This window comes from Macrobrachium rosenbergii, chromosome 11 (genome assembly GCF_040412425.1).
Source record: "Macrobrachium rosenbergii isolate ZJJX-2024 chromosome 11, ASM4041242v1, whole genome shotgun sequence".
NCBI lineage: Eukaryota > Metazoa > Arthropoda > Malacostraca > Decapoda > Palaemonidae > Macrobrachium > Macrobrachium rosenbergii.
In genome coordinates this window covers 51,451,818-51,515,679 of record NC_089751.1, presented here as the reverse complement: position 1 = coordinate 51,515,679, position 63,862 = coordinate 51,451,818, and the positions used below count along the sequence as shown (strand labels likewise).

At 37.2% G+C, this 63,862-nt stretch overlaps 3 protein-coding genes and 1 long non-coding RNA gene across 5 annotated transcripts; 3 read left to right on the top strand and 1 right to left on the bottom strand.

The window, feature by feature from the left end:
• Nucleotides 1–22,108: 22,108 nt before the first annotated feature.
• LOC136843451 (uncharacterized) lies at nt 22,109–26,858 on the top strand. The gene is made up of 4 exons (XR_010854556.1): nt 22,109–22,208; nt 22,897–22,998; nt 23,375–23,510; nt 26,704–26,858. It is a non-coding gene; the product is annotated as an uncharacterized lncRNA (long non-coding RNA).
• A 2,213-nt stretch (nt 26,859–29,071) lies between these two features.
• On the bottom strand, nt 29,072–36,740 carry LOC136843450 (opsin, ultraviolet-sensitive-like). The gene is made up of 9 exons (XM_067111984.1): nt 36,659–36,740; nt 35,666–35,775; nt 34,600–34,779; nt 33,654–33,869; nt 33,095–33,225; nt 32,172–32,344; nt 31,267–31,433; nt 29,955–30,056; nt 29,072–29,602 (listed from the first exon to the last, which is right to left on the bottom strand). The coding sequence occupies exons 2-9, from the start codon at nt 35,758–35,760 to the stop codon at nt 29,506–29,508; spliced, it is 1,161 nt and encodes a 386-aa protein (XP_066968085.1). The 5' UTR covers nt 35,761–35,775; nt 36,659–36,740; the 3' UTR covers nt 29,072–29,505.
• A 6,819-nt stretch (nt 36,741–43,559) lies between these two features.
• On the top strand, nt 43,560–49,768 carry LOC136843449 (uncharacterized). 2 transcript variants are annotated; one of them, XM_067111982.1, is made up of 5 exons: nt 43,560–43,714; nt 46,307–46,491; nt 47,214–47,758; nt 47,944–48,081; nt 49,187–49,768. In XM_067111982.1, the coding sequence occupies exons 2-4, from the start codon at nt 46,440–46,442 to the stop codon at nt 48,031–48,033; spliced, it is 687 nt and encodes a 228-aa protein (XP_066968083.1). In that variant the 5' UTR covers nt 43,560–43,714; nt 46,307–46,439; the 3' UTR covers nt 48,034–48,081; nt 49,187–49,768. The 2 variants fall into 2 exon arrangements, with proteins under 2 accessions (XP_066968083.1, XP_066968084.1); XM_067111983.1 differs by lacking the exon at nt 49,187–49,768 and adding an exon at nt 48,216–48,432 and having other exon boundaries at nt 43,562–43,714.
• A 2,614-nt stretch (nt 49,769–52,382) lies between these two features.
• On the top strand, nt 52,383–60,235 carry LOC136843448 (uncharacterized). Its single transcript, XM_067111981.1, has 5 exons — nt 52,383–52,570; nt 54,174–54,340; nt 54,815–55,284; nt 55,540–55,677; nt 59,811–60,235. Exons 2-4 carry the CDS (start codon nt 54,289–54,291, stop codon nt 55,660–55,662), a joined length of 645 nt encoding a protein of 214 aa, XP_066968082.1. The 5' UTR covers nt 52,383–52,570; nt 54,174–54,288; the 3' UTR covers nt 55,663–55,677; nt 59,811–60,235.
• Nucleotides 60,236–63,862: the final 3,627 nt, after the last annotated feature.

Genomic DNA, 63,862 nt, shown 5'->3' with positions numbered 1-63,862 from the left:
TTACCACTATTATGAGGGGGCAGAAAATTCCATCAAAAGAAAAAAAAAAGCAAAGTCCTTATATAATGCCACAAAGAAAGGAGTGAACCATCTGCCTCTACAGTCGAGTCTAATCACAGGAAAGAGATAAGGGAAACACCAGCCTCACTTCCTCCTCGACCTTGTTGCTACGAAGAATCTGCTGCTCTCAGTCAAAACCATTCCTGAGAATGAGTACAAATAGCACTGAGTTTTCTCAAGAAGACCAATTTACCCACATGCCAGCCGACCAATTTGAAGGGAAGGCCAAATTCCTTCCCCCAACACTAACAACCTTCTCAACTTCGCATTGTTTTCCTCGGAAAACACCCCATAAAAGTTTAAATTCACCATTGCGTTGAGCCACATGCCCAACCACGATTATGATTTGCTCCTCCTTCTGTGGAACAGAAAGAAATTCCATCAGCTAGAGGCCTCACCACTTGGAGGCTGTTCATCAGCCCATATAAAAACAAATCCACCTGCAGGATAATCTTAAGGCTATTGATCAATAACAGACTCAGAGGTGTCCAGAGGAAGATGATACAACCCCAGCCAGGTAGAACCCAACATCCTAGCGTAGGTTAGAAGTTCAGTATACCTTAGTTTAACCAGACCACTGAGCTGATTAACAGCTCTCCTAGGGCTGGCCCGAAGGATTAGACTTATTTTACGTGGCTAAGAACCAATTGGTTACCTAGCAATGGGACCTACAGCTTATTGTGGAATACGAACCACTCTACCAACTCGTCCAACGAGGAACTGAGCATAGGATACCATGTAACCTTATAAAGGTCATTGCTACAATTTTTTGACTGGGCTAGTTTTTAAGTACGAGGATCACCCATTATTCATGAAACTATGCATTTTCAGCAAAAGTTTCAATGCAAAAATCATAAAAAGCATATGAAAATTTAAAAACTGCTGTAATTTTTTGCAAAATACATAAAACTACTAATTTTTTACAACTTCTTGTCTTGTGTTTTATGTATTTTTGCCTATAACTTTGTTCTAACAACTGGTTTTTGTTTCCCCAAGCCCTTACATATACACAACAAGGGAACTGGGCAAATATAAAAGATCTAAAATGCATTAACCATAGCATAAGCAGTCAGAAACATGCAATATCCACATTTATCTAGAATCAATATTAGTTGCATCAAGAAGCCAATTAGAAAAATGGAGGATTACCTTACCTTCCCTAACCTAACCTAACCTAACCTAACCTTACCTAACCTAACCTAATCTAATCTAATCTAGGGAGATGGATCCCACCTGTGCAGGGGGCAAACCACCCACATCCTATCCTGATACAGTACCAAAGATCATTATGTAAAATTCAGAAATTCATCCCAAACAGTCACCACTTATCAACCTACACAGCATACGCCCTACTTTAAGGTTGGGAGGTACAACTAAAAAGCACACATTTGTCTCCCATGTCCTAATCCTGGGAAAGGAGGAAAGGCATTCATCAGTGTAAGAGATTGCTTCCCGACGGATAATCAGTTATTTTACAATTTAATATTGCACATAAAACCCATCACATTCTTATCATCTCCAACAGCTTTTCTTGTCAGGAATCAGAAACATCTGGGAACTTTGTAAGAGACCGCATCGCGGTCTTTCGAGCACACGTGTGTGTGCCGTGCGTCAACCATCAGAGGAAACGAGACAAAAAACAAGAGCATCCCATTTTCTCTCTCTCAAGGAATGCAACTTCTACCATACAATATTTCCGTCTGTTTCTCCCTAACCATTGTTGTCTCGATTTATGTACAATCACCACTACTTGCATTGCCATGCAAGCATTCTAATCATGTACTCATAATGTTCCACCGAATCTTCTGCATCAAATTGGATGTATGTTTCTGTCTGTGAAGACACCAAATGTCTCGCCATTTCACATATATTATGCTACTGCATTGTATCCATTAATCTGTCTCGAATCTCATGCAATTGGCCATATGTGGAATTTCCTGGCCTTTCCATTGATATATGCTTTATCATTGTACGTTTATTATGTCTCTCACAATCGCCATCTGTTTGTCTGCCGACAAACACAGATGTCCGAAACATTACCTCTGTTTTGCCCTGTCTGTGTGTAGAAACTACTTTGCAACTCGCACCAGCCAATAACAACTCCGAAGATTCTGTACATTCATTTCAGTAAGGAACCACCAATAAACCAGACAACACCCAGCCAGTATGTCACTCTATACCATCCTTATACTGGTGACTCCAGAGTAACCTGAAGGAGCCGATGGCAGACGTCCGACCCAAGATGACGACCCACGCGCCAACAAACCCTTCGCCGCCTCCCAGCCATTCCCCAGTGCTCAGTAAATGTCCGACCCTCCGAGATGATCCACCCCACCACAGGGACCCTGGACGCCTCCTCCAGGCAGTCTGCCGCCGGCCCCGAACTCGTACCGGACGACCTGACCAACGAAGGAACGATGTACCCTTCAACCCGCTCCCATGCTCCTCGAGTTCCTGCTGGCCAGCACCGCCCTTCAGCCTCCTACCGCCCAAAGCCCAAGCCCTTCACACCCATTCCAATTGTCAGCAAGACGATTTCCACATCGATGCCTTGCTTGGGAGGGGGAGGTATTGTAAGAGACTGCATCGCAGTCTTTCAAACGCGTGTGTGTGCGTCATCCATCGGAGGAAACAACACAAAAACAAGAGCATCTCGTTTTCTCTCTCTCAAGAAACGCAACTTCTACCATACAATATTTCCGTCTGTTTCCCCCTAACCATTGTTGTCTTGATTTATGTACAATCACCACTACTTGCATTGCCATGCGAGCATTCCAATCATGTACTCATAATGTTCCACTGAATCTTCTGTATCAAACTGTATGTATGTTTCTGTCTGTGAAGACGCCAAATGTCTCGCCATTTCACATATATTATGCTACTGCATTGTATCCATTAATCTGTCTCGAATCTCGTGCAATTGGCCATATGTGGAATTCCCTGGCCTTTCCATTGATATATGTTTTATCATTGTACGTTTATTATGTCTCTCACAATCGCCATCTGCTTGTCTGCCGACAAACACAGATGTCCGAAACATTACCTCTGTTTTGCCCTGTCTGTGTGTAGAAACTACTTTGCGGCTCACACCAGCCAATAACAACTTCGAAGATTCTGAAATCAAGCTGCCGCAATCAAGGAAGACACGCCAATCGCAGAGTACAAAGAACAAGCACCCTGGGAGCCTGAACTATTCAAGATAAACTTTACAGTCCTTCCTGCAAGCAAAGAAGCATGCACTGCTCAACAGCTAAGGCTAGCAGCCCAAGAGGCAATCCGGAAAACTGCAGCCACAAATGAATATTTTACGGATGGATCATTAGATCTCAGCATCCCGGCAGCAGCAGCTGGGGTCCACTCAACAACCCTCAAAGGATGCTGGAGGCTCTCTGACAATGCCTCCACTCTACAAACTGAACTAATTGCCATTGCAAAAGCTCTAGAAGACTCTCAGCATAGGCAGGGAAACACAACAATTCATACTGACTCAAAAGGAGCAATAGAGGCTATAACAAAAGGAAAAGCAAAAGAAAACATCAGACTTCTATCAAGCATATGGGCAATTGCAAGCCTCCATCAAAACAGGAACAGGCAAATAACATTAAACTGGATTCCGAGCCATGTGGGAATCCAAGGAAACGAAGAAGCAGATTCTTTAGCAAAAAGTGGGTTGCTACACACCAACATTAGTATCAAAATCACCCCCTCACTCACACAACTGAAACACAAGGCAGCAGCACACTGCCAACTGCAGGAGGAGAGCAAAGTCAGAAGAGTTGTTTTCGGTGGCTCAAAAACCGCCAGAAGATTGTGCTCTCTCCCACAAATTGTTAGGCAAATACCCCAGATATTGTACAGCATTTTACTCAACCTACTGTTGGTAAATAGGGACGCTGTGAGTGCACTCACTGGGTGAATGACACTGCCAGTGTGCTGTTATTCCTCAAACAATTTAGTAATTCTTCCATCATTTGGGTAAATATGTTGTGAGGGCAGGTACAAGTAAGGTTCGGATTTCACAGTACAGAACATACACACAGGTAAAGGGCTCGTGAGAGCTGAAATGTAGCTTCTGACCTTAGACGAAGCAGAAACAGGGATTAAGTACAAGCATTTGTGTTTGTTAACAGAGAGAAATATACATATTCCACGTTCCATCTGACTTTGGTACCATGTAGAGTGGTAATGCCCATGGGCTGAGCCGCTGGGGGCTTTTTATTCCTGCTTCTTCCATTTCTTTGAACACCTGCTTGCCGTAGGAGAGCTACTCTAGGGCCTAATGTCTGAAACGTGAGTGGATCGGAGGACCTTCGGTTTCTATATGATACTGGATGCTATGTTTTGATAGTTTGGTTAAGTCGTGCTTCAGGTCGTCCTTGAATACCTCTTCGTATTCTTGTAGTTGCCTCATTTCTGGCAGACGGGCGGCTGGTGCGATTGGGCATATTAGTTGCTTTCGTTGACTTGTTGATGGTATGGTGGCAGTACGTCTGTTTGGCTGTTGAGGAGGTGATGTCAGCAATGTTCTTGGGATCAGCCGTTTTGCTGCTACGTCCATTAGCAAGATGTGTGCTGTTAGGAAATCCGCTCCTATAACAAAGCTATCGTCACGTCTGCTGCCACGAAAGTCCAGTTGTATTCTTTCCCGTTGAAAGCTACTTTCATCTCCTGCCTCCCATACATTGTAAGTGGTGCTTCATTGGCAGCTGATACGTGGAGGTCGGTGGGGGGAGCGGGGTTGAGTCATTCGTTTGGGCTGGTTGGGATGAATGATCTGTATGCTCCGGTGTCCACGAGCCACTCCATGTCAGATCTTTCGTCTCTTATGAAGAAACACATGGGGCCTCTCTGTTTGTACGTGGAAGAAAGACATGTGCGAGGCAACCAGTCTGCTCACAGCTGACGTTTGTATGGTTGGGTCGTGTGTGGGACCCTATTGCGTGTTTTTTGAAAACAGGCAGCCTTTGTCACACTTTCGGACCTTCTTTCCAAATTTCCATTGGAAAAAACATATGCCCTCCGGTGGTTCGTCTTTTTTCCGCTTGTTCCTCCCCTTGATGACTTGCTTGGGGAAGTTTCTTTTGCATCTGGGGGCGGCTAACCCTCTGGGTCACTGTTGGATTCAATGTCTGTTGTCTGCTGGGTCTGACATGGTGCTGCTGCTGCTGTTGTCTGTGAGGGATCTGCTGTTTTGTGGGCTGTGTGCACTTCGTCGACCAGACTCGGGAATTCTTCTATGGGCATGGTGGAAGCTTTGGGCATGGCTGCTACTGTTTGGCGGGGTAGTTTTGTGAGGAGTACCTCCCTCACAAGGTCCAAGGATGACTCGGGCTGACCACCCGTGGCGGGCAGCATGATGAGCCGCTGCAGCTGCTTATAGACGTGTGATGGTAGCTCGTCTCCTGTGGGTGCCCGTAAGTAGCTGAGGAACTTCCTGGATCTGTGGGCGAGTGGCATACTGAAGAATCACTTTAGCTGATCCTTCAGCAGTTTGTAGGTGACGGGGGCGTGTATCCTCGAGCCATCCTGCTATTTGCTCGAAGACATCGTCCGGCAGGAACTCGAGGAAAGCGTCTGCTCTGCACGTTGCCGAGATTTTCTTTTAGCGGAGGATTGTGGGGAGTGAATGGCGGTAGGTGTATGGAGGAGACAAGGTTCTTGCTGGCGAGGCTGGTATCGTTATTGCTGGCTTGGGCAGGAATCTCCACGGTCACCAAAGTGAGGGCAGGTACGAGTGAGGTTCGGCGTTACAACTTAAAATTTATTCACAGAACATTTACAGGTCAAGGGCTCGTGCTGGAGAAATGTAGCTTCTGACCTTAGACAGGTAGAAACAGGGATTAAGTAAAAGCATTTGTGTTTGTTAACATGGAGAAATATATGCATAAAATGGTACAGGATATTGGGCTTAAGTTCACACATACATGGTTGGAAAACTGGCAGTGCAATACATACAAAGGTAACAATACATGAAATAGGACAATAATATTAATGAAGATATATGTACAATAGTCGTATGAGAGAGGTTGTGTTTCTTTCGTCCGCATGTTAAATGTTTAAAGAAGTACTGATGATCAACAAGTCCACATTTTATGATCACACTGAGGTTCAGTTGAGGTCAAGTCTGTCCCGTTTTTTATTTCCTCCTTCAAAGTAATATTCCTATTGTCATCCAATTTCTTTCACATCTCCATGCCTCTACTTCATACGACCCAGGGAAGATAATGTCTCCTTGGAATGACTGAAAAAATTATTAAATGGGTAGAGCCTAGAAGCCATTTATCAGTCATTCAGTGCTCGGGGCAATGAAATGATGGAGCTAGATTGGCTGGACAGCAAGTTAAAGAGAGCCAGAAAATAAATGAGATGGAGTACAATGATGTAAAGGTCAAGCCGCACGAAAACCTAACAGCTGCACCAAGAAGTAACAGAGAGGTTGGACAGCATGAAGGAAAAGGGGAAGTGGGAATGAAGGTGAAATGCTAAAAAAGCAGATGTTAATAACGGCTAAAGGAATGCTGTCAAAACCCTTCATTAACTCATACAGTGCACGAAGTACAGTGCAGACGGTAATACCTCCCATACGGGAATCAAGAGCATATCTTTATATTTATTAACTACCGTAAATCTTAACCATATGAAAATACACTCGCGAAGTTTAAACTTCCTGATAATTTGCGAATTTGTCATCTCGGTGTTAATCTGAAATTTTAGTGACTACATAATGTTAAGAACCTTAAGGAGAAATTATTGTATATGTTAATTCTTCAATAAAATAAACTATCAATTGCTGTTCATAAATACAGCTGTAATATAAGATGTAATAATGTTAATTTTTCCCTTTCCTACTCCTGTAATTTACCCAAATATTCGGCGGTATCACCTAGAACACAAAAGTATCCTGAGATGACATTGCGCTCCATAATGCACCTCAAGAGAACTTGAGGATATCTGATTGGTACACATCGCCACCTGCTTCCACTTATTTCTGTGGATTTCGTTTTATTCGAACGTACGTTTGTATTCAAGGGTATTATGTTAAACTCAAAGGACTTTTTGCTTGAAGTGATAAATGGCTTCATTCTACCCATCAAGTTTTCATGGACACTCCTTTAAGTAAGTATTTGAGTTGGAAATCACAAGTTTATAACAATTAGTAAATGTGGCAGAATGTCAGTTTGTGGAAGGCTTCCAGTCACGCGGTGTTCGACAACCATTTACGCAGGGGCAAACATATCCTACAGGTCACAGAGATGAGGTTTACCGCATATCGCATCAGCATATTCCCTTTACTATATCCCCATATAAAACCCAGCATTTTCGCTAATTCCGCGGAATTCTCCAGCAAGAATTAAATCACTACGTTTTTGTTTACCCCTTGGTCAAGTCGTCCATTTTAACTTCGATTGTGCACTTGTCTCTCCCTTATATTCACTGTTGGTACTTAAAGGTATGTTTAATGATAACACCAATCTATTTTGCTTTCCTTGTGAGTTATTCTACTGTGCAATGTTGACGACAAACTATAAACAAAATGATGTGATAATAAACATTGAATTATATTGCAATATATCATATCGAAGTTGGCCAACGACTGCACCATCCTAGACGGCCTCAAAATTATTGTTTTAAACTGTAGCAAAATAGTTAAATTCAGTAATGGAAAACGTGAGTTTCATATTATTTAATTACATACGGGTGACAAGCGTTAATTATGATAGTTCTGGTTTATTTCTGACCCAACTTAAGTTGAGTAATCCATCTATCAACCTCTTTTTTTTTTGCACATTCACAATTGGTATTTTTGCACCAGATGTCGTCTGAGGCCCATTTCTTGCACTTCATTTGAGCCCATCACGGGTATTTTCACATATGTTTAAATTTACACTTTCACAACGGTGATGTGGTTTTCTTTTAATGTCGTAACTTCCAGCCACTGCATGACCGTTTGCTCATTATTCTTCTCTATATTACAAAAATAAAAAATACAATCATTGCTACCACCAACGACAACAGCCTATCGACATACTAATATGTTTCAAGGCAAAGATAAGGAATACCTCATTCTGCCAGCAGACTGAAGTCAGTCAATGTTCCCCGACTAAATGACTTGAGATTAAAACATAAATTATAAAAAACTGGGCATCATATGAAAAGAAACGAGCTGATAAACGCAAGACCTTAACACTGATATAACGCCACTACTGTACTGCTCTTGTATGAACTTAAGATATTGTATATTCTTTCTGCGTTTACCCTGTGCCATTAATTTCTTTGTGGAATCAGATGTAGTGCTTAGCAACATACATTTAATGTATGCCAGGATTTCACTTTATTAGGAATCTTCATCTCGGAATAGTAAATCTATGCTGAAAGGATCCTCTTTTGTCTCCCTCAAGTTTTAGGCCTTCCCATATGAATGAAATCTTGCAGTGGGGTTCGCTTCAGCATATATCGAAAGAATCCTTTCAAACGGGCAATAATTTGAGCAATTTCCTTTTAAATATCTTATTTTCCCCCGAAAATATCTTCCTTATTAATTCACGTACCACATTTCCTTTGCAATTTTGAAATGAAGGAAGGGCGAAGGTTTTTTTTGGGGGAAAAGTACAGTTCGAAGAAATACAGAACAGGATTTTTAAAAAATGTAAATGAAAGATAAAATACTGGTAGATTTTATAATGACAAAAGTCATAATATATTCGTTACCAAACTCCCAACCCACGAATAACTCCGCTGATAGCGAGTGATTCGAATTACCCCTTTCCGAGTGAACATGATGGAAACCAACACTAAAATTCCTAGCTCCCATCGGGATCGAACCTAGGACTCTCATATGACAGACAATGACGCTACCAACTAACCTATAAAAGAGCAGATGGCAAAGGTGGTTCCAGTCCACCAAAAGAGAAGCTTCAGTCAAGTCGTCTTCACTTTCGATTTGTTTCACTTTGGTTTAATGTACAGCCCTCCACAGGGATAATTCCCTAAGTTCTAAACTCTAAGCTCTAAGGCAGTGTTCTTAACCTGGGGGCGGGGGGGTCAGCAATTACTGGGGAGCCCTAGGAAAAATTGAAAATTCTCTATTTTCTCTATTTATATTCATTATTCTCTTAACATTCAACCATGCAGTCAAGATTAAGAAGCAGTGTAAAATATCTCACTAATTCATTCCCAAAGGAATAAAAACACCCCTTCTTTTCTTTATTTTATTTTCCTTTAAATCTGGGAGGGAATTTTACTCATAGATGCTAGAGGGGAGTGGAGGGAAGGACCAACTCTTAAAGGGGGCCTGGTAATACCCTTCTTTTCTTTACCATTCCATTGCTCAAAATCATACAGAAAGAAACATTTTTAAAAAATCAGGCGCTGAAACATGAAACTAGCTATATAAAAATAAGTTCTAATAGGAAAAGATGCTCAATCGTACATTTTCTGTGGACGAACAAACATAAAACTGCAACCAAAAAAAAAACAAAATTTCAAGAGAGCAATAAAAACAAGTACAAAATGCGCCGAAGTTTCTTCGGCGCAATCGAGTTTTCTGTACAGCATATAATCAAGGCCACCGACAACAGATCTATCTTTCGGTGGTCTCGGTATAATGCTCTATAAGCCGCGGTCCATGAAACTTTAACCGCGGCTCGGTGGTGGCATATCCTAATCGTTGCCAGAAGCACGATTCGGCTAACTTTAACCTTAAATAAAATCAAAACTACTGAGGCTTGATTGCTACAATTTGGTATGTTTGATGATTGGAGGGTGGATGATCAACATATCAATTTGCATCTCTCTAACCTCAGCAGTTTTTAAGATCTGAGGGCGGACAGAAAAAGTGCGGACGGTCAGACAAAGCCGGCACAATAGTTCTATTTTCAGAAAACTAAAAAGGGTTAAATGTCTTTACCCTTGAGTACTCTGCAAGATGCCAAGTTTTTCCTTGTGAGAGAGAGAGAGAGAGAGTAAAGGGAAGGGGGGAGAGTTGGATGTTTTATATTCAGTGCCCAAAGATTGCGTAAAAGAATAAAGCCATGACAAATAAATCAGAGGGAAAATTGTCATATCCACCATCATTTTCCAAACTTAAAAATGACCCTAATGAAACTCGCCATCACACTTCCAACAATATACAGCAGGGAAGCAAGCTGACACAATCACACCACTTCAATTTAAAAACCAAGAACTTCTTCAGTCACTAAAGTACATTAGTAGAGGAATTAGTGAGAGCACTTCAAGGGTTTTAGGTCACAAATTATAGTACCTGCTAGCCATGATTTCATTACTCACCCATGTTATGATTTGCAGGCTAACCCATCTAATGTGTACCTACGCAGTAGTACTGATTCTCAGCACTACCCAACTAAGTTAGGTTTGCCTACGTAACGATTCTCAGGCTTACTTGCAATGAATCAGGCTCAGCCAACTAGCATCCACCTATGCAACGGTTTTCTGGCTCATCCATCTAGCATAATGAAGTATACTAGAGTGGATGACGCCACGCCAAAGTGTGTGCCTCAAGAAAACTTGAGGACTTCCTCCCGCCTGAGCCAAGTGATCCGTAGGAACCGACCCTTCTTACGAATTGATATACAAGACGGCTGGAGCGTTATGCAATTTCTTCGGAATTATCTAATTACTTTGCGGGATTTTTGCGTTACTTTTACATCGATATATATTCGATCTGTAATAGAATAAAAGTTTCATACTTTGTTTGAAATTATAATCCGAACCTCGTTTTTTCCTGAATGTTTAAAAAAATTACTCTCGTGCATAAATCAATGGGGTTATATCATTTTATTAGTTATAGTATTATGGATCACTATTTGATAAACGTTTTCCAAGTTCATCAAAATATGAATAAAGGGGTTACTTGCCTTTTCATTGGAAACATAAATAAATAAAATATCCTAAAAGGAGTACCTCAAGGAAGTTTGTCGGTTCCCTCTTGTTTTGGGCTGGGGCTATTTCCAGTTAATTATGTTACAAACAATGAATAGTTTTATTCCCTTACTGTCTCTGTTGGTTGAGAGAGTCGAGAGATCAATATCAGGCCTCTTATCCCCCTTCCATGCCTTACCTGAACACAAACCATTCATGGAGTTGTGATGCCGAGAAAAATATTCAACAATGTCTATGTCACAGTACCCTTCAAAATGTTGATCAGAACATACCTATTTACTTTTTGGTGTGCCAATAAATGTTCTTCAGCGCTAATTGTCTTAAAGTCTAAAATAAACGAATTTAAGGTGTCAGAAGTCATCATATATATATATATATATATATATATATATATATATATATATATATATATATATATATATATATATATATATATATATATATATATATATAATGCCTTCGACCCCATAAATTCGCTTATTTCAGAGAATAAGACAATTGACGCTGAAAACATTTTTTGGCACACCAAAAGACGCTGAAAAACATTTATTGGCACACCAAAAGACGCTGAAAAACATTTTTTGGCACACCAAAAGTAAATCAACATTTTGAAGGGTACTGTGACATAGTCATTGTTGAATATTTTTCTCAGCATCACAACTCCATGAATGGTCTGTGTCAGGTAAGGCATGGAAGGGGGATCAGAGGCCTGATATTGATCTCTTGACTCTCTCAACCAACAGAGACAGTAAGGGAATAAAACTATTCACTGTTAGTAACATTTTCAAGGGGTTTCAAAACTAACTATAGCCTTAGCCCAAAACCAGAAGGAACCGACAAACTTCCTTGAGGTACTCCTTTTAGGATATTTTATTTGTTTATGTTTCCAATTAAAAAGGCAAGTAAACCCTTTATACATATTTTGATGAACCTCGAAAACCTTCATCAAATAGTAATCCTTTATACTAAAACGAAAAAAAATTAAATAACCTTATTGATTTATACACGAGAGTAATTTATAAACATCCAGGAAACAACCAAGTTAGGATTACAACTTCAAACAACGTATGAAACTTTTATTAGATTACAGATCAAATAAACATCGATGTAAAACTAACGAAAAATCCCGGAAAATAATCAAATAATTCCGAAGAAACCGCATAACGCTCCAGCCGTCTTGTAAATATGAATTCATAAGAATGGTCGGTTCGTACGTTTGACTCGGGTAAGTCTACTGCTTCCATTCATGATGGCCGGGTAGAATACGAAGAAAGCCTTTTTGAGGCATACACTTTGATGTGGCGTCATCCACTTCAATGTACTCTAGAATGCTCGATGGGTGAGCCAGAGAACCGTTACATAGGTGCATGCTAGGCGGCTGAGCCTCAGTTACAGCAGGTAAGCCCAAGGACCTTGGGCAAGCCTGAGAATCGTTACGTAGGCAAACTTTAGACGGGTGGTGCTGAGAATCACTACCACTGCACAGGTAAACGTTAGATGTGATAAACCACGCTGCGATGCTTTCCCCTCAACAAATTGCTTTTGTCGTAGTGCCTGCTGCATTGCAGGAAGGCTCTGATCCTGTAAAAAAAACTGTAAATTGTCGAGAATTTTGAGGCTGGTTGGTCAAGGGCACAAAAGGAGGAGTATGGTTCAGTCCGGCCTATATGTATATGCATACATACATGCATGCATACCCACACACACACACACACACATATATATAATATCCATAAAATCCACACAGTGCTGCGAAGCCTTTCGACACTTGTCCTTGACTTAGCAGTCACTGGAGTATTTATATATGTCACATTCCTTTCGTGACACTTGTCCATACATGACATTAGCAGTCATATATATATATATATATATATATATATATATATATATATATATATATATATATATATATATATATATATATATATATATATATATATATATATATATATATATATATATATATATATATATATATATATATATATATATAAATATATATATATATATATATATATATATATATATATATATATAGTGAGGGTCTCATGTATTAGTAAAGGACAAGCAAAGGTCGCCAGTTAAGGTAATTAACCTTAACAAGAATATTTAAGATGAATTTAATGCTAAGTAAAGGACAAGTGTCGAAAGGCCTCGCAGCACTCCAGTGTTTACGTTTCCTGCGTGGATTTTATCTTTATTTATATATTCATCACGTTCCATTATTTTGTGATTCAGTTATACATATACATACATACATACATACATACATACATACATACATATACATACATACATATATATATATATATATATATATATATATATATATATATATATATATATATATATATATATATATATATATATATATATATATATATATATATATATATATATATATATATTGTATATATATGTGAGGGTCTTGGTTGATCATGTATTATTCAATTTACGTGTAATTTTGATCATGTATTATTCTGCAAACCAAAAGATTACACGTAACCTGCCACTTGAAGCCAAAGGTTAACCTCAAAGACAGTCGTTAATAAGCCAAAGGTCGCCAGTTAGGGTAATTAACCTTAACAAGAATATTTGAGATGAATTTGATTTTAAACGCAACGGTTCTTCCAAACATTCGGACGCGAGGCATACAAAAGCATCGAGATTTAACCTGATTTTGCTTACCTAAATCCTAGGTATTTTACTGGAATAACGGGTTGAAGCTAACAATATAATAATTAGGCTTAATCTAGACTTCAGTAAACACATATACATTAAGTGGGGATGAAGGAGGAAACAAAAGAAATGCGAAATACAGAAAAAGATAAAGAATGGGCGAAGTTTTGAACAAAAGCGACTTTACCTTAGGATGAGCGTTGTGCGCACCAACACCGCCGAGAGGGGCTTCGCAAGTGCTTCTTCACTTCACTAATAGAATAATAGAAAAAGAAAGGGGACAGGGCCACCTTCCAGACGTATGCCCGAGACGGCGGCTAGTTTCTCTCTGAAGTTCCCTGACCGGCCTAGGTCAAAAACAGTCACCCCAGGTGTCCACGTTCTTGTTAAAACATTCGCCAAGAGACAGGTAGGAAGGAAAAAGGGACCTTAGGACCACCTATTCTTAAGGCTGATAGGGAAATTTTCCTATAGGGTAAAAGGCCTAACTTACCTATCCCGTTCTCCAACAGATGTTAAGGTTTGAACTGAAGACGCTCCTATATAGACAACGTCTTTTCCCGGTCTCAGTCAGGCTGATATTTTTACAATCAAAAGTTACTGAAAAATATCTATATATATCTATATATATATCTATATCTATATATATCTATATATATATATACTCGTATCTATCTATTATATATAAATAGCAGTAATATTTATAAAATATCTATATATATCTATATATATATATCTATATCTATATATATCTATATATATATATATATATATATATATATATATATATATATATATATATATATATATATATATATATATATATATATATATATATATATATATATATATATATATATATATATATATATATATATATATATATATATATATATATATATATATATATATATATATATATATATATATATATATATATATATATATATATATATATATATATATATATATATATATATATATATATATATATATATATATATATATATATATATATATATATATATATATATATATATATATATATATATATATATATATATATATATATATATATATATATATATATATATATATATATATATATATATATATATATATCTATATATATATATATATATATATATATATATATCTATATATATATATATCTATATATCTATATATCTATATATCTATATATATATATATCTATATATATATATATATATATATATATATATATATATATATATATATATATATATATATATATATATATATATATATATATATATATATATATATATATATATATATATATATATATATATATATATATATATATATATATCTATATATCTATATATATATATCTATATATCTATATATCTATATCTATATCTATATCTATATATATATATATATATATATATATATATATATATATATAATATATATATATATATATATATATATCAGGTTTCCATGGGGTTGTAGACTTTAAGGCATTCAATGGTTGGCTATTTCAGTTCAAGATTCGACATGGGCTTTTCAACAAAAAGACTCGTGGCGAAGCTTTGGATGATTATAAGGAGGGAACAGTGCAAATGATTCTGACAGCCATTGCTGCATACCAGTGGTATTTGGCCATGCAAAGCAACCACATACCCTGCTAAGGTTGATGGATAACCCAAGACAGAGTTGGTTCACCTCCAAGACCATTTCTGATTGGTTTTGTACCACTTTTCTAAGGAGCTTATTCGTCATCAGACATAGGACCTTAAAAGTGCTTGACATCGGGTGAAAGCTTTGCTTCTCGTGGACAATACGCCTGCCCCTCCTACCACAACCCAGGTGGTTGGCGACAAAGGTCATACTAGGGTCATGTTTTTGCCTCCTAATATGTCTACACTCATTCAACTACTGAACCAAGGGGTTCCTGCTGCAATGAAGTAGCTGTACCCGAGGAAGTTTCTGGAGGAGGTGATGGTGGTGTTTCAGGACAAGGAGAAGGAGCAAGGCTTGGATACATGAGAGGAATGGACTCTGAGAATCTTTGAAGGACTTCGCTGAAATTTGCCATCTATAACTTTACAGATGCTCAGAAGAGTCCTGCACAGCTTTCCATCCACTAATCACCAAAATGCTGTACATTATATCATTTTATAAAAAATATAAATTCCACTAATTTTACTATTTTTCTTAGGAAAATTTTTTTTTACAACACTCTGTGTTGTAATTTGGATACGTAATCTATGTTACATATGATATAGGCATTCTTGTAGTTATTCATTTAAAAAAGCTGCTAATCCCTTGAAAGAAGGAATGTTTGGGCGCATGTACTAGGGCACCACATTGCAATACTGTATACAATACAGTATACAGTACATAAATGCACTCATACATAAAGAGTAGTTTTTGCTATTGTTCATGTCTTCTGGTAAGAGGCTTGAATGCACGAAGATGTCCTGGAATTCAACAAAGCCATTTTGACAGGTGGTTAGTTGGACTAAACTGACAATGGTTGATGAGAACTTTGTGGGGCTACAAGGCCCTGCTGATTTCAAGGCTTCTGAGGCTTGGATCTTCCATTTTCAACTTCCGGAAGGTTCATGCTAAGGCTTTGGATGCTTCAGAAGAAGGTATCAATGAGTTCTGGAAGTTCTATGGTTCATTCAACAAGCAATTGCTTATAGGATTTCAGACCTTTCACACTGATGAAACAGCATAATTTTATCACCTAACTCCCATAGTAATACCTTAGCTAAGAAGTCAGTGATGAATTTTGTATCCTATGTTCTGTGTAAATGGCTCAAGTACTCACAGGCTAAAACCTGTGGTTTCTTTGACACTCAAAGCAGCCATGGTGTCTCCATGGGATAACGGATAAGCTGCCTGTAATTCAGTACCATTCCCCAAGGGCTTGGTTCACAAACAATATTGTGAAAGACTGATTTCATATCAATTCCTGTCAGTTAGTTGTTCATTATCAAATGAAGGAGCTTAGTATTCCTTGAGATTGGGTAAGGCCTCTCATACTTCTGAACAGTGTGTCCACACACAACTCCAAGTAAGAGCTGGCTGCATTAGTTGATTTTTTTTTTTTTTGCCACCTATTATGACATCTGTTCATCCACTAATACACAAATGTTTTTATTGTGGCAGCAAAGAGGTACTACCAATGGAGGTTCCTGGATGGGGAAAAGAAGCCTGACTTAGATACAAGTGGGAAATGGAGTCTGATGATTCTAAGAAGCTACCACCTGGTTGGTGGGATCTTGCAAGGAATGACATCTCTTGATATCAATTTCTATTCAGGTTGTAGATTTCCAACAATATATCAAGAAAGTCTGAGAGGACATTCAACATTCCAGTTAACAGGGAATGGTTAGATGATGCTTTGGTTGGTTTCCTCGATACTACACGGAACATCATTAAGCTCCATCGCAAAAGGCTCACGGATTTCTTTAAGACTGCCCCACCCTCCCACCCGCCAACTACATCCAAGTCCAGTGGTATTTGGTTATCCAACAGCCTAAATCTTATGTGTACGAACCACAGCCTAGTACATCTGCCATCAATGTAAGTAACTTTATCGCAAAACTGATGTTAATCAATTAGTATTCTAGGGTAAATCATACAAAATGTAGAATTGGCTTATGATTTAGGCCTAACAGCCTGCCATAAATACTCTACATAGAAAATGGTGTCTCTGTGTAAAAACAGGGGAGTCTAACAAAGCTAAACTCTGGTAGCATCGCACAAACTTGTACATACACAGGATTCATTATACACACACACACACATACATTACATACTATAACTCTGGATACTTTCTGTGTGAAGATAGTTGCTTAATTATGAATACTGTACCTAGTTCAAGTAGGCTAGGTTACTGTAACAACGTTCTTGAATGACATATTTTGCTTGCTAAATTATCATATTTTTTGCCGACTGCTGTTTAATTCATTATAACTTAAGTAGAATTTCAAGTCTTGTTTCTTTAGATTCTATAAAATTTTTCAGGTTAGTTTCATAGGCTGGCCAGGGACAGGGTATGATTTCAGGGTAGCCCTGAGATAGCACAGCCTGGGTTAGCCTTATCACTATTCATATGTCTGTACTTTGGGCATATTCGCACCCAATTGGACCTATCATGCAAATAATCAAGGGGTTATTGAACTAAAAACTACACATTCTTTGCTTTTTAAAAGACATTCAAGTGGCTGTTAATTATTATCACATTTACACAATTACCAGCGTCTATTTTGCTGTCGTCATGACTTACCTTAAAAAGTTTTTCCTTTCTAATACAGCAATTTTTGCCATACTAACCAGCTTTTAAATTTTTAGTGAATAAAACATTACAAATATCTAATAACTCACACATTTCAAGGAGCAGACCAATTCTGTTTTCCAAGAATCTACTGTGCTAAGAATGACCAGTAATGTACTACAGTATACTAAAAATTACCAAAAATGACTGTACAGTACCTTGCTATAGCAGTAAAAGTGGTATCTTCTAGACATTGTCCTTTCTTCTGAAGATGATGAAAAACACGAGAATGCTGAGGCTTGACAGGTGGCTGATTGTGTCTCCAAGATGGCAAGAAGAAATGGCACGTACTGCCTCTGAAGAAATTCTTAACAGAGGTGGTCTAGATAACAAGTTGCCATACCTTACGGTAGTACCCACAAGGTCTCACAGAGGTCATTTGGAGGAGGGAAAATAAATTCTTTCAAACTCCATGTTCCTGTCTTTGTTCCCAACAGGTAGACCTGCAAACGTTAGATATGATTGATAATATACAATTTGCAAATATTTCCACAGTTTTAAGACTGACAGTGAAGTTACTTCGTATGCTGACAGTCTTAAGCAACAATATTTTTAGTGTGAAATCAATTCAACGTTTTATATCAAAAACATACTTTCTTTTTCTGTGGTATCAAATGGTTGCATGAATTAAAATGCATGAAACATATACTGATTTGCGTAAGATGTATAAATAAAAATACAGACATACGAAAAATGTTTAAATATTAACAAAGAATGTATAAAAACTTGGTAAAATTACATAAAATAACACAAACAATGGTACATTTTTACAAGAAGCATGAAATTATCAAAACCCTACAGAATACGTTGATGAAATTACTTCCTATAATAGGGCAAAAGATTCTTTAGTAATTAACTGGGGCAACAAACATTACCAGGAGCAATTACTCCTTGTCCACAAAGGCTACTGCGATTGCATGGTTCATATCAAAAGATGAACAGGAGCAATCTTACTTTGTTGTAGCTAAACATCCAATAAGGGATACTGTGTTTTACTGACCCCATTATTTCTGATCGCACTTGTTTAGGAGTGAAGCCTCCATAACCAGCTAAGGACTTGGTGCCCTACGTTAGGTTAGGGAAAGTAAGGGTGGCATGCATCCTGTACTTTACCATCTGAGTTACGGTGTTCTAGGGCATCTTACGGAAGGTTAATCCACCCAGCCATGTATGGGCCTCATTCCCTAGTTTAGGTTAAACAAAGGTAATGTTAGGAGACATCTCTGTCAGGGGCCTTGTGACACCTTTGTCATCTCCAATGTGAACTGTTGTTGATACTGATTAAGGGAATCAACCACATATTTTTCCAACACCTTAGTTTATGGTTCACCTCTAAAAACTCTCAGTTGCCGTTACAGTCACTTCAAAAGTGTTCAGAACATACATAGGTGTTGCAGCATACAAATAAACAGGCTGTGACCCTCAAGGACATTTCAGCTGAAATGCATCCTAACCTAACCTGGTAATCCTACAGAAAAGCTCCGAGTGGAACCAGGGTTATCCGTACCCGCGCGCCTAGGGGATGAACTTAAGGGCATAAATGAAAGACAGCAAATTTCTCATACCTCAGTACATGTATACACCTTTGTCTATACTGTAAAAAAAAATCCTATTAATAAACACCTCTGTATGGAGCTCCTCTATATTAATACCCCTAACCTTCCCTTTGTTCACTTAGGATAACCTTGGCTATCCTAGGTTGCCACATCCTGACCTGGCCGGAGGAGGAGGGAGCCCCACCACCACGTGGCTTCATGAATAGGCTTATTCTACTGTATATATATATATATAAGCCTACGAAAACCAAAAACAGTGTCGTTTGCACCAACAATTGGCCTAGGCCTAGTAGCCTAATCAGACTTTGATGAGACAAAAAAAATTGGATGGACAGTTAACCACGATATAATGTTCTCGAATTTGCCAGATAGGCCTAAACTACAGACAGAACCTAGGGCTAGGCCTATGTCTAATCATGCAACTTTAAATACCGACGGGACGAGGCCGAACTGCAGGCCTACCCTTGGGTATTCAAATTCAGGTAGGCCTAATTAACCTCCAAAAAGAACCAATGTGTGAATCACCCACCTAATTTTAAAATACAATACTTCATAGGCCTACAGCCAGGAGAGAAGGTTGATCTATAGGCCTAACCTACCCTAGGGTACTCCAGTTCGCCATTTAAGCCCCCAGATTAATTCCACCTCAAAACTCCAGCCAAAATTACTGAAAAAGAAAAGTTATTTAATAGGCCTACCTGGAATTTATCCAACTGACTTGAAAAAACGGATCCTCTTGACCTAAAGTGGGAATTTTTTGCCAATTAAAAAGGAGGATTAGGCCGATGGACACCTTCCACGATGTCACTTCGGGGAAGTCACTCAGATACTGACAAGTATCAGTGATTAAAAGTTAGCCTCTATATAAATTTGAGGATTAATACATCACTGTAATAATTGAAATAGTTTGCATAAAAATAACAAACGTATTTTCCCGTTTATTAATAAATTCGTTATGTCTTTTACACTTTGACACTTCAAGTCAATAATACTGACACCGTTTACGGTTTACCTCCTCTCTGCTCTCTGGTATAAACTTTTAAAAACGTGTGAACATAATAATTCTTAAGATTATTTATTTATTTATTTAATTACATATATTAAATAAATTACAACAAGACGATGCTCTGCATAAACGCATTTTTAATATACCTTAAATCATCAATACTTTGTTTACGCTCCTCTCCGATGTAGTTAAACTTTTACAAAACCAATGACCATAAGAACACTTTTTTAAATTTATTAATTTATTTTTACATTACATAAATGTGTTTATTTATATATAATATAAATTGTAACGAAAAACTATCCTCGCGGGTGGAAATACATTTTTAAAGAATTCCGGTTAGGTAAAGGCCTGTATTCAAGATGCAATCGACAAAATTTTAATTACATATTATCAAGAATAAAATGTCGTTCACAAAAATATGGGATAAGTAAATGCCATATGCGTACGCTGTCATGAATAAAAAAAATAACAAGCGTGAGTAACTTTAACTGATAATCAAATGCATTGGGAACAATATTAATTTTTACTGAGAAACAATAAAATGTCTAGCTCATTACACGAGCTTAAGCATACGTCTGGTTGTTAAGAAAATTACAATTGGTTTTCTTTAATTTAGTTTCAATTCACCGAATACTCTGTTGAGTTTGAATACTCAAGGAATTAAATTCATAACACTTTGAACGTGTCAGCCTTTTCCCCTAGAAGTGTTTCGAAATCAGATCTGGCTCCGGATAGGCCTACTGTGCTGCTGCTTAAAGCATTGAGTATTCTGCCATTTAAATCCAAATTGTTTTATAAAGGTAGACTTTAACACAATTAACAGCAGTCTTATTTATTTAAGATTAATCAAGCCAGTTATATATTGAGCTAAAATGGGCTGTGGACCCGGATTCGTGTTAATGAAAAAAACATGCTTTGACAAAGCTACGTAACACAAAAATGGCATTTATAATCATAGAATACATTCCTGTTGTTTATAAAATAGCATTTTTATATACATAAAAAAATCCTCTTACTAACACTACGACTGAAAATCCTAAACACACCGACACATATACACACACAATAAAAGATGACTTTTTGTCCTAGTTAACAGACGCCATGAGTGTGCATTGTAGAAAAAAAGCAGTTTGCAGCTTTCAGTCCTGCTTTCTGACGCTGTTTTATAGTGATGACAACTGAGCGAGGAATGATCATAGATAAAGGAGGTGTTCCATACATGAGTATTTGTCGAGAGTTTGTGCTGGTATAGGGCCATTGTAATCTAGTTTTTTTAAGTTTTTGCAAGGGAAGAACGTAGAACGCAAACGTTTGCAAGAGTAGGCCTAATCTTATTTCAGTTAATGGAAAGCAGGAAGACGGAGCAACGAATATCAGTACGATCACGGAAGAATGATCAGTAATTAATTTGTACGGATATGGGAACTATTTAAAAAAATTATTTTCGAAAGCCAACGAATCTAAGCTAACGCCATCTATCGGTCACTTGACATAGCCTTGAGGGTCCTTTTGAAAATAAAAGACGAAAAAGGTATTTCCTGTTTGTCATCCTTATCTTTTCACCAACGAAACTTCGTCGGAGGCCAGAAAAGATCGCTGATCATTTGGTATCGTGAATTTGGTTTGGTGTGGAAGAGGGTTTTAGGGTTTTTGAGCTGTTAACATGGTTAGTGTTCTTTGTAACGTGCATAGAATCTTTCTGAAGATGTTTGTCAGTAATTTCTCGTTAGTATTTAAAATCTCGGTGGTGTTTGGGTAGCTTTCCATTAGATTTAATGTTTTGTCTTGATAAATTTTAAACCTTGATCTTGGTGATGCTGTTCTGTAATCTTAAGTCTGATTTTAGTCAGAATTGCTCAAATGTTCTAGTTTACTGTTAGATAGTAGTCTTGATATAGTTTTCCCACTAGGTCTGGTACTGAACACGGTTGGCTAGGTAAATGTTTACTTTACGGCCTGCAAGTCTTGCTTTAATATCAGTAACTTGCAGTTGGTTTTTACATTCACTAACGTAAAGTATGGTTTTCGCTACTTAAAGTATTTTAACTTTCGTTTAACCAGGAATATTTTTAATAGCTTCGTATAGTGATTATAGAAGTTTTCAAAGTAGAAAATGGGTAGCCTATATAATGCCTTGCGTAAACTTTAGGTTTTTACAGAAATTGGGAAAGTGATTTACGTTAATCCCAGAGGGGCTAGTACTAAACACGGCACCCTCGGAGCTTAGTTCCTAGTGTATCTGTATAGTGTCTTTGCTTTAATTTTTTTGGATGTATACTTGTAGGGCAGTTGGCATATTGGCTTTAATTTCTTTAAAATTACATTTTAAAGACTTCGCCATCCTTTTCTTTCAGGTCTTCATGAACGCTGACCAGAAATATTCATCGGTAGTTCACCCGTATCCCAGTTCATTAACATGGAAGAGCTGTAATGTATTTTTCAATCAGAGCCACAAGGTGAGAAATGCTCCTTAGTATACTCGCAGCAAGCTAGTCCTCCCCCTCCAAGGGCGGAGCCCCTGGAGTGGGGAGGGCGTTCCTTTGGCGTATGGTAATCTTCGGGATTACCGCACGCCAGAGGGTGCTTGCTGCTATTTGTTAATGTAATATTTTTTTTATGCGACATGAAAGCTAGTTTTGTAGTTTAATTTTGATCATGCTTTTAATTGAAACTAAAGCTTTTCTCATTTTTTAAACATAATGCTTAATCTCTTAAATTGGTCTTTAATTCTAGATTTAATATGTTCAGTAACTTCAGCGTGCTTAATTACTTTAAAGAGCAGTTTACTTTTATAAAAGTTTTCGTAATTTTAACTTTAAAATCTTTCCGTAGGGTTGTTCAGAGCGTTCAGACTCCGGTCGAGATTTGCAGCCAATGGAATCTACCCAGCTTGCTTTTGATTACAGGTGCACAATAGTACGTTCCTTCTAAGTGGACGGTTTTCATACGACTGGAAATAGCGTTCCCTGTAAGTGGATAGTTTTCACTGAACTGGACTGTAAATTAAGCAAGTGTTTGTATTGGTTTACTTTAAATCCCACAAGTGTAAGGTTTTGAAGTCTTTTATTTGTGCATTCTGTATTTAATAAAAAGCTAAAAGTATTATTGAAACTTTAAAATGTATCTTGTTACTGCATTAGACCTAATTCTCTAACAAAAGTTTAGTGTACTAGATTTTTGGACCGTGGTGCCGTTGAGGTCTTTACGTTTAACGTGTGCTGTAGTACTTAACAGAAGGGTCATTGACACTGACCCAATGCTGATTTAGACTCAAGGTCCCTGTTTGGTTAAGGTATCAAGAGTTGGCTATATCAGGTACTCTAGTAAAATGCATTGAAACTACGTGCGAGCATTGAGCCGAAACGTTTGCGTAGGGATAAATTGTAGAATTAGTAAAGAACTACCTAACAAGAACGAGGTGTAGAGTAAATCAATGACTCTCCAGAAAGCAAGGTGAAAATGCTGACTACTGCCGCTCCCATATTGTTTGGTAACGACTACTTGACGTGCGATTGTTGCCGAAATGTAAAAATGTGGCCTCCAGTGCGGTTTCGATAAGTGCAAAACTCTTTAGGCTAGTGGGCAGAAATATTGATTCGTTGACCTACAGTATATTCTGTCATTTGCGTATGTTAACGAGCCATCAAAAGGGGGTTGACTCCGAATTATGAAGTCGATCGAGCGTTCTGATACATGGAGCGCTAATAACTGACTAAAATAGGTTTCCATATGTAACAAACCTACAAAATTTTAATACAGTTGATTAACTTGATAAGGGAAGTTTTGTAAATTCATTTTAGATCTATAGTCAATCGGGCAATGCTGTAGTATGTAGATATCCATACGATACATTTAGGGGTTAACATGTTTACGGCAAATCTTCAGACAGTAATGGGAAACCTTTTTATACAGGTAACTTTCTCCGATGGCGGAATGAATAAAATAGGCGAGTTAGAGGTCAGTGTGGAAATGCGGCAACACTGTGCAAAATTGGCGCAGCTCTTAGCAACCTTCCCTTGGGGATGAACGTTAAAATAGATGGTTGTAGAGTTATAAACTGGCAAATATAAATGGCAGGCGACAGGCTGGAGTCAAGCCTCGGTAGTAGTCAATAGCTGTAGGTTTACTCGAACATTATAAGGGTTGCTGTCGGATGAGTTTTAAGTAACCAGTAATGTCTTGTAATGCTTTCTTTGTTTCTAGGGAGATTCATATTTAGGCTGGAATTGAAGGTTTATGGTAACGAAATAAACAAAGAATCCGTTCGAAATGCAAAACTAAAACCAAATTGAGTTTCCAGTGTAGTGTTCTCAAGGGTAAGAACGCATATGCTGTATTTTTATTTGCCGTCAGGATTGGGTATTTAAGGAGCTACCGTGAAAATTGGAATTGTCACGGGAAAGAGCTACCGTTAGGCATACTAAACTACTAAGTTTTAAGTCTCTAACCTCTTAATTTTTACCATGCATCTGTGATAGCTTAAGTCACCTACGAGTCAAAGGTCTTTATACGAAAAGGTGCATGCTAGTAGTATCTGCACAAGCAATCAACCTTGCTTTCACGGCTAATTCCCCACAAAGTGCTTGTGTACATAGTGGATCATTAATTGTCCATAACACTATTCCGAGGAACGCCAGAGTAATTCAGATAGAGCAATCGATAAATATCAAGACTTGAATTTGCTTATTTCGACCTGAAGTTGTTTTCTTGAATAATGACATTCATAGGCAGCACTAACGTTTAGACCCATCATATGAACTCAAACCAGAACAGAAGGATTTGGTTCAAAATCAGACGTTGTGAAAAACATTACCCACGCGTTTGCGAAAGCCAAACTGTAAACGTTACTTTCATCATTATAGTTGAGAAGGTTTGCCAAAAGAGACTTTATCATGCGGGAGTTCTGGAAGATAATTGCAATGCACACCTGAACTAGAGGTGATTACTGATGGTTACTCGTGAAAAATACCCTAATTATACAGATATAAAATGAAAGTTGCTGTAAGGTGAGGCTATAAAATGAAAGTTGCTGTAAGGTGAGGCTATGAAATGAAAGTTGCTTAAGATAGGACTACTGTAGGTGAAGAAAGTATGGCCATAATACTTCTGAGCACTTATAAAGTTGAACGTTTTATCAACAAAGCTTGATGTATACGAGGCAAGGAAATGCATATTATGGAAAGATTCTCTTCTGAAAGAAAGGAGACGATGTGTGCTAGAATCGCCCAGTAAGTCAATGATTGAATGGTTGCTTTGGTCATTATAGAACAGATTGTTTCTAATTTCATGTTATATGAGTATTGCCAAGCTTGTAGAAATGTGATTCATCACAATAAAATACACCCCTTTTTAGGTCATTTTCATTTAAATCATTGACAAATGTTTGAAAAATCATGTTTCAATTATAGGACTATTTATTAGTGCTTTATTTACATGTCACTGATGTAATTTTTATTAACAATGACCTTCCTCCCTACTCTGGCAAATAATAAAAGGCTTCTTAGTACAGTCCTTCACTTAGCTAGGTCTAATGGTTCAAAGACTAGCACTAGGGAAATTGTCTCGCTTTAGTCTATCAGTTCTTTACATTATTCTTCATAATCATAGACTCATATTCCCAATTCTTTGCTTATTTTAAAATGCTATTCAGTCACACTGCTATCTTAGGACTGTCTCAAACTAAATGTCTGATAATTAAAAAAATATATGTTAGATTAAAGGGTGCTGCTACAGTAGGCGGTCTACCTGCGCGTTTCTACACTGTTTCGCCGTGTTTAGTACTAGCCCCTCGGGAATCAAATGCCCCTAAATGCACCTGCTCACATTTGATCTCTGAGGGGCTAGTACTAGACACGGCGAAACACATTTGATTCCCTAGGTAGACCGCCTACTAAAGTAGCACCGACTAAAGTGTGTATCGGATAATAAAATTATTAGACTAAAGTCTAAACATAGAAAACAACAGGGAATCCTCTCTTCACAATATAGGGATTCTGATTTTCCTAAACAGATTAAAGACTTGACGATGTGTGTACATTTCGTTGCCTTCAGTTGCCACAGTTATTTATTATCTCTAAGGCTCGGCTGTAACTAAACTCTGCAGAGACTGTAACCTTCTTTTAATTGACTGCCTTTATATTTCCGTTTTTTTTTTCTTTCAGTTCTGCTTGAAGCGGAGGGGAATGAAGTGTACGCGTTTACGTAAGTGGATTGGAATGTGAAACCGAAGCCATTTACTGGAGGAAAGCGCCTTTACAATTGTCAAGCTGCCGAGATCGTGACATTGTATTAAACAGGATCTCCGGATGTTAAGCTGGTAAGTACAAAATCTCATGAAATAACTGTTTATCTCTGAAACACGATGGAAACAGCAGATATCAGGCTTTCTTTATATTGAATGGGACCTTTTCTCATCCACTGCATCATGATTTGATATCCTGTGTTTATTCTTTTGCATAGTTCTGTATCTGTTAAGAGCTGATGTTTTATGTCACCTAATTTCATAATGACTGTCTAAATGCTGGTGGAAATAATAATAATTATTTCTTGGTATTTTTGTTTTATTATTATTATTATTATTATTATTATTATTATTATTATTATTATTATTATTATTATTATTATTATTATTATTATTATTATTATTATTATGAACCCATTCATACAAAACAAGCCTAAAAGGGCCGTTGTATTGAAATCCAAGCTTATAAAACTCAATTGTTTCATTTGTCATTCAAATTCGGTGTTTCTAGAACTAAGCTCATTATTGAAGCACGTATGAGCATGGCGTGAGCTTGACTAAAAGCCCAACTTTGAGCTCTTTCTCAATCACGACCTTTTTATTATCAACTTTGCTGATTGTTGTTGCTGATTACTCTCTCTCTCTCTCTCTCTCTCTCTCTCTCTCTCTCTCTCTCTCTCTCTCTCTCTCTCTCTCTCTCTCTCTAGGTGCATGTTGTACCCTCCCTCCCAGATGAACACCTGTCTGATCAGGCTTTCATGCACGCACCTGACCACAACAGCATGTTGTTTATTTGTGCAACAGTTCAGGGTAACCCGCTACTCGATCACACAAAATGCCAGATACCTCAGGAGAGCACCGTCACGTGGTTGTTTCAGGGTGTGAAAGGTGAACAATTGCTATTTATGACCAAAGGAGTGACTTTCTTAGTCCTTAACTTTTCACCCAGGATAGGAAAGCCTCCCGCATATTCTTATTAGAATCGTTTTCAAATCTGGTGATTTTTAATGTCGTCTACCTTTTCTGTACTAGGAAATTCGTTAACATTCATTCCTTGCACTATCAAATTGAGACTGTTCCTTATGAGAGAGAGAGAGAGAGAGAGAGAAGAGAGAGAGAGAGAGAGAGAGAGAGAGAGAGAGAGAGAGAGAGAGAAGAGGACCATTTTGCCCGCAACATTTTCACAGATGAGAGTTGGTGCACCATTTCATAGTATTATTACTGAATTATTGATTAATGCAAATTACAAAGAGGTTGCAGTTGGTGGACCGTTACTTTTTATATGTACTTTGACCTTGAAAACAGGCTTGTTTTTCACGCAGGTAATGCGTCTCTCCTTGCAATCTTTTATCACAGATTTAGGTAAAATTAGTGCATGGTGCAAATTATAGGGGATTAAGTTAAACACTAGCAAAACTCAAAGAATGATTGTTGGTAAGTCTAGGACACTGGATCACAAACCCTCACCTAAATAATCTCATTGACAGTGTTTCTTTAACCACCTGCAATTCATATAAAATTCTAAGTGACATTCTTGATTTGCACAGTCATTTTTGAGACATGTTTGAACATCTCTTCTTCAAAGATACTTATGATTTTTATAGACCTATCTAGCTTGATGCATTTTTTTCGCCATGTTTTGAACTTGTTCCCCAATTTGGTCTTCATCATTTGACTCGGATTTTGAATTGTTTGGAATGTACTTTATTCGATTACGTTCATTTCGAAAATTTACTTTTCTGGTACTTGGTCTGGTGTAATGATGTTCGTACGTAAGCACTAGTATAAGCAGTTTGTTTTCTTAACTATGCTTTTCTTGTTGTCCAAGAATAGACCTACAATCATTTTCTGGCTTGCTTTTACTCGTCCTTTGCACCATCCCTTCGGCCCCTAACTGCAACCCCTTTCATTTCTTTTACTGTACTTCCATTAACATTCTCTTCCTTCCATCTTACTGTACTTTCCACCCTCTCCTAACAATTGTTTCATGGTGCAACTGCGAGGTTTTCCTCCTGTTATACCTTTCAAACCTTTTTACTCTCAATTTCCCATCCAGCGATGAATGATCTAGTAGGTCCTAGTGCTTGGCCGTAGGCCTAAATTTCATATTCCATCCCATTCCCAAGGACCTTTCAATGAATTCACTCAGAGACCACTTAATTGAAATGGTCATTTGCAACTCTATCTTCACAACTGAGCAATCAATCTATAATTATCATTCTGGCCATGACTATTTGCCCGTGGATTTCAGTCATGTGCCCAGAAACCAGGTAAATAAGATACGACTATTGTCGCTTGCAAGGTCTATTTCTAGAGGACAAGGGTTATCAGAAGTTTGAAAAAACTTCCCTGAAACTGGGACAAAGGTGCCGCTAGAAGGAATTCGAAAAAAAAGCTCGAATACAAAATCCATCCAAAAAAGTAGAATCCGCCGTCATCCGTTAGCGAGAAGTCGTCTTATTTTCAGAAAGTCGTCTTGTTTTTAAAGGGAATGAAGGTTCGAAGAGACTGCCTTAGTTGTGTTCACAGAAACCTCTGGAGTATGGATTCTTGAGGAAACTATAGACCGATAGATGAAGATTAAAAAAAAAGGATCACCGAGCATTATTTTAAAAAATAAAATGGGTTAAATTAAAGGATCTTAACACGGGTTTATTGTCCTTCTTCTTCTTCTTCTTCTTCTTCTTCTTGAGTCTACGATAACGGTGAGCCCTCATCCTTTCTAAGCCTTCTCTGTAGCATTTGTTGTCTGAGAGGAATTCTCCTGAGGCTTATCCTCGTGGATACAGAACCATGGAAGCCTCTTTTGTAGCTCTAGCCTGTTCAAATAGAGGAGAATAATGATGGCGTTATTGTTGTATGAAAACAGTTTTCATTCTATCAAATCTCAGTGTGCCAACCATGTTACGAAGATAAAATATATTCTAATTTCTCTTTTATTTAGAAACGGAGCTTAAACTGACATGACAATTCATCATTGCCTGAAAATGTACGAAATTTCAAATTATGAGAAGAAAACGGGCAACTGTTTGCAAGAAAAAACTGACCATTCTTTGAAATGTTGGTAATAAAACCAAAATGAACTCAAGGGTTCTTGAATGCATTGTATTTTTGACACTGGGTTGACATAGACTGAGCATAACTGAACAAAAACAGAACCTAGGGTCTTACCTGTATCTGGGGTGATTGATGGCGTATACCCACGGGTCAATGCAAGCCACTGTCTTGCAAGTAAGGGCGGGCAACATGGAGACTAAAGGCGTCAGTTTACTCCTGTTGGTAAAGAGAGATGAAGCAAGATTATTACATTGAAAAACTCCCGTAATGGGTTACTGCCGTCAGTACACTTCACTCAGTACACCGCAGGCATTACTAACGGTTCTTTGCAGCGTCCCTTCGGCCCCTATAGCTGCAACCCCCTTCATTCGCTTTACTGTACTTCCGTTCTTTTTCTCTTCCTTCCATCCTACTTTCCAACGTCTCCTAACAATTGTTTCATAGTGCAACTGCTAAGGTTTCATCCAGTTATACATTTGCAACCTTTTACTCCGAATTTCCCTTTCAGCACTGATTGACCTCGTAGATCCTAGCGCTTGGCCTTTGGCCTAAATTTTATAGTTCATTTCCATTACATTGGAAAGTGATTGTGAATTTTGTACTTTTGCGAATAAGGGCTTCACAGTATAGTGGCTACCAGTTTAAGACTTGCTCATGGTCTAATGGAGTTTAGTTAATAGTCGATCCCTGTTAGCTAGGGTTTGGGGCGGTAGATGGGGCGAGGGGTGGCTCTACCTGCTGAGTCATCTGCAGCCATTGCCTTGTTCTCATTAGTCCTAGCTTGGGTAGAGAAGGTAGTGGGACTGGGGAAGGATTTTGGCGCTGTTCATAGGCGTATATGTTCGGTCTTGACGATGTTTTGTGCCCCTGTGCAATGGCTAAACGTTTCCAAATCATTCTTAACGTCCAGTTTCATGGGAAGTCACTTTTTCACCGCGAAAACGCAAACCTTTACCCAAATGCTAAAATATTTGAACTAAGAAACTTGTTGACAAAGCAGCTAAACCGTTCATCTGCCCCTGATATCCATTTGTTCTGAATTCAGTCCATGTGTTGTCTTAATTCAGTTGTTCCTGAGCATCAAATCCTCAACAGTTTATATAGCTGTCATCCCTCCAACAATGTAAGCAAGTATCACATTGTATATTTTCGTGTGAACCCAATCCATGCGAAGGAAAATAGCTAAACTAAACATCAATGAAACATCTTTTATGAAAAAAGGGATGCTCATAAGGAAAAATATTGACATTTGTTGGGTTTATCTCATGCAATACTTTCCATCAACGCTGTCATATTACACGCTAATCCTAAGCCCCATAAGTAAAACGAGGATTTTGGTGTTGGGTTAACGTCTCTTCTATGTAACATAGTGTAATGTAAGTAAGTCACACGCTTTATTAAAAAATTATACGGAAGACTGACTGACCTGTCTCCAAAAGCTCCGATGAGGGCGACGGTAGCGTAAGGGACCCACGAGACGAGGAAGAGGAAGAATAGGCCCATGCAGACTTTGGCTATGCGGATTTCGGCAGTCTTCTCTTGCTCCTCTTTCGATCCCACGCTGCGCAAGTTCTCCACGTTCATCTTCTTCGCCTGAAAGTTGAGAGGATTTCGTAAGAAGACTTCTGACTAAAATGAGATGCTATAAAATCCCCCCCACCCCTCCTTTTTTTAATTGTGGAAGCTAGCTATGAAAAGCTCATGGAATTGTGACTTGCTTCATAAAGGTGTAGGCCTAGAAATAATCAACACACAATCATGTGCGGAACAGAAATAAATTTCTGACTCACACCAGGATCGAACCCAGGTCTAGTATACAGAACAGAAACTCGAAAACGTTTGCAATTTTACAGTTATCTGTCAATAATTATGGTTGCAGGTTTATATTTTCCCACAATTTATTATTCATTAGAAATATTTTTCGTGTAAAAGATTCTTCAGAAATTCTTAATTTTGTAATGTTCTGTAATGTTATTTTGCAAACCCTGGATAGGTATCTATTGGTAATGAAACTCTGGAAGCTTACCTGGGCTCTCTTCTACTAGGAAACCTTAGTAATGAGACCCTGGAAGCTCACCTGGGCTGTCTTTTACCAGGAAACCTATCTAATGAGATTCTGGAAGCTTACCTGGGCCCTCTTATACCAGGAAACGTTTGTAATGAGACTTTGGAAGCTTACCTGACTGTCTTTTACCAGGAAACATTGGTAATGAGACTCTGGAAACTTACCTGGGCTATCTTTTACCACGACACCTTTGTAATGAGATTCTGGTAGCTTACCTGGGCTATCTTTTACCATGACACCTTTGTAATGAGACTTCGGAAGCTTACCTGGGCTCTCATTGCTTTCTCGTGGGCTCGAACGTGACTGAATATCTGACTGTAGAAGAATACGATGAAAGTTCCTGGCACGATGAAAGCGAAGAAGAAGATACAAGCTACGAAAGTTCTCGTATTTTCATTCTGCGTCAGGTAGTCGAAGGAACAGGTTGTCAGGAATCCCTCTGCGTGTAAGATAACTTCTGGTGAGCATTTGATCTAAAGGCAACGAAGAAGCTGTTTTCATGTTTTTTTTTTTTTGGCTGAAAAGCGTAAATCTTGCAGGATTTTTGTATAAAACTTAAACAACGAATATCCTAGGCCTAAATGGTAAAGTTTACTGTTGTAATAATTAATAATTCTTGTTTCTCTTTCCCTCAGGTATCAAAATTGATATTTTGCGCAAAACGATATATAGTAAAAATATTGTCTTTTACAAGCCCACTTTAAGTTTGTGTTACAGATGGAATGAAATTTTAAAAGTTCTCATTAATCTTCGTCACTCAATATGGTTTTTTAAAACCATAAATAAAGAAAGTATGTATTTGCTAAAGGTTTGCAGTGTTATTGCATGATAAGTACTTGCCTTTGTAAATTTGTACGTTTTTTAAAATGGTAAAAATTTTGTCCATCAGCACAGCAAAATAAAAATGTAAAAATTTGGAAATCAAGACTGTAAGTGAGTACTAGACCCAAGATCGGTTGAAATCAATGATTCAGATATCGTAGGCTTACTGTGGTGAAGATGCAAACTATTTCTTCAGTAATACATCTGAATGCTTATATATACAAAGAACCTCAAGCTTTCTTATATAGATCATAAATGTTCGATTTATATCAATGAGACAGCAATACAAGCACGCGATAGATGAGTGTTTATCAGATAATTTACTCAGACCAAACACAAGCGAACACCACAGTGTTCCCCTTCTTACCGGGAACGAATCTACCCCAGATGTTCAGGAGAGGTAGAACAGTCCACGGGGTAGCGTAGGCCCAAATTCCAAGGACCATCAGGAAGGCAGTCCCTCGGCTGATTTTTGGCTCGAAGGGCTTAGCAATCGTTCTGTTGACAAGAGGAACCAAAATGTCAGGACTTCTTTCGGATAGCGATGGAATGAGTTGCAAATTCTCCTAACGATTTGGTGTCATGTAGTTTTTTTTATTTTATTGACGCCTTTGCAGACTGCGAAAATGTTCTTTTTATATACCTTTTAGCTTATATGGTCCAAAATATTCCCTTTAAAGGAAAAAAGTGTGCCTGTGTACATGGCCAAATGGCGCGCTGTACATAAGTTTCACACTGTTTCACAGTATAGTCCCATCGCGTAGACTTACACGTTCACATCCTGGCCACCAGACAGGAACGTCACAGACCTTGGTAATTGTGACGCCAGGCTCTAATCTCATACAGGAACAAATCCAAAACCGAATAATGAAAATAACAAACAAGTCAAATGAATAACTAATACAAAGATGTGCACTTCCACTAACTTGTATCTATCGAAGGCGATGGCAGCGTTCGTCATGGCTCCTCCGACGCCAGCATAGGACCCCATGACACCGAAAATATCGCACCCCTGCTTGCCCCAGATGGGTCCTTCGTTAAAGGAATTCACGATGAACACCGGCGTCTTCAGCATCATGATGAAATCCAGTAATGCCAGATTGACGACGAACATATTCGAGGGAGTCCTGAGGCTTTTGGCGCTAGAATACAGAAAAAGAAGAGGAAGTAGTTTTAGGCACGTCGCCAACTGTAAACAACGTTAGTGCGATAGACTGGGAATAATGCTTTAGGCTCAGGAACATGTACTTAAGACCTTATTCCAAGAGAAGATGAGAGACAGGAGAAATGAGTTTCATGCTTGTAGAGAAAGTTTGTGGCAAAGGAACAGAATTAACGGAACTCTACAAATAAGAGAGACTGCAAGAAGACGTTTTTTAATCGTAGTAAACTGAGTCAGAGTGTTCTTACTCCTGCAAAAATTGATACTACGAGGATAATATGATGCATTTTGCTTTTCCCATACTTTGGCCCACTTCCACGCGGCTCACTGTAGGCATTACTTAGGTTGTTTGCAGCGTCCCCTCGGCCCCTAGCTGCAATCCCTTTCACTCGCTTCGGTGTATCTCAGAGTTCATATCGTCATCTTCCATCTTACTTTCCTTATCCCTCTCCTAACAATTGTTTCATAGTGCAACTGCGAGTTTTTATTTTTCCTCCTGTTAAACCTTTAAAACCTGTCAGTGCCCCTTTCACTCATCATAGGTCCCAGCGCTTTGCCCTTCGGCCTAAATTTCATGCTCCAACTTGAGCCAAATTTCACCCCCTCCCCCCACCATTCATTCTTGTTGTCTGACCTCTCGTCTGAGTTTAGCAATGCAACTCAGCGACCTGATCAAGCCATTTTGAATGAATCCATTGACTAGAACTTACCTGGAGAAGACCCAGATGACGACGCCATTCCCGCACAGGGAGGCGAACATGAAGATGATGTAGAACACGCCCAACATGTAGTGCAGATATGGATTCGGAGTCTCGAACGACTTCCAGTGCGGGTTGACGAATTCCATGTACTCAGGTGGAGTGTTCCATCCCAACATTTTCACCTCGTAGCTGGTGCCGCAATAAAAAAAAAAAGACCAAAGATATTATTATTATTATTTATCAGAAGATGAACTCTGTTCATATAGTACAAGCCCACAGGGGCCATTGACTTGGTGTTGGAAGAATGATTGACAGATTTCGAAAAAGATAAAAAATATTATTATTATTATTATTATTATTATTATTATTATTATTATTATTATTATTGATCAGAAGATGAACCCTATTTATATAGTACAAGCCGACAGGGGCCATTGACTTGATGTAGGAAGAATGATTGATAGATTTAGAAAAATACCAAAAATATTATTATTATTATTATTATTATTAATTATTATTATTATTATTATTATTATTATTATTATTATTATTATTATTGATCAGATGATGAACCCTATTCTTACAGGACAAGCCCCTAGAGGCCGTTGACAATATGGGAAGAATGAATGATAGATTTATAAAAAGACCAAAAGTATTATTATTATTATTATTATTATTATTATTATTATTATTATTATTATTATTATTATTATTATTATTATTATTATTATTATTATTATTATTATTATTATTATTATTATTGACCAGAAGATGAACCCTATTCATACAGAACAAGCCCCCAGAGGCCGTTGACAATATGGGAAGAATGAATGACAGATTTATAAAAAGACCAAAAGTATTATTCAGAAGACCTAAGAAACTGGTTTAATATACTTTGAAGAGGAAGGGTTGCTTACGAAAACGTTCTCTAAAGACTCTCATTTCAAGTCATTCCAGAAGTCCTGGGAGTTGGGGTGGTGGGAGGTTGGGGGTTGGATTCAAGGGCCAATGATATGACCTAACCTTATGGCAACTATGAATTGCATAATTACATTTTTCGGGGGTCGAAACTCACGTGTAAGCGGAAGGGTCCGATGGCTGCCCTAATTGCCTTGTGACGTTGGCCATCTTGGCTGCTGGCAGCACACTGGGTCTGTCAAGATGTTCCATGGCGCTTTCGTCCACCTTTCAAGAAGAAGAGGGACAGCAAAACGTTAAGGAGAAAGTAAGACGTTAAGGAAATAGGTAGAGAGGAAAACATTAAGAAAACTTGAAATCAGTAACAATATTCTCATTTTATTGAGATCGATTAAAAACTTTTAGAATGAGTCACTTTTTTTTTCTTTTAGTTTAAGTAGCCTGGAGAGTGACTGGTTTGGTATATAAGTGAGACTCGGCACAAGGGGAGTTCAGACCGAATTGTTCAGGATCTTGTGCAGTAAACTGCTGGGTGATTCAACATCAATTCTGCTTTTGCATGAGGGTATGGTTCTAAAAAGCATAGTAATGCAAAAGAATAATCGTTCATAAATTAAACCTTGAGGTCAAAGTTAAAGTTAATTCAACCCAAACTTGCGATGAAATAATAATTTAAGTCAGTATGCGATTTCCTGCTTAAGATTTGAAGAACCAATGAGAGCACAGTTCCACTATATCAGTTCATTCTTTACTTCTCGATGTATGATCGAATTGACCTGATTACTTATATTCATATCCCAAAAAAAGAATCCGCTGCTTTCTGAGATATTATTTCAGCACAGAATAAAAAAGCTCCAACAAAAAGTAGATGGGGGGAATGGATAAAGAAATCTCTTAGTAACAAAAAGGTGTTGATATATAATAATATAAAAAAAGGATCATAACAGGCGCTTGTATTAAACCCTAAACCAAACCGGCGCCAGGAAAAAAATTAGATAAAAAAGGTCATATAAAAACGATAGAAGGAAAAACTGGCCTAATGATGACATAAAACCCAGACAGAGACAAAAACTACAGTTGTCTGATTAAAAAAAAAAAATCTGAGGCAAAAAGAGATCGCACAAAAACTGAGATGACAGCGAGAGCTTACCAGGCAGGTCTAGGCTGAGTCTGATCGGAGACTGTTGAACCAGCGCAGCAACAGAAGCGCAATGCTTTATATACAAAGTTCTGCTTCCTCAATGGCATTAAGCACCGATGCTTTTTTTTTCACAATAATGGAATCAGCTCTCCACACAATGATGTAACGTTTAATCCGGCATCGCTTCGGATTCTGTGGGGAACTTGGTGGAACACGGCTTTCTGAAATCTAAAACCAACCGCCAATCGATTTTCGTTCTGAAGTCAGTAGGTGTAGAGTGGAAATTCATTTCGCCACTGAAATAGTCGAATATTTAATGATTCTCATCTCGTTTCGGTTTCGATTCCTCTTTAACTGAATTGAGAAGTTTCTCGTTTGATGACGGAGGAGAGAAGCCCTGTGCTGAACTAATGCAAAGATTATCCGTATCAAAATCAGCTGCTGAACACAATGATACCTTATGAGTGTCTCTAGTCTTATAAAGAGCTTACCGTTTGTTTTCGTAAGTAACGCCAATGTATATCTATAAAAAACATTCTAATGCAATTATCAAAGGTTAATATGTGATATGTAGGTTGGCGGTCGTTCTTATTTTATTTTCAGCGAGTAAATAACGCCTGTGGTGCTAAATGGATCACAAGAGCGCAAGGTTGTGTTACAAAAACACTACGTTCAGGTCAGTGCAAGTGCCAGTGAGACACCCAACATTCTTATCTTCTTTCTTGAATTTGGGTTACGATTAAGATGGAAATCATTTTAAAAATAAAGAAAACAGTCTTCTTTATTTTTTAACTGGGATATTTTTCAGTTTTTTCATGTTAACCTAATGGTTATGATTGTAATTTGAAGATGTTTAAGGTGACATCTTTTGGGTAAAGGCTCCATTTATTAGGCATAAGTAAATTTTCTTACAACATTTTGAGGTTTTACGTACTTTTATACAGTCACTCTTCCAGTTTTCCAGGCTGTTCTGCAGGGGAGAAAGTACAGAGGGAGAGAGAGAGAGGTTCATGAACAAAAGGATCTCAGAACAGGATAGATGAAGAAACATTGTCTAAAGAGAATGCAACCCTTGGTCGATGGGGTGAGTACTTTGATTGTGAATGAGGTGCTGCCGCACAGCGGCGATAGCGTGATTGGTGGTTGACCAGGGTTTGTATGTTCTGACGAAGGAAAGGTCCCTAAAAGAAAGACTAACAGGAATAATTGTTTCACTGTATATAGGCAAAGGCGATAAATGAAATTGTTAGAACCATAGCAACATTAGTTAGTATACTAGGATTGACAAAAGGCAGGTTTTTGATTAAGAAAGTAAGACAGATGACGGAAGGACTGATGGTTGAAGAACAGCGCGGGCCTACACAAGAATGAGAGCGTACAGATTAAGTGACTTATGAAAGTTTAAAAGTAAAGGGGAAATCTTGTATGTGAAATACATGGAAATAGAGATTGCTTATGATAGAATCAATAGAGTCCACGTGAAAGGAGGAGAGGAAGACACAGAAAGTGGCTGATGTTTTGAAGGTTTTCTTGCGTAGTGAGATCACCCACAGTTCAGCAGTGCAAGTATATAAATATAGCGGTAACTTATAAGTTGCCCTTTTCTCATGAGCCACCGCCACCTGGTGGTGAAACGGCCCTTAATACCAGAGGATCCTCTTTCTTTAAAAACCAATAAGAAACACTAGACCAGGTTAGGCACTTTACAGTGTAGTACAACCTGGGCATTGCTCTTACTGGAAATGTCAATGCGTGTGTTACAAATAAATACACTGTTGCCCGTGCTTTTTGAAGTATTGTGGTCTCTGAAATAGGCAAAGGGTGAATGTATGTGTATATATATATATATATATATATATATATATATATATATATATATATATATATATATATATAATGTATGTATGTATATATATGTATATATAATGAGATCTTGATGCCTAGGCCTACAGTTCTCAGAAGTTGTTTGGAATGTGGTTATTAGCTTCCTAAGAACTGCAGGTTTAGGCCTCAAGATATTTGAATATATATATATATATATATATATATATATATATATATATATATATATATATATATATATATATATATTCTCCTCTGCTTTTTATAAGGAAATAAAGGATGCGAGGCTATAAACAATAAGGCCAGCCGTCATTTAATTTTCGAACCACCCAGAAATGCTAAAATACTATCATTCTCAGGCGAGGAAGTTATTTGGTTGTCATTGGCCTCAGGACAGGAGGCTTTAAATGCGGAAATACTGTATATTTGATACCTTTATAAAGTTTGAATGCGTGAGGAGAGAGAGAGTGAGAGAGAAAAAGAGAACTGTGGAATTCATGGTATCTCAGAATCAATACCGGAATGTGGAAGGCTCTAGAATAGCATTAAAAAACTATTTACCATGGACTGAAATTGGGCATCCACAAAAAAGAATCAGCGGAGAACTGGCTCTTAAGTGGCATATATACCTTAAGTATATAAGTATTGCTGAAGCCTTTTTGGTAATTATTTACTTTACATTTATTTATGATAGACAAGAAATGTCATCAGACACTTCACCTGAATATGTCTGCTGTACCAACATTACGAAACTCAGCAGCAGATTACAAACGCAAACTTCCCTATTAGACCAAACCTACCGAAAATAGCATACAGCTTCACTAAACCCCAGAATGATTCTTAAGTTACATAAAATATTGAAAGTTAACATTTCGGGACGCGAAAAGTACATAACTGTTTGATACTGCTATTTATTGCGTCACCCTCGTTAAACAGAATGTGTTCAAGGTGTTGGCCATTGAACCACCAGGTATCCAAGGTGTGTGTGTGTGCGTGTATGCAACTATAATAACCACAGTGCCCTCTTTACTCCTCGATTTCCTCACACTTTTTTTATTCCATTTCCAATACAAACCCTTTACTGTATTTTGTAATTGTAATATTGTATATACTTTTACCATACACATGTCTTTTGCTCATTTCAGCTGATTTTTCAAAAGCGGTACCAGAGTTGTACCTAAACGTCAAAAATAGAGTTAAAAGTATGTTTTGGATGTTATTCGCTCTGAAATTCATCAGTATATATATATATATATATATATATATATATATATATATATATATATATATATATATATAGACAAAATCCACGAAGGAAAGAGAAAATAAGTAAAGGACGACAGTCGAAAGGCCTCACCAGCACTCTGTTTATCTTTTCCTCGTGGATTCTGTCTTTATTTATATATTCATCACGTTCCATATTTTCGTGATTCAGTTGTACATTTATATATATGTATATATGTATGTATAAATATATATATATATATATATATATATATATATATATATATATATATATATATATATATATATATTTATATATATATATATATATATATATATATATATATATATATATATATATATATATATATATATATATATATATATATATATATATATATATATATATATATATATATATATATATATATATATATATATATATAACGATCTTAAGACCTAGGCCTACAGCTCTCAAAAGTCATCTGAAATGCCCTTACTATAAATAGCCTTCTGCTTTGTGGTCAGGTTTCAATTATTGTTTCCAGTTCATTTTAATTCCCAAGCACCCCTATTTTACATATTTTTATCCCTGCTATCCTGAAATTTAGATTGGAGACTTAAGAAAACATCCTACCTCCGATAGTGGATTAGAGGCAGGAGGTTATGGTGCAGTTAATGCAAACCATTGTGTGACCAAAGGGATGTGAGGAAGCTGGGATGCTAAGTGCTTTTTATGGCTATTACAAACACGTATATATATATATATATATATATATATATATATATATATATATATATATATATATATATACATATTGGGTTTGTTTTGGAAAGCTTGTTAAAAGATGTGAAGAAATCGAGGAGTTAGGAGGGCATTGTAGTTATTTCAACTACACAAACACACACACACACGCACACATAGAGCTTGGATACATGGTGGTTCAATGGCCAACACCCTGAACACATTCCGTTTAAGGAGGGTGACGCAATAAATAGCAGTATCAAACAGTTATGTACTTTTCGCGTCCCGAAATGTTGACTTTCAATATTTCATGTAACTTAAGAATCATTCTGGGGTTTAATGAAGCCGTATGCTATTTTCGGTAGGTTTGGTCTAATAGGAAAGTTTGTTTGTAATCCGCTGCTGAGTTTCGTAATGTTGGTACAGCAGACATATTTAGGTGAGGTGTCTGGTGACATTTCTTGACTATCATAAATAAATCTAAAGGTAAACAATTGCCATGAATGTTTTAGTAATACTTATATACTTGAGGTATGCCATTTAATAGCCAATTTTCCGTTATTTTTTCTTTTAGGGATGCCCAATTTCAATCCATGGTAAATGGTTTTTTATGCTATTTTAGAGCCTTCCACATTCGAGTATTGATTCTGAGATACCATGGATTCCACCGTTCTCTCTCTCTCTCTCTTTCTCTCTCTCTCTCTCTCTCTCTCTCTCTCTCTCTCTCTCTCTCTCTCTCTCTCTCTCTCTCTCTCTCTCTCTCTCTCTCATTTCATGCATACCAGACATGCATAAAAAGACCATGCGCATTTTATAAAGATAGTAAATAAACAATATTTTTGACGAGAGCATCAGCACTTATTATTAGGCCCATACCCTCGGTTAGTATATCTAAAATCTTAGACCTAGCGTGGTTTTTGTTTAAGCGAGCTAAGTTTGATTAATTTAGACCAAAAGAAAAGCTGAAGATATAGACTGCTTAACTTAATAGAATGCTAATGATATAGAAAATCAGAAATGTAATATGAAACGAATGTTCTTCAGCTAAGGCATAACATTATGGAAAAGTGGGTCTGGTCAATCCTTGGGTGGGCATCTAAGCCAAGCAATATCTCCAGTGCCTATCTGTAATGCAAAGGCGAAAAGGTGTATGTGCAACATTCACCCAAATTTTCAAGCTAATTTGTTGTTAAGCCCAAGATCTGTGCATTCAACAGAAGCTATTTTTTTCTCTGTCTGTAAAAATAAGTTATTTATTTACGTATAGAATCAAAAGCTGAAAGTATCCCATTATACAATTTTTCCTACAAAAGAAGTGAATTTTAGGTAATGTTAGTATTAACTATGTAATAATTGATCTGTTCTTTCTGTATTTCTTATTACCTTCTGTTGCTGCTTTTAAATGTACACCATATTCTTTGGAAGCTTGGAACTTCACGTCAATGGCCCCTGTGGTAGGCTTGGTCCATATGAATGGGAGAGATGCGCTGTTTAAGTAGGCCTAGTTGCCAGGTAACCGAATGTTTGATTCATAAAGTAAAACTTTACATTGCATACGGACGTAATTTAGTACGATCTGCATTGCTCTGTATAGGCATGAATCACGGCATGGCAGTAAAGAATGTCTAAAATATATTATCCATTTATGTGAATAAAATATTAAGAAGAATATTAGGAGTCCGATGGAAGGACAGAGTTAGAAATATCAGCTCAGGGAAATTACGGAAGTTCCATATATTCATGAGATAATGATGATACAAGTTAATCATGTCTGCATTTATGGTATATCGCTATACTGAATTCGCAATAAGATCTGTTCGAACTATTTTGCCGAAGTAGGGAACTTAAGCTTAGACTTTCAGCTATTTAATTACATGGGCAGTTAGACAGCACCTAGGCCTATTTACGCTTAATCAAGTAATCGAAGCAATGCACATCAAAATAGGCTATGCAGAATATTATGGCCTAATGAAAATGGATCATAATTGTTATAAAGAGTTTGCAATTGGGTTAATGATCCGTAATCTACAATTACACAAAGGTTATACAGTTGCGACGAGGTGGTTTAGGTTAAACATGAAGTTTAGCCTATGTCTCAGCTATGTCATTTCATCACTACTTTTTCCTCGAAAATTGGGATAAATAAAGCTAAAATACCTTTTAATTATCATATTAAAGTGTTGTAAGAGATCTAACTACTATCAAGACCGTATCCTGGTGGCTAAAATCAATATGATATAGTGTGGCTATGATGGTTAATATTAAATAGCATAGTCACTCACAAAAGAAAATAACGTTTTCTTTTCAAGTTTAATGCTATAAATATAAGAAAATGGACATATGTGATAACTTAAACTTAATACAGTATTTATAGCACAGTTCATAATACGGTATCAGATAATTTAGTGTATGTTTATGTCAATGAATATACATGATTAAAATGTATAAATGAATGGTCCATCAGCCACTATATATAGGCAACAGGGAAGTACCCACGTACTCTTTATCGCTACAGCATCTGTAGGCCTAGACATGAAGCAAGTTTTTCAGCATTATTTTACAAGTGTACATAAACTTTTGGCAGACAAAAATCCGTAGAAAAAGGCGCTACAATTCGATATGGCTGCTATTCCTTACATCCTGTGATGCAAGTTGCAAGACTTTGATAAGTCATTATTGAAGTATAACGTTGAACAAGGTGATGCAATCACTTTAACAGCATTCCGTCTTAAATTGTCTACAATTTTTATCTCATGAAAAACAAAATTAAAGTTTATATTTCCATATACGTTATTTGATTCACGTAACTCATCATTACCTTATAGTGATATGTCGTTGGTAGCCTTTAGAGAATATACGTATAAAGTTTGGGTCATATTTTGCAACACTACGAAGTGTCTGTGAATTGTAACTGTAAGTTACTGCTTAGAAAAAATTAATAAACAAATTTTTTTTTCTTTTTGCAAATCTTCGCTACGGCGAAGTTGAAATGAATGAAACTTATCAATGAAAATAAAAAAACAAATATATGGAATGAATAGCGGTATTTGGCATCATTATCGCACGGTAGTATATAAAGAATCGGGAAGAATGTCTACCATTCCAAACAGTGTTATTTTCTGTGGCTGTAAGACGAAACGCTCAGTGTCATTTTTATAATGGGGCGCTAAATAATCCACAGAAGATGTGCTAAGTTCTCCAGTAGACAGAGGTGTCCGTAAGGGCATATTTGCCCGTTAAAAGACAGAAAAAAGGTACGTCTGTTGAGAATCTGTTTTCGTTGCAACTGTCGCGAAGTTTTCTTTAGAGACACTAGAAACAAATTTCATATCTCAGAAAGGAAGTTTATTTGTGCTGTAGGTCTAATATCCAAGCAATAATGCATGCTATATTTATTTGTATTGGCAAATTCGCTTTGTCATTCTCTTGCGCAGTCATTAGATCCATTGATCAGCCAGGTGTGCTGAGGTTACTGGTAGAAGGGTTGAGAAAACAACAGAAAACGTCAAGAAACAACGCAGGCGGCTGTGGGAACCTGTGGTGGCCCCGTTCCCATAGACGTTAATCGCAGTGAATGTTATAACTCATGAGGAGACTGACGAATGTGAATTGTGGTGTTCTAGTTTGGTTCAAGTCCTCTCAATTTATTAGGCCTCCAGTCCTCATTATGGAATAAACCGGTCCTTATGTATGTGTGCAGTCATTCTAATACCAATAGGCAACTTCGATATGTTCACGTTCTTCTTTGCTGATATGAGCAGTTAAGCATTTATCAGTTCTTTTGGCAATTTTCTTTATTTGACTGTTATTATAAAAAAAATAGGTTTCATTAAATGAGGAGTAATTTTCCAGAATAACGGATAGATAAATACTCTAAGATATCCTTCGGTTAATCACCTTTTGCCATGATGCCTAAAAGAAAGGAGATAGCCTCCACTGATGTTCAAAAGGGGGGCTTCAGTGGATTCCTCATACTGATGTTCAAAAAAAGGGGGGGGGGCGGTGCTTCAGTGGATTACTCATATACTGATGTTCAAAGTTGAGGTTTCAGTGGATTCTTCATACTGAAATTCCAAGGGAAGGATTCAGCGGCTTACGCCTATTGAAGTTCCAGGTGGAGCCTTCACTGGATTCGTCACACTGATGTTCATTGTAGAGGTTTCAGTAGATTCATCATAATGATCTGCAAAGCAGAGACTTCAGTGGATTCCTCACATTGAAATTCCTATGGGAGGGTTCAGTGGATTACTCCTATGGGAGTTCGAAGTGAAGCCCTCTGTGGATTCCTCACATTAATATTTAATGTAGAGGCTTCAGTGGATTCCCCTTACTGAAGTTCAAAGTGGAGACCTCAGTGGAATCCTCCCATTGAAGTTCAAAGCAGAGCCTTCAGTCGCTAAGTCACACTGATGTTAAAAGTAGAGCCTTCAGTGCATCCCTCATCTGAAGGTCAGAAAGGAGGCTTCAGATAGCTGTTGTCTTAGTTCTTTTAGTTCATGGACATCCAGAGCTCCCATGAAAATGCTATATTTTTGCTTGAGTTAAATGGTAGCTCAGTTGTCTCTCAGTGGTGCAGAATTTTTACGTCCACCATAAAATCTGCAAAGGTCAAATCCAGCGAGCTGCCCTTTACAAAAAGGTCTACCTGGCCATACTTAGTATGTCTTTTGTATCAACACAAAAGATGAGCATCGTTTGTTTATGTCAAGAGAGTGGGAAAAAAGATAAAAACAGAATGGAAAAACCTGAAATATTCCTAACAATAAAAAATTAATTTTTATTTAAGAAAGTAAGAGAAAAGGTACAAGTCACTGATGAATGAAAACTCACGAATCTAAGGGGAAGGGACAACTGATGAGTCTTTTAAAGTATTAATGAAATAATGGGCATGTTTTGCTGTGGGCATCAGTGATGAATAAACACAGAAAATTTCAATGGGCAAAGATTATTTGCTCATTTCCTCTAAAGCAAACTTCATATCTATGCACTTAATGTACACTAATGATAGAAGGAAATACAGCTCATTTCACTGTCGACATGTAATATAAACACTACACTGAGAGAAGGATATCGCCCTTTCAGATCAGCTGAACCTCATCTGAATCAATAAACTTTAGAAAATAGGAAGGAAGGATACACTTTTTAACAGACAGGAAGAGACTCTGAAGCAAAGGTAGGGTCGGGGTTATTGATTCAAAGGATTGCCATGACTCAGTCCAGGTTAGATGATCCAGCCCATGGCTGGATCCACAGAGTGATAGATGGGATGAATGATTGTGTTAAGAATTGCAATAGGGAGGAGTCAGGCTTTCAGGCATGGAAGTTACATTGAAAACTGGAACTGTTAAATCTAAAGTCAACCTTTTATTTGCACTGGTTTGAGTTACTGCTTGAATCGACAATGCATAAATAAGTAAATAAAATATATAAATGAATAAATAGATAGATAAATGAATGAATTGATTAAATAAATGAATAAGTAGGTAGATAGACAGATAAATGAATAAAAACAAATAAACAATAAATGGATAAATAAATAGATAAGTATATAGATAAATAAATAAATATGTAAAATCTGGAGGGAACGATACATTTCCCCTGAGAAACTCTCAATGTTCATAGAGGTAACGATTTCTTCTCTGTAAGTTGGCTGATAAAACCCTGATGAAGCTTCTCCTGTTTAAGTTTATATTTGTCACATTCAGGAAATTATCTTGGTAATTTTGATTTCTTGATAGTGGGTCCTTTCACCTGTAATATTCTTGTTTTACACGAATCTATGCAATCGATGGATCCAGGATATCTCCTTAAGTTGCTGATTTTAATGTCTGTTTTTCCTTTATCAGCTGTTAAGTTGGGGGAGAACGATATGTAAAAGGAGACTGAGCGTCAAAAATAAGGTCAAGAAAGGGAAAAGGAATAAAAAAAAAGGTCAAGAGGTCAGAGAAAGTCCAAATAAAGAAAATCAAGAGGTCAGCTATGTCGTATTCCCTCTCACCTGCACTGGAAGACTTCGAGTTTGTTGTTCCAGGTAAGAACCAGTTTTTTTTTCTTTCCTAATCTTCTAGAAGTTCGGAATTTCAGAGAATTGTATAAATAACCATAACTGATATTTCCTTTTGTATTCCTACATCAATTTGCTTTGAAGTGCATGCCCAGGTTTTAATCACAAGAATTTTGCAAATGCGATTATAGATTTTGCCTAAACTCTGAGGTCAAGGGAATAAATTAATTACAATAGTATTTCTTTAATTTTATCATTTATTCGTCACTGAATAATTGATAGTCAATGATATTTATTGTTGTTTAAATCAAATTGCTTTTATATCAGTTGAACTGTATTTGGTCAGTCTGTAAAAGTAGGATTATACACACTAAATATGGATATGTAGGGCGTCCCCGAGTTACGGCGCTTTTTCAAATACGTCTATCAAGTATAGGTATCTAATTACGGCGCTCACAGCAAGAATAGGTATGTAGTTATGGTGCGTAAGCGCTGTTAACGGCACCTATTAATAATAGGCACTGACTTACGGCGGGCAGCCAGAACAGAACTCTTGCCATAAGATATTGCATTTCTATTTCGCCTCTTACTCAACAGTTACCCTAATCAGTACAAGATCTTCATTAAGCAGCTGCAAATCTGTTCAGTGTAAAGCCATTGTCTTAATAGTGTGATCTCTAATCTTATTGTAGGCTGACTTAGTTGCAACTTTCTACTGACCTCCGAAATATGCTCAAATTACTTAACAGATGAGTGCAATGGTGGGGCCGAGGACGACTGGTATCTGGTCGACATAAGTTCTGAAGAATTTCCAGGCCATGGAACACCTCCACCCAGCCACACTGATTCCAGTAAGGTCACTGAAGAGGATGACTTCATCCTAAGTTACGTCTCTGTTCAGCGAGAGGGCGACGGAGAGGAAATTCTAACTGAGTGGAGTTCCCCTGCCATCTTTGGGCAGGCTCAGGATGACCCTTTGAATCCTACAGCGGAAGCCGTAGGATTAACAAAGGATTCTTCCAATATTCAGGATGACCCTTTGAATCCTACAACGGAAGTGGTAGGATTACCAAAGGATTCCTCCGATATTCAGGATGACCCTTTGGATCCCACAGTGAAAGAGGAGGACATTCCCTTTGAGTTAATGGAAGATATCCCCTTTGAGTTTGCCCGGGATGAAGTTTTTATCTATGATCACAGTGACCTTGTCGATTGGGATGAACAAAACTTTCATGAAGAGAGGCATGATGACGACTCCCTAGAGAGACATAGCCCTAAGGATATATATGTGATGGTAATGGCTAACTCTTGTAAAAGTCTGAAGAAATGACAAGTTTATTTATTGCCTGCATCCAATAACCATGGAAAGCTGATTTCGAATGAGTGAATATGCTATTCAAAATCTCTTTGAAATCTTTGATTTTTCTCTGTAGTAAATCTGGGGGTTTTCTTCATTATATGTCTTCAATTCGATTGCAGAACTGGTACCAGGGCAGCAGAAAGTGTGATGTCTTTGGTTGCAGGTCCAGGAAAAGGCGCAGGAAGAATAAGTTCCGGTTTTGGCAGTAGCCATTCATTCAGAAACAGCTTCGTCCTCGGGAATAAAAAGGATACCACGTAAGTATCTTCTTTAATAATAACACTTTGATTGAGGGTCTCTCACTTTGGGGTGTATCATTAAATTTACCTGATTAGAAATACAGAGTATGTAAATGCACATTTTTCAGCTGGGGGCTATTTTCCTTGACCAGGGGTGTCTCCAGAGAAGAAGCAAGGCAATGCTCAGTGTCAGAGTATGTAAATACACACATTTTTCTGCTGGGGGCCGTTTCTATTGACATGAGGCACCTCCAGAGAGGAAACAAGACAATGCTCAGTGCCTAAGTGTGTAAATACACATATTTTTCTGCTGGGGGCCGTTTTCCTTGACCAGAGAAGTCTCCAGAGAAGAAACAACTCAGTGCCTAAGTATGTAAATACATATATTTTTCAGCTGGAGGTCATTTTCCTTGACCAGAGGTGTCTCCAGAGAAGAAGCAAGGAATGCTCAGTGGCAGAGTATGTAAATACACACATTTTTCAGCTGGGGGCAGTTTCCATTGACACGAGGTACCTCTAGAGGAGGAACAAGACACACTGTTACATTCAGATTTTGGATACTGAGTCGTGGATTACCGCTCTTTTTCTAAGTCCACACTGTTCTTCCTCGTAATATATCTTGCTTCCCTTATCAAAATCCTACGATAATTCAGTTTCTCAGCCATCTCTATCACCTTTATTTATTATATTAAAGTACAACATATTATTATTATTATTATTATTATTATTATTATTATTATTATTATTATTATTATTATTATTATTATTATTATTATTATTATTATTATTATTATTATTCAGACGATAAACCCCCATTCATATGGAACAAGCATAAACGGGCCATTGATTTGACATTCAAGCTTCCAAAAACTATGGTGTTCATTTGAAAGTTACAGAAGATAACAGGTAACACAGAAAGAAGAGGTCAATCATTGGAGATGAAAACAGACAAATTAACAGATAATTAAATAAAGATATAAATAAATTGTTAAAGTACAATGTGAATTATTTTAGGTGGTAATGCATTGCATCTTCGCTGAACTTTTGAGGTTCTGGTTGCACAGCATCCTCAGGGAGACACGACACTGGGTTCATAATCACTTTCTTTCCCTTTCTGTTCCAGAGATCACCACAAAATTCTGCCGAGAAGTAGAGAAGACTTCAGAAAGAAAGATGATGCTCTCGCGACAGATATCCCAGAATCTCACAGTATGGACAATTACTCTCCATGCACAAAGACAACATTGTAACTTTGCCAAGATACAAAAACCATTTCATTCATTACTGTCGACGAGGAGAAAGACCTCAAGAACATCATTTTTTGAATGATAAATTTTCAATGTTGCTTGGGAGAAATTAGCATGATTTATTCACGAGAGGCATGGCCAAGTTCCTTTAAAAACCTTCTTTGAAAACCCTACTTTCATACAAGTAAAGTTAACTCTGCATCGTCATGATTTGAATTTAGCAAATTCATCGGCTTCCTGTATTTAATAGTTAATGAGTAAAAAGGGACAAATTGAGTATGAAAATTATTATAATTTTGCGATTACATACTCAGCAAAAACAGGTATAATGAAACAAATTCTAAGAGGATTACCGAAGTAGTAGATATCAGGAACTGACTTACAAGAAACTTTTGTATAAGCAGTTGAGGTACAATGTTGGGTCAAAAATAAATAAACAAATAAACATCTTTACTGAAGGGTTCTGTTACTGTGTCCTCACGAAAAACATGTTTACATCAAGGTCACTACAAGTATGCCCCAAAAGAAGGAAGCAATCAAGTTTACGGGTCCTACAAGCAAATAAGATTTGCCCAAAAATTAGAAAATAGAATGCTGAATTTAGGATTTTTGCAAGAGTTCTCTGTGTGAGATATTTTTATCCCCTTGCAGGTTCTTCTTGAACCCTAAATAAAGATTATTTAGGAGCTATGCAAAATCCCATGATATAGACTATTATTTGCACTATGAAGCTCTCCCTATAAGCTTTCCCGGAATACCAATAGTGTAGGAGTCATACAAAGGTATCTCTAAACAAAATATTTCTATAAGAAAAAAAAATTTGTTTAGGGTATATAAAGATCATGTGTCCCAAGATTCCCAAGGGTCAGTTTTTGACATAAGGGACTATGTCGAATCCCCCATACAAGGCAGACAGAGATTACTTAAAGCAGAAACGCTAAAGAAAGCAGATTGCATCAAGTGTGCAGATAGTCACCATGAAACTGAGTTTTGTGCAATGCATTACTGCCCTCAAGCAATTCTCCCTGTTTTTTCTGTAATTTACTTACATTTCTACCGATATATTTATTGATTTGTTCATTTACTTTCTTTTTCTAATAACTAATCTCTTCTTTCTGCATTTCCTGTTACCTTCTGTTACTTCTTTCAAATGAACACCATATTCTTTGGAAGCTTGAATTTCAAGTAAATGGTCCCTTTGGTGGGCTTGTTTTATGTAAATGAAGTTCATCTTCTGAATAATAATAATAATGATAATAAATGTAGTTCCTGGAGCTGTGTAGATCTTCTTTAATGTTAACCTGTTTAGATTAATTACGATTTTCCTAACATAGGTAATAAATTATTTCTTTATTTCAATCTTTCTTTGATAGACATACCATCTTGAAAATAATATCACGCCTTTAAAGGGTTGGGGGGGTGGAGGGTGGGGAGGAACTTATTGCGTTTATGAACAAACAAGTTATATATGATATATGCATAAGACAGCATGACTCTGAGAGTGATGTATTCAAAGCATAAAATCTACCTAAAGGCTAAAAATATTGAAATATAAACACTTTGAAACCATCTTTTGATCTTTTTTTAGGACAAGGTTGCAACAACAGTTTCCTTCGAATATTTACCTTAGACTGGATGCGCTATGATGAAAATACGCCTCGGCGTCTTGGTATCCTAGGTCAGGGGTGTATCCATCCGCCTCACGTCACGGGAGGTACAGTGACCCTTGTATAGTACTGGTACAGCTCTGGTAACAAAGTAACTACAAGGACAGCCGTTTGTCGGTTAAGGGCAGATCCCTGTTACCCACATTAATTCTGAGATGCTGTAAGCCCAGTAGACAAATGTATACTTACATCTACAAACATGGCAGGGGTACAGACCTCTCGGAAGATATGTACTGTATACAGAGGACTCTTGTCCAGAGAGTCATTTTGGATAATAGTTCAGGAAAATTATGAAAATGGAGATATTCTAATTAATGACAGAAAGGCTGTTGATAAACAGCCTAAAATTTCTGAGTGATAGATAAAGCGAAATCCTAGCGAAGTATAAAGATGAAAGAGTGTATTATCTTATCCTATATCTTATGCTCGTATATTTCTTTATAAAAAAAAAATCTGTGCTGAATTGAATCATACTTGAAGGCAAAAGCTCATTTATGAGTTTCGCAAGGAAGTAATATGACGTAAATATAAAAGCGAGGGGTAAATAAGGGTTAGTTAAGATAAAAAAAAGAAACAGAATCTCAACCATTTTTGATTAACTAGATAAAGAGGCAGGACAAAACGATGTTTTTTCAAACCAGGGGACAATGTAACCTAACGTGAACCAATATAATTCAAATTACGTCAAGTAGAATCGTGGTTAACAGGGAAAAAGTAATACAGCAGTTTGAAAGAAATATTACATTAGTCACTATTCAATAATATACTTATACCTAAATAAAAGGAAGGTACGTTTTCTTTAAATCAATTTAATTTGAAGAAAGAGAAAATGGAGTAATTCACTTACAAACAAGACCTACGGCAAATAAATTCTACATGAAACAAGAAACATCTCTTATCATCGGGCTTTTTGCAGGCTTATTAATGTAAATGCATAACCATAAATTCATGTACACAAATTAGCCTATACGCTTCACTACCTGTGTTAGAAAATATTAAATTTCAATTGGTAACTTACCCTCAGTTAAGCCAGCATATAGTTAGGCCTAGTTTTATAGTAAATTTTCGAACGATCCTTGAAAGCATAAAGAGAAGCCTTGTAGTACCATATGACCTTTTCGTGTCCTTTGGAGACATAATTATCTTTTGCATATTATGATGCAACTTGAAGGCATCCGGGAAGCATGCAAAGCGTCGCGTAATATTGTGCAATCGCTTAGAATTACCCGTGTTTTTTTACGAGTTAAATACCACGAACGTCTAATTAGCGATGGTCTTAATTATATATGTATATTGTAAGCAAAATTTAGAGTTGAAAGTATGAAACTGAAGGTCGTAGACACAGAGCAACTGAAATTCAGATCGACTGAAATGTACCGAATGGATGGTGGTATCTGGCACTGACATCGTCTGGCTGTATATAAGAAACCGGGAAAGGAGTTTTGTAAGAAGTGACCTTTTGTCTGTTATTGAAAGAGTAGTTCAAGAGTTTGACATCAGTGAAGCATCAAATAAGCCTCAAAAAATGTGCTGAAGTTTTTTAAAACAACCAGTGTCCTCAAGGGGGCATTTGCCCCCACCCCCCAAAAAAAGGTAGGCTTATGTTTATGTAAACTGGGTTTTCGATACAGATGATATTCGTTTTCAACACAGTATTTCGTAAACTTCATGGCAAATGTAAACAGTGGGGATGTAACAGCTACTAAGTAAAATATGTCAAGAAATAAGACCATTCATGTATTTAGTATAACGTCTTATAAATATCTTCGTATTTGTGGAGCCACTGGTTTTCTCAAGTTAAAATCTACAAGACAGGCATACGTTCGCGTAATTCAAATTCATTTCATACGTTTTTGCTTTCATAAAAGTGTAGTGCATCGATAAGTTTAGAGAAGAGAACACGTGAATCTCGAAGGTATTTCCCGTTGAGGATTTTAAGAAATTACGTCACCACTGTCTCGTGACGTCAGTGGTTTATCGACTAGACCGAGGTGAATTGAAGTTATGATAACTGATAGATAAAACTATCCAGTGATCTACGTAAATATGTAAACACTCATAAATGTGAACCGTTATTCGTAAGGATCTGTGTAATATGTCCTTTTTCAGCTAATTTTGACCAGCAACCATTTTCCTGTTGTCAAACTTATAGAAGTGGAATGCACCTAAATATTTGCCATCAACCATCAGAAATATCCTGTTAATTTATTATCTTAATATCCGGTTATCTGAATAACTTACAACTTTGTTAATCTTCTTATATAATTTTCAGGCAGTGCTAGTTTTGCCTCTTAAAGATTTTTTCATGCATTACCTGATATAACTGATATAGACTGATAACGATTCAATAATTTCCAATGTTATGACACTGAACACTCCAGTTACAGGTTTATGAATCATGGTTGCTACTGAAATTTGAAACCCTTTATTCTAATGACTGATTCCTCTCTGCTCATTTTTATCATATTGTATCATTCCAAGTTAAGAATAAGACAGTTTTCTCTACTTGAAACTTTCATAATTTGATTATTGCAACATGGCACCATATGAAAGCATTTAAGAGCATTTGTGTGTATGTGTGTGTATGTGTGTGCATGTATGTGTCATTGTACTCTGAATAAGAAATCACAGTTTCCAAAGGAAGCTCCCGTTGGTTTACAGTGCATATGTATGCAACAGGCTTCCATTACCTTTACACCTGCTGTAAACTGGGGAAAACCTGTAGCTAGATCTTTTTTCTTTTGCCAGGTACAGGATAGGCCTAGTAACAATCTATAACAATATGGTTACAGTTACTAACGGTTACTCGAATTAGGGTAATGCTTGTCCATACCTACCCCAGACTTCTTTGGTAATTCTCCACTGCTGTCACATTATTTTTCACTGCATAAGTAGCACATTCACAGGACAAAGGCTGTTTTAAGCCAAGCCATCCTCTTTGTACTCAAGTTAAAACTGACAACTATTGCTAGAATAGAATATAGAATTCACAGGCTGTCATTCAGCGCTGAAGAAGCCAATTTTTCAGATTTGCCATCCTGACATTTGTGTACTGTTATGAAATAAAGATTATTATTATTATTATTATTATTATTATTATTATTATTATTATTATTATTATTATTATTATTATTATTATTTCAAGAGCAACCATCATATTCTACATAACTGACTTTAATTCCGTTTCTTTTATTAGCCGCGAAGTGTGAAGAAGCTGTAATAAGTGACAAAAGGACGAAGACAGTGAAGGCAAAGTCAAAAGAGGAGGAAGGAACAAGAAACGCAGGAAAAGTAACGCTTAAAGTAACACAATGGAGAAATCCTTTTCACCTGAGTCCAACAATTTCGAGTTTGTTTTTCCAGGTAAGAAAGTTTATAAGTTTATTATTTATATATATATATATATATATATATATATATATATATATATATATATATATATATATATATATATATATATATATATATATATATACATACATACATACATATATATGTATATACTGTATACATAACATTTTTCCTTTCTATGGGTTAATTTTCATATTTTAGTATTTAACATTTTGTGGAACTAAGTTGATGCCAACTCTTTTAACATCAGCGTTATAAAAGACATGTAACTAACTGTATCGCTTATTCTGTTATTTTTTCATACATTTTCTCATAATTACCCTCCTTTATATGTATTCATTTATGTCTATCAGTTACGTAAATTTATATTTGCTTCGTGCATCAGAACAATTAGCAATGTCTCTGACCTAAAATATACAGCTATCTCTTATCTTTTAACTCATTGGAACAATACAGACCTTTAAAATATGTCCTGCATTTTCCTAGATGACTGCATCTTCAGAACTGAGGACGACTGGTTTCTGGTTGACGCAAGTTCTGGGGAATTTCCAGGCAATGAAACCCCTTCCCAAAGCCCCCCTGATTCATGTAAGGTCACAGAAGAGGATGACCTCCTCCTAAGTTACGTCTCTGTGCTTCGGGAGGGCGACGGAGAGGAAATTCAAATTGGGTGGAGTTCCTATGATAGATCTGTCGTTGTGGAATCTTCTGCCATCTTTGAACAAGATCAGGATGACCCTCTGAATCCTACAGCTGAAGTCGTAGGATTAACAAAGGATTCTTCCGATACTCCTGATGAGTCTTTGAATCCTACAGTGGAAGTGGTAGGAATAAGAAAGGAAATGATTCCTTTTAAACTAGATTACTTTGCCGAATGGGATGAATGTTCCTTTTACGGAGAGAGAACGGTCGACAATTCTTCAGTGTTCGACAATCGTTTGGATATATACGTCACAGTAAGTGCTGAATAATTCAACTGTCGTAATTACTGAATGATATTTAAAACTTTACCCTGTTATCTAAATATTTTTTTTTAATGTAGCAACATCCCTTGGACAACCCGTTTCAAATAAACTATTAATAGTTTTATCTTTCTCTTTGATGTTCTTTTAATCAAGCGTAGCAGGTTTCGTTTGTGAAATCACTGAATGAGGAATATAATCCTTTGTAAATACTTAGTCACTGGACTTAAATTTTCGCTCCCACCACAGGGTCGGTACAAGAAAGGAAAGAAGTGCGACCTCTTGGGAAACAGGTTCAGGAAAAAGCATCGAACCAAAGAGCGCGTGAACTGGACTTATCCCTTCTTCCAGAGATATTTCGATCCGTGCTAGGACAAAGAAGGACAAGTAGGTATCGCGCTTAGACATGGTACATATATCTCGAGACAGTGAATCTTTCCCTGCCGAGAGCGACCGGATTTGCTGAACAGCAGCACCAGTATGGAATAGATGTGCCTCGCTGTCGAACTTCTCAGTTCCAGAGGTCCTTTATTCCTCACACTGTTGGACTGTGGAACAGTCTTCCTGAGCATTTTGTGTAATTGATTGCAACCTCAAAAGCTCAAGGGAGGATGCAACGCATTAGTACCCGAAAACAATTCTCCTTGTATTTTAACAATTTACTTACATTTTTATCCATTTATTTACTAATTTTTAATCTATTTTTTCTGTATTTCCCATTACCCTCTGTTACTTCTTTCAGATGAACACCATATTCTTTGGAAGCATGAATTTCGAGTAAATGGCCCCTGTAGGTTTGTTCCATATGAATAGGGTTCATTTTCTCAATAATAATAATAATAATAATAATAATAATAATAATAATAATAATAATAATAATAATAATGTATTTGCACCTAGTCCGAACTTCTGAAGTTCAACAGATTCAACTGCAGGACAATGAAGAATATTCCATACCTGGTCACAGCTGGAACAAAATTTCCAGGAAACTGTATACTACAGAACCTCACTAAAAATTACCCATAATTATTTCTTGCCCCTGAATCTCTTAACTATACCTCCCTGTGGCCTTTTTATAAGTTTTTGGAAATCCCTACACAAGGAATTCCAGTCTTTTTCACCATAAACACTTTCCATGTGTGACCTCTGCGTCCAGATCCACAGAGGTCATAGAGGTCATATACGTGGAAAGTGTATGACCTTATGACTTCTGTGACTAGATCCACGACCCTGATGGTGCTTTCTGGCATCTGTTTCAGTTTGACCTGCCAGTAACCCTCTGCCTGTGTGAGATATATGTATTTTCCTTGATACTCGTCACGACTATCGTTATCTTATTGTTATTCTCGATACATTCAGGTTTCCTCGAAAATGTCATCTTAGCTACTCTCTGAAACAAGTTACAGATATATATAGTATTAATAAAAAGAAACATGTGGTACAAGTTTGCATGATGGCAGGACAACTCGTGGTATGCAATCATCATTTTTAACAGTAAGAACATCAACGAAGTCTAAGGAAACAGGAATAAAATGAAATATCGCTCATATAACGTCATAGGCAATATAAATTCCTCTTTGACTTAACATCTTGCATGGGAATAAATTTCACGGATCGTCAATATTAGAGGCCGTAAAATTGTACAAACGAAACGTGAGGGAACGGTATTGTGTCTTGCATCAAGTTAATGTAGGGACAAAGATATGTCTGTCTGTCTCTTTCTCCCCCTCACTAATACAATAGCATGGCAGAAATGCCCAGACGCAGAGAAAGGGGACCATTACCTTAATGGTTTTCCGTCAAGATGAAAGGTAATTGCGATGGACCATATTAGCCGGAAAATTCTTCATGGTTATGGCTAAGAGGTCAGTAAGTTAAGAACGCGGTGACTGTTCCTTTTTGCTTTTGTTTTGGGGGGAGGGGGATGTCCTTAACCCATACGTTGCCGATAAAGGTTGGTTTGTTTACATTAAGCAGGCCTTATGCCAGCTAGGGACACTGCACAATGGCAGCCCGTCATCGATTAGAGGGTGCTGAAGTGATGCTTGTCAGGAGAGCAATACTACTTATTATTATTATTATTATTATTATTATTATATCAAACCCCTATATATATATGGAACAAGCCCAAAGGGACCATTGACTTGAAATTCAAGCTTCCAAAGAATATTGCAGTGTTAATTAGAAAGAAGTAACAGAAGGTAACAGGAAATGCAGAAAGAAAATATCAGCCGTCAGAAAAAAAACAATTTAACAAATAGATAAATAAACAGATGAAAAAGTAAGTAAAATACAAAGAGAATTGTTTTTAGGGTGGTAATTGCACTGCTTGAACTTCTGAGGTTCCAATTCCAGCTGCAACAAATATTTTGCGAGGAAGCCACGATCAATGAAATACCCTGATCGACTGAGTATCATGTTTCCAAATATTTCGTCAGAATTTACTACAGTGGTCAGATTTGGCTTTGAATATAACTTGACGTCGTTTTACTTCTTCTTTCAATTCTTGGACGGGAGGAGCAGACGTCGAATCGAATCGGCCGTCAATAATATTATTGCCTCGTCGTCTTATTCTTATTAACACGTTTCGATTTCAGGGACAAGTCTTCGCTTGAGCAATGTCTGAGGATGTTAGCACGGGCTCTTGCTCCAAAAACGCCTTGTGCGTAATTGAGAACAACGCTATGAACGCCTCATTCTATGGGAACTTGAATAAATGGCCGATGTCAGCTTGTTCCATATGGACAGGGTTCATCGTCTAAATAATAATAATAATAATAATAATAATAATAATGATAATAATAATAATATGATAATAATAATAATAATAATAATAATAATAATAATAATAATAATATGATACTTATGAATAAGAAAATTAATTTTAGGGAACTCTAACTCATTACTTACATTTTTTTCTATTTATTTATTAGTTTTTTATTTTTTTTATTTTCTGATAACTTAACTCTTCTTTCTGTATTTCCTTTTACCTTCTGTAACTTCTTTCAAACGAATACTGTTTTCTTTGGAAGAATGAATTTCAAGTCAATGGCCCCCTTTGGTGGGCTTGTTCCATATGAATAAGGTTCATGTTCTGAATAATAATAATAATAATAATAATAATAATAATAATAATAATAATAATAATAATAATAATAATAATAATAATAATTATAATTTTACTGTGTTTGATTTCTGTGTGAAGTTTCATTAATTATTGTCCTCGCCAAAGTGGTTTTAATATCGTAAGAGCGTTTTACGAGCTGAAAATCTGTACGTTATAGTGCTTAGTATGAATGAGAGTCGCGGTGTTTCTCTCATTTAGAATCCAGTCACATGAAACCATTAAGGAAAATAGTTTGCTTCTTTATTTTTGAAGCAGCTTACATTGTCCCATCATAGGGAGGTAGTGCCGTCAGTGCTCCTCACGCGGTGCACCGCAGGCATTGCTTTAAGATTCTTTGCGGCGTCCCTTCGTCCCCTAGCTGCAACCCCTTTCGTTCCTCTTACTGTACCTCCGTTTATATTCTCTGTCCTCCATCTTACCTTCCACCCCCTACTGACAATTGTTTCATAGTGTAACTGCTTTGAGGTTTTCCTCCTGTTGCACCTTTAAGACCTTTTCACTCTCAATTTCCCTTTTTAGCGCTGAATGACCCCATAGGTCCCAGGGCTGGGCCTTCGGCCTCAGTTTTATATTCCATTTGAAAGATGAAATAGCTGTTCATGTTGTGTACTTTATGATTACTGTATGATCAGACACTATATATATATACAGTATATATGTATGTATATATATATATATATATTTGTATATATATATATATATATATGAGAGAGAGAGAGAGAGAAAGATTAATCATGATTATAAGATAATCAGACTCTAAGATATATATATATATATATATATATATATATATATATATATATATATATATATATATATATATATATATATATATATATATATATATATATGACCAGTACCGAACGGACGATTTTTCCAGAACCTAGAAACATCATCACACGAATCCCCTTCCGTGAGAAGAGAGAGAGAGAGAGAGAGAGAGAGAGAGAGAGAGAGAGAGAGGGTCACTTTAGAGTGCAAGTTTAATAATGAGGTAATTAGATCGAGGCAATTTAACTTTCCTTTTCCCGGGGTGAAGTCGCGCACGCACGCGCATCTCCCCCGGTTTGACTTCCCATGCGATTATCCGGCAGAGCGACACGGCGGAAAACGAGCGAAAGGAATCTCGGCTTTTTCCTTCGCTTTTCGGCCGGTTTCGGCGTCGCCTCGAAGTGCATCGGCTGGTCGAGAGACTCCTTGGAAAGAAGCGTTGAATGATGATGATGATGATGATGATGATGATGATCAGGAATGGAGGCGCCTTGTTGCTCTCCGACTTATGCTTATCCGCTATTTCCTGTGGAAGCGTTTGCGCCATCTTTATTACATCTTATTGGTATCGATTAGGCATGAAAGAACGCCCGCCGCATTTATCTTTTCTTTTCTCTTCCAGGTGTCACCCTGAAACCCAGCTGACTGAAAATAAAGGCTACAGGTATGGTACAGGTATCATACACCATTTCCACAAAACCAGCGTCGGAGATTACTTTGCCTGCGGTCAACGTAGAAGAAGCTTTCTGTCAAGATTATCGTCCTAGAATAATAACGGCGCTCCGATGAAACTTGGGGAGGTTAATATAATTACCTAAGGGAAGTATGACAGAATTTCCAATTTCTTTGAAAGCCTATTAACATTCAAATGAGGTTTCCTGTTTGCATACGAATTCTTTGGCCTCCCGAATCTAGCATTTTAGTGGAAACGAATGGAAAGTTAATACATAAAGATAAAACTCAGTAGGTAATCTTAGAAATATCCTGAAGAGAATAATTGTGAGTCACATTTGTAATTGGAAAGTTACTACATAAAGATAAAACTCATTGGGTAATCTTAGAAATATCCTGAAGAAAATAATAGTGAATCACAGCTGTAATAATTAAAGATGGACGGTAAGAAGACCTCTAGATTATAATTGTGAAGAGTATGGGGAACCGAATTAAGAAGGTTATATAGATCGAATTTTGTTCAAGCAGTATAGCAACAAACCTTGGCAATACGTCAAGATATTGATTTGCGTTTTTGGAAGCTCTAAGCGTGTTCGCAGGGAGAGCAAGATGGAAAACAAATCATGTTGTTCACGAGTTACGCAAGCGAATACTGTAGGTGATTTTGTGATTTTGTTATGACTTTCTAAAAAAAAAAAAAAAAATTTTTTTGTAAGGCAAGATTGAACTAAATGCTTAAACATTTGCTTTTGTGGGTTCTTCAAGAGAATCCTAAAAGAGATAAGTATCTGCGTTGAAGGATATACAAGGACTTCTGGAAATAGATTACGGGATTTCTCCGTATTATTACTATCATCATTATTCCTCTTATTATTGATATCATTATTACTTCAACATATGCTATCATCAGGTCCTTACGAAATGACAGGTGAGTAGTCCACGCTCCCATAATTATTTGACTTCATTTTAATACGGCGTCAATAACCTAGGTGTTATGACGACAGTTTTAATAGTCATAAATCAAATCAATTATTTATTCGACCAGAATTTCCATTACGTTGATCTATTTCCAAGGTCACGAGGATTGCAAGATGAGTCAGTTTCAAATCATTTATTTTGTATTTGCCTATCAATTTCCTGGTCTCACATCTCAAAGCATTTGGGCGCCTATCTCAAGTATAGGAGATTAGATAATGTGGCCACGCTCTCGGAAATACGATAAATGCAAAAATGACGCGGTTTTTGAGATATATTGACCCTTGCCACCGCGCTAAGCCCAAAAGATTATCGTATTATTATTATTATTATTATTATTATTATTATTATTATTATTATCATTATTATTATCATTATTATTATTATTATTATTATTCAGAAGATGAACCCCGTCCATATGGAACAAGACCCACAATGGCCGCTGATTTGAAATTCAAGCTTCCAAAGAACATGACGTTCATTTGAAAGAAGTAACAAGAGGTAATAGAAAATACAGAAAAAAAAGAGATCAGTTATTAGAAAAGGCAAAAAATAAATTAACAAATTAATAAATAAATAGATAAAAATGTAAGTTAATTATTAAAAGTACAAGGAGAATTGCTTTAGGGTAAGAAGCTGGACAATAAGAATTTTACTGAATATTGGTGTTGTTCAGAGGTCGATCTGATATGGTTTTTAGTCTTCTGTAAAAGAAAACTAATGTGCCGGCTTGGTCTGTTCGTCCGCACTTTATTCTGTCCGCACTTTGTCTGTACGCCCTCAGATCTTGAAAACTACTCAGGCTAGAGGGCTGCAAATTAGTATATTGATCATCCACCCTCCAATCATCAAACATACCAAATCGTAGCCCTCTAGCATCAGTAGTTTTTATTTTGTTTAAGATTAAAGTTAGCCATAATCGTGCTTCCGGCAACGATATAGGACAGGCCACCACAGGGCCGTGGTTAAAGTTTCATAGGCCGCGGCTCATACAGCATTATACCGAGACCACCAAAAGATAGATCTATTTTTGGTGGCCTTGATTATACGCGGTAGCGGCTGTACAGAAAACTCGATTGCGCCGAAGAAATTTCGTCTCATATTTTACTTGTGTTTGTTCATGAAATTTATTAAAAGTGATTTATCCTAGGTGACTAACGTCAGTCCTGAACGGCATTTACACTGAAATTTCTTAATTATTGGTGTATAGGAAGCAATGTCGTTTAATACCGTAAGGTTATTCTTTGGTATAATGAAGTTCATTAATTACCAATATAATTATGCTCTCGTACAATTCACACTGTAAAAATTGACGTTAAATGAAACCAAGACTTAGGTCATAAGTTTACCAAGACTAGAAATACATCCATTGTATCAGCACAAACATTATCAAACGATTATTTAAAACTTGATGTATATGGAGTAAAAGTAAACATGTCAGCTTACTACGAAATACTAATCAGCTTACTACGACATACAAATCCAAACTGACGTAATTTGGTGGGGATTCCAAAATGCCATATTGAAAAATGGAAATCCAGTGGATTTCAGAACTGACATATCATGCAATGGTATTTTCACTGGTGGTCCAAACTGTCTTCTCTCTCTCTCTCTCTCTCTCTCTCTCTCTCTCTCTCTCTCTTCTTCTTCTTCTTCTTCTTCTTCTTCTTCTTCTTCTTCTTATTATTATTATTATTATTATTATTATTATTAGTGTCGCCCCTGTGACCATCCTACCTCGCTTCTTCCCTTCCTCTCTCTCTCTCTCTCTCTCTCTCTCTCTCTCTCTCTCTCTCTCTCTGTCTCCATCATTACCCCGGTGGAGAATCCTTCCTCTTGCGCAGCAGCCGTGTGCCACCCCCTTCCCCCTCCCTACTCCTCCTCCTCCTCCTCCTCCTCCTCCTCGGAGACCACCCGCAGGATATCCCAAGGACCTCGGTCTATCCCTTATTGGGGAGGTTATGATCTCAGAGCCGAAATGATAATTAAGTTTTGGGCCGGCGATCTGCGGGAGAAAGAGCCCTTACGTCGGAGAGGGATCTCCTCCGCAAATTGAGGATTGATGGCAGAGATTTCCAGGGGCCTGCGCCCCTATGCCTTCAAATGAGAGAGAGAGAGAGAGAGAGAGAGAGAGAGAGAGAGAGAGAGAGAGAGAGCGAGAGAGAGATGAGGGGGAGAGAGTCAGAGAGAGAGGAGAGAGAGAGAGAGAGAGAGAGAGAGAGAGAGAGAGAGAGAGTCTCTCCGCAGTTGTTGCAAGCCTTTGACCCCAGTTTGCACCTAACAAAGAGCGACCTTACTAGTATCGCACTCATTTTCTCTCTCTCTCTCTCTCTCTCTCTCTCTCTCTCTCTCTCTTCTGAATCTTTAGGTAAACCGTGAAGTGCCGCATTTTATAATCACCTTTTATTCTGATTTATTCAGTTTTTTCGTTCTAGCGTCTTAACATGGTACGGTCACCCTTGACCTTGTAGGTACATTCTCCTCTAAATCCCTTTTACGCCTCTTAATGGAAATGGATCGGCTCCATCGATGTACAGTAACAGAAACATACGTTGTTTTTGTTTTTGATTAAACCCCGCTCCTTCCCCCAATAGAAACTTCAGTTTTACCTGAGCGCGCTTAGACCTACTATCCATTTCAGGGACCGCTAGTCATCGTTTCCCTCAAATATCTTTCAAACTAATCATTTGATCGAAATGGTACTTTGACACAGCGTACAAGACACCTCCCGCTAATTTTTGGTAATATAGTGCATTGTCAAATGGTTTTAGTTAAGGCGTTTGCTCTTGACTTACATGGTGTTGCCAAGCATCGCCAAACTATGCATTCGAACGTCCGTTATCCCCACCCCGTCTCTCCCTCTCCCTTCCCCTCCTCATCCCTCCCTCAACTCACTTTCCAGGCCTCCCCATCTCCGTCCCCACTTTCCTGTCCATGGGGGATAGCGGACGTACGATTGCGTAGATTAGTCCTGCTGACTCATGCAACTTTGCCTTTAAAACTAACACCATTTGACGATGCACTATA

Excerpts from the sequence above, each read along its gene's own strand:
- LOC136843450 (XM_067111984.1), bottom strand. The coding sequence starts at position 35,760 with ATGGAACATCTTGACAGACCCAGTGTGCTGCCAGCAGCCAAGATGGCC. Across the intron at positions 34,780-35,665 it reads TCGGACCCTTCCGCTTACAC|CTACGAGGTGAAAATGTTGG; the intron begins GTGAGTTTCGAC and ends TTGCGGCACCAG. Across the intron at positions 30,057-31,266 it reads ATCGGAGCTTTTGGAGACAG|GAGTAAACTGACGCCTTTAG; the intron begins GTCAGTCAGTCT and ends CTTTACCAACAG.
- LOC136843449 (XM_067111982.1), top strand. The coding sequence starts at position 46,440 with ATGTCGTATTCCCTCTCACCTGCACTGGAAGACTTCGAGTTTGTTGTT. Across the intron at positions 46,492-47,213 it reads CTTCGAGTTTGTTGTTCCAG|ATGAGTGCAATGGTGGGGCC; the intron begins GTAAGAACCAGT and ends ATTACTTAACAG. Across the intron at positions 47,759-47,943 it reads CTAAGGATATATATGTGATG|AACTGGTACCAGGGCAGCAG; the intron begins GTAATGGCTAAC and ends ATTCGATTGCAG.
- LOC136843448 (XM_067111981.1), top strand. The coding sequence starts at position 54,289 with ATGGAGAAATCCTTTTCACCTGAGTCCAACAATTTCGAGTTTGTTTTT. Across the intron at positions 54,341-54,814 it reads TTTCGAGTTTGTTTTTCCAG|ATGACTGCATCTTCAGAACT; the intron begins GTAAGAAAGTTT and ends GCATTTTCCTAG. Across the intron at positions 55,285-55,539 it reads GTTTGGATATATACGTCACA|GGTCGGTACAAGAAAGGAAA; the intron begins GTAAGTGCTGAA and ends CTCCCACCACAG.